General features: G+C 39.8%; 1 protein-coding gene and 1 pseudogene across 1 annotated transcript; both read right to left on the bottom strand.

Annotated features, from left to right (window-relative positions):
• Positions 1 to 3,057: 3,057 nt before the first annotated feature.
• LOC130850523 (membrane-spanning 4-domains subfamily A member 7-like) lies at positions 3,058 to 22,364 on the bottom strand. Its single transcript, XM_057730140.1, has 6 exons — positions 22,226 to 22,364; positions 16,622 to 16,778; positions 9,530 to 9,664; positions 8,023 to 8,079; positions 6,012 to 6,203; positions 3,058 to 3,323 (listed from the first exon to the last, which is right to left on the bottom strand). The coding sequence occupies exons 2-6, from the start codon at positions 16,763 to 16,765 to the stop codon at positions 3,207 to 3,209; spliced, it is 645 nt and encodes a 214-aa protein (XP_057586123.1). The 5' UTR covers positions 16,766 to 16,778; positions 22,226 to 22,364; the 3' UTR covers positions 3,058 to 3,206.
• On the bottom strand, positions 10,522 to 12,082 carry LOC130850522 (actin-related protein 3-like; annotated as a pseudogene).
• Positions 22,365 to 57,627: the final 35,263 nt, after the last annotated feature.

Raw genomic sequence — 57,627 nt, 5'->3', positions numbered from 1 at the left:
GTGGAGGAAAAACAAGCAAGTGAAGGGAAAAGAAGGTTATACTTTTCTGTAGGTTGGTGGGAGAAAATTTCGTTGAGGCTGAGAGATTTGAATAAAGACCTGAAAGAAGTCAGAAAGCAAGCAATGGAAATAATAGTAAGAAAAGCATTCCAAATAGAGGAATGCAAGTGTAAAGTTCCCAAAGAAAGAATATGCCAAGTGACAACAAAAGCCCATGTGACTGGAGTAGAGAAAGCAAGGAGAGTAGTCACAGAGATTAGAGAAGAGATGAGAATTCAGATCCTATAAGGGCATTTAAGGAAGCCGGTGTTTATTTTTAATGAAATGGAATGGGCTTGAGTGGAGAAATGACATGATTTAATTTTGTTTTCACATCTTTATTGGAGTATAATTGCTTTACAATGTTGTCTTAGTTTCTGCTGTACAACAAAGTGAATCAGCTATATTTAAACATATATCCCCATATCCCCTCCTTCTTGAGCCTCCCTCTCACCCTCCCTATCCCACCCCTCTAGGTCATCACAAAGCACCAAGCTGACCTCCCTGTGCTCTGCAGCAGCTTCCCACTAGCCATCTATTTTACATTTGGTGGTGTATATATATATATATATATATATATATATATATATATATATACACATCAGTGCTACTCTCTTACTTCGTCCCAGCTTCCCCTTCACCCCCATGTCCTCAAGTGTGTTCTCTACTTCTGCATCTTTACTCTTGCCCTGCCGCTAGGTTCATTATTCCCTTTATTTTAGATTCCACAGGTATGCGTTAGCATACGATATTTTTTTCCTCTTTCTGACTTAACTTCACTCTGTATGACAGACTCTAGGTCCATCCACCTCACTGCAAATAACTCAATTCCATTCCATTTTATGGCTGAGTAATATCCCGTTGTATATATGTGCCACATCTTCTTTATCCATTCATCTGTTGATGGGCATTTAGGTTGCTTCCATGTCCTGGCTATTGTAAATAGTGATGCAATGAACATTGTGGTACATGTATCTTTTTGGATTATGGTTTTCTCTGGGTATATGCCCAGTAGTGGGATTACTGGATCATATGGTAATTCTATTTTTCGTTTTTTAACTCAGCTCCAAACTGTTTTCCATCGTGGCTGTAACAACTTACTCATTTACCATTGCAACAAAAAGAATAAAATACCTAGGAATAAACCTGCCTAAGGAGGCAAAGACCTATATGCAGAAAGCTATAAGACACCAATGAAAGAAATCAAAGACAAAACAAACAGATGGAGAGACATACCATGTTCTTGGATTGGAAGAATCAACATTGTGAAAATGACTATACTACCCAAAGCAACTTACACTTTCAACACAATCCCTAGCAAATTACCAACAGCATTTTTCACAAAATTAGAACAAGAAATCTTATGATTTGTATGGAAATGCAAAAGACCCCAAATAGCCAAAGCAATCTTGAGAAGGAAAGATGGAGTTGGTGGAATTAGGTTTCCTGACTTCAAACTATACTACAAGGCCACAGTGATCAAGACAGTATGGTACTGGCACAAAAACAGAAAGGAAGATCAATGGAATAGAATAGAGAACCCAGAGGTAAACCCAAGCACATATGGGCACCTTATCTTTGACAAAGGAGGCAAGATTATACAATGGAAAAAAGACAACCTCTTCAATAAGAGGTGCTGGGAACATTGGACAGCTACATGTAAAAGAATGAAATTAGAACATTTCCTAACACCATACACAAAAACACACTCAAAATGGATTAAAGACCTAAATGTAAGGCTAGACACTCTAAAACTCCTAGAAGAAAACATAGGCAGAACACTCTATGACATACATCAAAGCAAGATCCTTTTGGACCCACCTCCTAGAATAATGGAAATAAAATCAAGAATAAACAAATGGGACCTCATGAAACTTAAAAGCTTTTGCACAGTGAAAGAAACCATAAACAAGACAAGAAGACAACCCTCAGAATGGGAGAAAATACTTGCCAACAAAGCAATGGACAAAGGATTAATCTTCAAAATATACAAGCAGCTCATGCAGCTTAATACCAAAAAAGCAGATAACCCAATACGCAAATGGACATAAGACCTAAATAGACATTTCTCCAAAGAAGACATACAAATGGCCAACAAACACATGAAAACATGCTCAACATCACTAATCATCAGAGAAATGCAAGTCAAAGCCACAATGAGGTATCACTTCACACCAGTCAGAATGGCCATCATCAAAAAATCTAGAAACAATAAATGTTGGAGAGGGTGTGGAGAAAAGGGAACTCTCCTGCACTATTGGAAAAGTAACTTTTTAAAAAATGTTTTTATTCAATAGTAACATAGAAATAAGAGAACACATCACATATGCAGAGCACCCGCACCCAGATCAAGAAAAAGAACATCTCCAGTATCCCATAGGCCCTCCGGGTCCCCTTCCAATTATTACCCCCAAAAGTAACAATCTTAACACAATAAATTAGTTTTGCTTATGTTTACACTTTATATACATGGAATCATACAGTACGTACTCCTTTATACATGTCCTTTTTTCTCCCCTGAACATTATGTTTGTGGGATTTATCTATATGGCTGAATGTAATTGTTCACTTGCAATGGTTTATCGTACTCCATTGTCTGCATATACCACAATTTTTATTTGTCTCTTCTACTGTTTGGCATTTGGATAGATTCCTTTGAGGGACTATTATATGTATTACATCTATGATCATTTTTGTACATATCATTTGGAAAACATATTGTGCATTTCTATTGCACATTACCCTCTAGGATAATACCCAAGGCCTAGACCAGGGGCCACTATTAGGAACCTCTTTATTGGATAGTTCATGTTATTTACTCCAGTAACAAAGTTGATTTTATTTCTATATGTCAAATTTCTTAGTTGGTCTAGAACTTCAATGAGAGAGAGCCTAGCGATTAATTATGATCTTCGAATCTAGATATTTAAAAAGTCATTAAATGAGACAGAATATTGTCATATTTAATTGACAGAAATTCAAATCAGTCAATAGACAGAAATAGAGCCACATATTTTTAAAGTATTTTTTAATTAAAATGTTCTTGAAATCTCTGATGTCTAATATTTAAGCAATATGAGTATGAAAACATTACGGAAACAGGGCCTGCAGAGCCACTGGACTTAGCCAGTTCACACTAGCTCAAGAGTGCACATTTTTCTTCTTATTTATGGATAGATGAACGCGGGGTTGTTGGAGTAGACCTGTTTCCACCAAAAGACAGAAGCATACACGGCTAGTAAGAGCTCCAGCACTGTGAAGGTAAGCATCACCACCAGGACGCCCTGTAAATCAGCACAGGAACAATAGGTGCCATGGCTCTTGTGCAGGAGAGAAGACGGGGGGGGGGGGGGGGGGGGGGGGTGGAGAGAACAATGGGCAGAGAAAATCATTTAATTCTCTTTTCTGCTTTTTCTTTTGGATCTCTTAACCAAAGAAGTGAAATAAATAGCTAGGATTTCATCTCAGGATCTTGGTATTCCACACTCTGAGATAAGAGTAATCTTTCATTTAACTCTAGTTGCTTTTCTTTTTTTTTTTTTACTTTGGTACTTTTGATTGTTGTGATGTTTCTAGGTGTGGGTTTGTGTTTATTTATCCTGCAGCAATCTCAGTGCATCCCTTCAGTCTGAGATCTCATGTGTTTTTTTTTTTAATTCTGCAAAATTTTCAGTTATTTCTCTTGCATCCTCCCTCTCTCCCATACTGTCTTGCTGGAACTCATATTAGATGTATGTTGACTTTTGTCACTTCACTGTGTCCTCCATGTCTTTTACCTTATTATTTATATTTTCTAAATTTTTATCTTAGTGTACTGTGTTCTGCATGATTTAATCAGACCTATATGTTGACCTATATGCTATTTAACTGATGGTAAGTTTTTAATTTCAAAGATTATAGTTTTCATTTCAATTCATACCATTTGGCTCTTTTTCAAATCCACTTTTTTTTCTTATTGTCATGTTCTTTCATGGTTTCAATTACTTTTTTACATTTTAAATGGTTACGGGTATTAAATATTTTTTAAATTTAAAAAATTTTTAATTATAGCATTTTTTCAAATTATTATGTAATCTCCAATTCTTGAGCAATTAACTTTCATGTTTGTTCCATTTGCTGCTATTTGATATCTTTTCCTGATGTTTTTCAAAATATTTTTATTCTTAGATAATTTCAGTGTGTGGGTGGTGGTGGTGGAGAGAGGATTCTTTGACATGTAGGAAATTCATGAGTTGGATTTATGGACATCTATGTTGATGGTAGTTTTAGGTTTGATGCTGATAGAACCATAGGAGTTTCACAGATCCATGGACGATTTTAAGTTAATCATTTTATTTGGGATTCCTCTATTTTATTTGGAATTTTAGATTTGGATACCATACCTGCACAAGGCTTGGTGAAATGATTTCATCCTATAAAGCTTTATGACAGAGTTTCTTGAGACTTCTTGAGATGCAGGGCAGAGTTTTTTCCTTGTCTTATTTTCATAAATAGGGGAAACATTTAGTCTCAACTTCTAACATCCTTGCAGGGCACTCAATGTGAGCTCCCTATGTCCTGTGGGCCTAAAGAACCTCACATCTCATCATGGGCATTAAAATTCCACAACCCCAGCCTCTAACACCTGTGTTCCTGTCCAGGCCTCCGTGGTTTTCTGGTCTCTGATTGTTTGCTTACCTGGCTGTAAGGACCTTCTTAGTTTCTGGAATCTCAGAAACCCTTCCTTCCACTCTCCCTCTTTCCCTCTTCCATCCTTGGATATACATTTAAAATTTTTAAACTTTTAAATTTGTTACTTTCCCCAGGTCATCTTTATGTTAATAAAAATAGTGGCCCTTCGCAGCCTACTCACTCTACCATGTTGTGACTTCCCTGATGTTGAAGGAAGTTCTCTTTGGCTCTACTTATCTGAGAGTGGGAGGCAGTTTGATGTATTGAAATGAGTTTTCATTAAATTAAACTCCAACTATCCCAATGGGGAGAATGCCTTTTCCACCCTCATTGCTTTGCCGCCATCTGCCCTGCACCAGGGTTATACTATCTCCTTGGCTTCCTGAAGCTGATTTCTAACCAGATGAGTCTGTGCTCTTCCACTTCCTCAAGCTCCTGGATCAAAGGGGTTGCTTTTGGCAACCTCTGGGTTCCATTGGCAAACTCGCAGAAGGCTGTGAGTTCGAAAACCTGCACACATTCTCTGAGATTCATGAGAAAGATAAATCCAAGGAAATGAGAGATGTTGCCTTCCCAGCTGTGACAAGGAGGAGTCACAAAGGAAGTAATCTTTCTCCTTAAAGGGCCAAAGTTTATGGTTTTTAAAACTATGAGCCTGTATATAGAGGTCTGACTAAGCCAGCATTGTCACCATCAGCAGGTGGTGACCATCAAGTTTGCGGGAAAGGTGGCAAGAAAACGCTACACAGGGATGTTGGCATTTCTGCTCGAAGTCAAATTCCCTGGTGCGTCATCTCCCATCCCTCTCTCATTCTCTGCAGCCCTGCTGGACCAAAATCTAGTAATTATGTGTTTGGGCTTAAGGTTCAAGTTCTGGTCTAGCATAATGTAAGATACATTAATCCCAAATCAAATCAAATTCAATTAAAAAGGAATATTTCTGCCTGTGTTGGGGGGGGGGGGGGCGGGGAACAATGCCTGTTCAACAAAGGGAGCACTTTGAGGGTTAAACCTACTGAGAATGGAGTATTTATTACTTAAGAAAGATGACCGAAGGGATAGACTCCCCACAGCCCTTCCTGATTCCCTTTTTTGACCTTGCACAATGCATCTCCTATATTATGCAGTCTGTTGCATAATATGGGAGAAAGACAGGCCTCTTTCAACCATCATTGTTTTTTTCCTGTCTGCTTCCAGGCATTCAAGCCAACTTGACTGGAAACTGCTGAAAAGTCAGAGATCATGCAAAGTAGGGACACTGAGATTTCACATGACAGGAAATTCAATCTGAAACTACCTACTGTTAGACTGACGCCAGTCAGGAGACACTCCTTGGCTTCATATATTGAATAAGTCAATGAGGCTAGGTAATCTTTTTCTGAGTCACACTGCTGAGAGGCGTTCCCCAGGGCCACCAGGCTGTCAGCGAGGAGGAGGAGGCCTACTCCAGCAGCCACAGAGCTCACTGCACTTGCGGTCAGGCTGCTCATGGCCTGGAAGAGAAAGTCTGCATTGGGATCTTATCACCGAAGCGGTACATGAGGCTATTCACCCTCCATCCACTGCACTGAAAGGGTGCGTCCCTGAGTCCATTTCCCTCAAATCCGAGCACGCCTAGGGGACACAGACTGTGTTTTATTCACCTCTATAACCCCTCCTCACTACCTAGTTTGTCACCTGATATAATTAGTAAAAGTTTGTTGAATGAGGAAAATGCATTAATAGTTCTTCCTTAGGAGTAGGGGTCCGGCTCCTTGACTGTCTGCAGTGCTGAAGACAGAGGTAGTGCTGAAGACAGAGGTAGGGCTGCTCAGGCTACTGCCAGGATCTCTCTTGACTTCCTCAACACTTCAGAATCATCCTTTTTTGTCTAAGGGTGTCTGGAATACAGCCTTTGGTCCCTCCTGGGAGGACCAATCTGTGACTCTCTTCCCATTAAGAAGCAGCTTCAGAGGAAAAGCAGAAGCTAGCTGGAGAAGTTGGAATACCAGCCTCTAGGTGGAGCAAGCCTGTGGGAACCACATTCATCACACTCCCTCCTGGGTCGTATTCTACATTTTAGGGAAAGGGCTTTCATAGGATACGATTCCTCTGCAGAGACACTGATGTACCAGGCTCTGTGCCAAGTTCGCAGAGCGTGCTCTTTTCTGTTTTAACATCACTGTGGGATACTGTGTGTTGGGGAGGATGGTTGCCTTGCCGTCTCATCTCTTGGACCTGTAGCTGTATGGCTTTAAGTGCTGGGTCCCTGAAGGAAGAGCAGCCTGAATGGGCAATGCCTTTGCCCAGAACTGCCATCTAGGCAGTGGAACCCACATACTGTCTTGGGTCCCACATGTGGAGCCCACATCATGTTAGGTCACCCCAACTGTGGTTTTCCTTTTCAGTGTATTCAGGGCACTTGGGAAACCACCTCTGAGAGCTGCGTGTTTCTCTTCCACATTTTTGTAAATGAGAAAACTGAAGCCCAGACAAGAAAGGAACTTTTTCAAGTACACTGATGTGTCTGTGACAGAGCTGGAATGGAAGTGTAGATTTCCAGATTGCAAGTCCAGAACTCTGACTCCATCCAATGCTGTGAACTCTTCAAAAGCCTGTCCACTGGGTCTGGGGTTAAGACACTAGCTTCAAGCATCAGGAGCTTATACTGGTCTCATACATCATCTTATGTACTCTCATCCATGGCTAACCAGACCATGGACCTTCTTGAGTCAGGATGTCACGTTCCACTAAGTCATCTTTGTGGGTGTTTGACAGGGGAGAGGGAAAGGTTGCTATGGAGAAGATCAAAGACTTCAGCTACTGCCTTCCCCCTCCCCCACTCCTGACCTTTGTCAGGAAAGTGGCTGCAGCCTGACAATGCTTTGTTTCTAAGGAGGTGGAGGAGATAGCCACATGATCTAAGCCTACACACCTCTGCCTCTAGAAAAGGATCTCCTTATCCTAGAAAAGGATCTCTAGGTTCTAGCTGGGTTGATCATCTATCCCATTTAGGGCCAAGATAACAAGTTGTAAAGAGTGCATGGTATATTTTAAAATTTCTACTGTTTAAGCAACTGAGGTAAACCTCCTCTAAGCTTAGACTATGATCCAGAAGAACTATTTTGTAGGGCAAAGAGCACTGGTCTAAAAGGGAAGGAATTTGGGCTTCAGTCCTGGTTCTACTAATGGGCCAGTGGGAGAACGTGGCCTCCCTCACTTGCTCTAAACCTTATTTTCCTAATCTGTCAAATGGAGATTTTGAACTAGAAGAGTTAACTCTGAAGTTCCTTTCATTCCAACCAGCTGAGACTTGATGGTTGTCATACTTACCAAGGGCTTAGTTGATTTTTTTCCAAAGATAATGAAGAGGGTTCCGGTAATAGCAAACTGCTCAGAAAAGAGAGAAACGATCAGTTCCATTGTCTTGCGGAAACGTGGCCACCGTGTTACTGTCCATCACTCAGTCAATATGTAAAGTGGTGGTGTCCATATTGATAGAGAACCCCAATTTCTGCCCTCAGGATCCTTACGTTGACTTTGAAGAATAGGCAGGTGCACAGAGGAGAATTTAAGTTAGCGAAAATCACTAAGAGCTGAGGAGGCCTGGGAAGGAGGTACACATGAAGGGAGGAAAGCATTGCTCAGTTACAAAGTAGAAAGAGGAGACTGAGAAAGGCCCATAACTTGAGGGGGTAGAAGGATGGGAGCAGCCAACTGAAGCACTTCGGAAAGGGGCTCTAATGGCACAAGGTGCAGAAAGAATGGACTTCAAGCCATTTGTGTAGAAGATCTTAGTTAGGCTGGGAGTCGGGAAAAGTGGGAAGGCTCAGATGTGAAGAGTCTTTCATCATAAAGCCCAGAAGCCAGCATTTGATCCCAGTGGCCTTAAGGATCCAGTTGGTGGAGGGATGATGTTCTGAGAAACTGAAACATTGGTTAAGCTTGTAGCTTAGGGATTGGGTAGTCACAGACAAAGAAAGTCAAGCATGAGCTAATTCCAGCTTTTGTAAGAGAATGTGGGAGACATGACTGTTGGTTAGATAGAGGAGTCAAGGACAAATTATGCTTTGGGGGCAGAAGCAGGGCCCCCTTGCCTCACTACACGGTGTGTTCACACAAGGACTGTATCCATACAGCGGTGATGCCTTGGTAAAATTTGTGCCTTTCTTTCCTTAATACGGGACGCTGCATGGAAAATAAGTTGCCTTTGGTGGGAGATGTGAGTAGGCCCTGGCTAGTCTCCAAAGAAAAGCATCTTCTGGGCCCTTTTTCATGAGCCATGAGATGGAAGGCAGCGAAAAAAGTTTGTCAGATGTTCAGGATGGCCTCTGAACGTATAGCAGGAGTGCCCCTGCTTCCTATGAATTTTACCATTGCTAGTTTAATTCTCTGTAAACCTGTGGCATCTACCAGCGGTGCTCATTTTATTTACAGAATGACCTTCTCACTTTCTACTGACAGGTGGATTACTCTTAAACTGGAGGGACTCCTACGGCCTCATCGAAGGGCCAGAAAAGGATATTAAACAGTGTCCACGTCTCCGGCAGTATGCTGTAAGGCCAGGTAAGAAAGGCTGCACTGGCATGCCCATCGTGTTACCGTATTGCCTCCTGCCCCAACCAGTCACTCCTGGGAGGCTCACACAGAGGGACGGATGAAGTCCCTCTGCTGCTTTTCCCAGACTGGGGAGACGTGATGTGGGATGGTAACAGAGGGAAAGTGGGGACACTCACCCTTCTCCTGTCTCCCTGCCCCTTGGGACGGAGTCCCTGCATGACTTAGCACCCACTTAGCATTTATAAAGCATAGCCCCTCTTGGAGACCCCACTCTACTCACACACAGAGCTCCTAAAAATGGGTACCCGGACTTCACAATGGTGGAAATTGCTGGGCTGAAGTGGGAAGATTCGGAACTGGAAACCAAAATGGCCCCCAGACTTGAAATCAACAGGCAACACAGGATCTGCAAGGCCTACAAGAAACAAGAGGGAAAATCTCAGAGAACACTTTAAACAGCGTTTGAATGCACATTGTGAATTTTAAAGAGTACAAAGTAAAAGAGTATATGTTATTATTTGTCATATTAAAAAGGGGAAAAAAAAGTGTTACAAGGAGCCAATAGGCATTCTCCAAGAGAAAATTACATATAACTAACCTCTTTTTTTTTTTTCTAATATGATTATTAACCTAGCAACTCAGGGAGTGAGCACATGCATTTTTAACTTTATTTTGAAAAAGATAGTTGACTTTTTGTTTTGTTGCTTCTGAGAGAAATAGATAGGGAAAAATTTTCTGGACAGTAGTCCAGTGAGATGGATATAGAAAGCAAATTTATCAAGGGAGTGTTAATAAAGGGTTCAATTTCAATTGAAATAACATAAAGCAGGAAGTCTTTCGTGCTGTAGTTCATCTTATCATTGGGTTTTTTGTTTGTTTGTTTTTGTTTGTTTTTTTTTAACTGGTCCAACAATCTTATCTTTACTTTTCCTTTAAAGCAAGAAACAGGATGCGAGTAATCAGAAAGCACTAGGAGGCATCTGTTAATCCAAGATACTAGCTTCTTAGTTCCAAAAGCACTTGCAAAGAAAACCACTGGGGGCACAGGAGGATGGAAGCACTTTGTAGTAACTGGAATCCCATGAGTGTGTGTGTACACCAAGTCTCATAGGCTATTTTTTGTATTTATCCTTTACTTGGTCACTTTTTTTCCCTCAAGTACTAGTTTTTCTTTGGCTTTTTTTTCCTCAAAGTATAAAAAGTATGAAATAAAAGCAAGCTCTTGCATTGCACACTTCAAAGTGTACAATTCAAGCATTATAGAGCTATCTACATACCGATAAATCCCATCAAATCTTGGATAATTCAATAATATACAAAATACCAGGGCACAGAAAGAACTAAAACCCACTTCTTTTTGTTACACGTAAGATTCAAATATTCACTCTAAAGAAAAACACAATCATTTTGGCTCTCCTCTACATTCGCATGTTGATATACTTATTAAAATATTCCCGTATAATTATGTTTGGTCTTATTATTTCAAGTCAGGTTTAAAACCTCAAAACCAGCCATCCAGACAAAACAGGTAATCAGAAAGATTATTTCTTCCCCACCTCCCTAACCCCAATAACTATGAAGCCAACTTTACAACATTACTCCAAACACCGGATTGTGACGACAAATGCTAGGTCCAATTTCTTCATAATCCTTTTTGGTGTGGCCTACTTGGTAGAACTCAGGTGTGGAAGCCAGCATGGATCCTCCAAACCAAATGGCATATCACTGCATGTGGTGTGTAATGACTTGTACATCAATAGGTTTTGGCTTCAATCTACCACCGCTCAATTCCTCACTTAATTTCAGCCTGGCATCTACAGTTCTTTTCAAATCTCTTTGCAGGCGACGTCCAAAGTCCCTGAACATGGTTGAACCTCCAGAGAGGACGATATTCTTGTAGAGCAGATGTCTGACATCAATAGGACAATTCTGAATTACTTCATCTAGAACTTCTGAGATAGGCTGAGTAAAATATGGATTAGCAAACTCTGGATGAAAAAAAATTTCAGGTCCCAAGAATCTCATATCCAACATCAATGGAAAATTCTTTCTTTGAGATAGCATTGATTCCAGTATACTGTTTAATCCACTTTGATCCATCTGTATCATACTTGTTAAATCCTTTTACTAAATCTGGGCAGACATAACTATAGCACTCCTTTACTGCCTTAGCAGTTTCCAAGGATTGCTCTGGAGGAATTCCTACTTCTCGGTCTCTCAGCAATTGCTGAATAAAATATGTTCTATCTCGTCCCGCAATTGGAATGTGCTTAATACAGCTGCCAATCACATACCCTTCAGCCACAGGGATGACATGAGTGACACCGTCTCCACTGTCTACTACTGTACCGGTCAACGTCCGTTCTCCTACTTGCCCGGAGGTCCAGGATGCAGCTAAGGCAAGAACAGCCTATACAGCAATGTACAAGCCCGGAACACTGAAGGACTCAAACATTATTTCAGCAGTATAGTCCCTGTTTTCTGGAGTATTCAGTGGAGGTTCAGTCAAAAGAAAATAATGGTCTTCAGGTTCCGCCCTTAAATATTTAAAGATCACTTGCTCCATAAACCTTTCCATCAAGTCCCAATCTTCAACTACACCATGGCGGATTGGCCACTTTGTTGCATATGTAGGTTTTTCTATTGCTTCATCACCAATGAAGAAGTCTAGGTCATCAACACCTTCCATCACCCTCCTCTGAGCTTGATCACCCACTTTTGCTGACTCCTTAATAGCAATACAGGAAGGGATGATAAACTGTGGTTCCGTATTTCCAGCATATCCTAGCTTTGTATACCCTGTGCCACAGTCCATCCCACAGGCCGGCAACCGTCCCGCCGTCTTCCTCCTCGCCTGCTGCCGCCGTCTGCTCCATGCCGGTTGGGGCCAGGGATGGGCGACGGGAGGTAGAAGCTATCTGACCATCCACGGCCGGGCCGCCATCTCCATCCGGGGTGGGGAGCCGGGAAGCCAAAGCAGTAGCGAGACAGCAGCGGGCTGGGTCAGCGGCGACCACTTCCGCAACCCAGGCAGGCAGGCAGTCCCCGCCCCACTTAGCCTGGGCCTCCTCCCGCTCTCCCTCCCCTCCTCCTCACTCCTGCCCCCACCCTACAACTTCCTCATTGGGTTTTAATAGTAATTACTTTTTTAAATGAAACCAGTGATGATAATAATAGTGTATATTTGTTGAACACTTTCTATATTTTGGCTCTTAATCTTATCTTACTTATGGATGAGAAAAATGAGGCACCGGAAGTTAAAATATGATAACGTGTACGAACCCACACTAATGGACAAGTGGAAGAACTGGGATTTATCCCTGTTTGTTTGATCTTGAGCTCACACTCTTACTCACTGTTCAATGCATATGCAATTGAAAGATGATACAAATATAGGAGAAATGAAGTCAAGAGGATTCAACCATTCACACAATTAATATTTATTGAATATCTAGTGTGTGTCAGGCATCAGGGGAATAAAGCAAGTGAAGATCACTGTCACTGGACGTGTATTATGTCCCTCACCGATGAATTCCTTGGAAGGGAAAATGAGTTAAGAGCAAAGTAGTAGGAAATGAGAAGCCTGAAAAGAACTAGGGGCACAGTGCAAACTATGTAGGGCTTTGTAGGCTATTTTACCAAGTTTGCCTGTCATTCTGAGTGAAAAGGAAAGCCCGCTGGATGACTCTGAGCAAGGAGATTACATGATCTAATTTATATTTTTAAAAGATCATTCCGTCTGCTGCGTTGAGAATAGATTGTAAGGAAACAGAGCAGGGGGATCAATAAAGAGGATAATGCAATAATTCACACGTGAGAGGATGCTGACCTGGAGGAAGATGTGGAAAGCAGAGGTAGTGAGAAGTACTGTCGTTTGATTCCAGATGTGCTAGATTAAACCTATAGGACTTGCTGACACTTTGAATGTGGATTGTGAAAGAGAGGCATGAAGCTTGCCTCCAGGGGTTTTGACTTGAGTATCTGAAATGATAGAGTCGACACTGATCTGAGATTGGGAATATTGTACGAGGAGGGGGCTTGTGGGAGGAAGATCAAGATTTCAGCCTGGGATAAGTTAAGGGAGAGACGTCTAGTAGATATCCAAGTGGAGATGTATGTAGGCTTTTGGATGTGTGAGACTTAAGTCTGGAGAGGAGATCCAAGCAATGAATATAATCTTTTTTTTCCCCAAGTCATAAGTGAAGGTAATATTTAAATCCATATTACTGGATGATGTCTGTGTTGCAGCAGATATAGAAAGAGAATGGAGTCAAGGACTGAGCTGTGGAGCACCCCAAATTTAGGATCAGAGAAATAAATAGACACATAAAAGGAGCACCCAAGAGGGAAGGAAGAAAACCACAAGAGTGCGATGTCCGAGAATAAATACAATATTTCAAGTAGAAGAGAGTGATCAGCTGCGTCAAACATTTCTATTAGTTCAAGAAAGTTAACAATGAAGACCTGGACATTGGGTGCAGCATGGAGCAAAGGGGACAAATGCCACTGGAGATGACTCAAGAGAGAATTTCATTCAAGAGCAATTACAGACATTGACTTCCAACCCTTTAGGAAGAGTTCCTGGGAAGGCAAGTAGGCAACGGAGCATTAGCTGGAGGGTGTGTGAAGTTAAAAGTATTTGGTTTTGCTTTTTTGTTTTCAAGATGGGAGGATTGCAATAAGATTCTATGCTCATGGAAGCGATTAAAAAATTTGCAGAGAGAACAAGTGACAAAGGATGAGACCTACTGCACAAAGGGAAGAATATCTTAATTAGAAGATGGGCAGGAGAGAAAGAACATATGGTCACAGATGTGGGTAATTGTAGGTGTGTAGCAGCTTGTGGACATTCTCTCCAGTTGGGCTCAATTTTCTTAGCATTAAAGGAAGCAAGGAGATCAACGGAGAAGGAAGATGTGTTAGAGGTTTTGGGGGTAGGGGGAAAGAATGTATGAAGTGGTTTTCTGGGGTGATACGAAAGTGAATGGATGAAAGAAATACCATGTGCTTTTTAGGCAACTTTGACAGTCCATTTGAGCTTATTGTCATAAATCAAAAGTGATGTGTATATACGTGTACGTGTGCGTGTGTGAACGTGTATGTTTGGTTGCATGGATTCAGGTATAGAGTAGGCAAATGGGCAAAGTTAGAGTTAAATCAACGTTATAGTTTTGTTTTTTTTGTTTTGTTTTCCTGAAGAGTGTGCTATAGAGATGAGGACAAGGCTATTGAGGGCATTCACAAGAGAGACTGAACTATGGGATCTTGGCTGGGAGAGGAAGGAAGGCCCTGTGAAAAGGAGATGTGATCCGTAAGTCCCAGCAAGGTTAAAGGAAGTTAGAGTCCATGTAGGTCAGAGGGAATGACCTTGAGAGATCAGAATTGGTGGCTGGAGTATGAGACTCTTGAAATGTAGAGAATGATGGGTTTCCTGATGTTAGTACTGATAAGGTCCAGGGTATGACTCAGGGAATGTCTGTCTAAGGAAGGATGCACAAGATACTTGGGGAGAAGAGGTCAGGGAACTAAGAGGGCATGATATTGGAACACATGCATGTTGAAGTAGCAATGGCTTATGATAGAAACTCTACTGGAGGAAGTGATAGCAATTGGACAGTCAAAATCTTGAAGGGAAAGAGGTGAATTACCTGGGAGAGTGAAAGAAGTGGGAACTCACTGAAATTTGTCTTTGTCTCTCCAATATACCACAAGTACTGGAATGGGGCTTTTCTTTTTTAAGTCTTCTTCTTTTAACTATATAGTTCACTGATTAACCCAAGTACGTAAAATAGTGGCTGGCACATTGAAGGTGCTCACTAAATGACAGATGAATATTCATGAATAACCCTATTTACAGTGTCTCTTATTGATTGCTAAAGCAAGCAATGAAGTGTGTTTGTGATTCTAGGTTATCTGTAGACAAGGTGATGGGGTGCATGGGCAAAACAAATAGGGGATTTCTTCAGGAGGAAGACAAGTCAGCATGGAACCAGTCATTTAAAAGAAATAAATTAAGGAGTATTGGTAAATGATAGTAGAATGACAAATATTAATTGGTTTTATTTTCAAACAACATATACATCAAACAGTTTTTCTAAGCATGATCACTTTTCAAATGCTTCAATATATTGTTTAATGTTATTTTCTAAAATACTGATTATTTTTAGGTTTTAAAGCTCAACTCAGTCTTCTTAAATTTTAATTCTATCAATTCTTAATTATTTCTCATATTCAAACTTACCTTTAAAAAAAACCTTTTGAAGTTTATGATTGTCTACAAACACTTGAAATCATTATTCTCTTCCAGTGTTCAAAACATAAATAACGCTTAAAAAATATCTTTCTTTTTTTTTGGTGGAAGACTGAAATTAGGATTTTTCAAATAATAAATTAAAAAAAGACAGTAGCACTGTTTTTTTTTAAAAAAAAAAAAAAAAAAGATTGGAGTGAATAACCTACTAGGGTGACATGAGATTCTAAAGTAGGAGTTTTTAGAGATGAGAGAAAAAGATTGATCTGGAAGTTTCCATGAAAAGCAAGGAAGATACTGCCTTCACTTCCATGCCTAGAAGTAAGGGTGGCAGTGAAAGCTGTGCCCTTAGGAGCTAGATTCCTGTTTGCACAAGCTCTCGAAAGAGGCCTTGAGAAAAAAATTGAGGGATACAGAGTATGACGCAGTTAACTAATCCTGAATTCCAGTGGGTACAACTGGGCAGGTTTCCAAATTTGGGAATGAGTCGGAATTGGGTCTTAAAAGACAATATTCAGAACCATGTGGGAATTAAAGTCCCGGATATAAAGGACGGTGACCTAGGACACCCGGGTGTCTCATAGTTACTCAAGTGAACAGGGAGAAAACGTATAATAAGTCCACACTGTCTCATTTCACAATGTTTAAGAAATGTGCTCAAAATAAGATCGAACTTAATCATGTTGAATAAAATCATACAGTTAAATCCAAAGTCTGCTATATTAAAAACAAATCACAAGAGGCTTTGTTGTATAGGTTTCAGATGGAAGAGATCAGTGATTTTAGTTGGTTTACAGAAGGGATGAGGAAAATATAGTCTTTCTATAAAGCCCCATTTCATGTCCCAGTAAGCCTAGAGTCAGACAGACAGAAAGAAAGAAAGAAAGAGAGAGAGAGGGAGGGAGGGAGGGAGGGAGAGAGAGAGAGAGAGAGAGGGAGAGAGAAAGAAAGAAAGAAAGAAAGAAAGAAAGAAAGAAAGAAAGAAAGAAAGAAAGAAAGAAAGAAAGAAAGAAAGAAAGAAAGAGAAAGAAAGATTCTCCCAGATCCATTGTAGATCCATAGTCTGGATATGCTCATAATAATGTTTTCCCCAGCGTTCCCCTTATAAGGAGATGGACTTACACCAAGAACTGTGGCTTCTTCTGGCAGATCATGCTGCAGGTCATCTTTTTGGTTGAAGTGTCCAGGTTTCTCTCTTTCTGGGATGATGATGCCCTTTGGAGTGAAGGCGTCAGAGGCTCCCTCGGTCTTAGGCACTGATGACATGTTGCTGGTGATGCTGGAATAGGCAGTGAACCCAATTGGGACCCAAGGTTTGACTTAAAGATATGAAACTCTTAGAGATGAGATGTTCCAGGAGCTTAAGATTTTCCCCCATTGTCCAAGCAGGGACCTGTCCTTGAGGAACAAAACTGAATATGGGAAGCAGTGGAAGTGTTGGAAAGCTAGCATGCTTGGCACAGCGCATCCATTGCGGACAGCAAGCGTGTCACTGGGAGAAAACTGGAAACATTTTGAAGAGTCCCACAGTCCCACAGTGGAGAGGCAAACCATTCACAAGGAGCTTGCACTGTATCCACTTCACTCTCCTTCTAGCCACCCCTACTTCCAGCTTCCCTTCCTCACCCCTGTACCTCTGCTTCACCTGTGGGACATTCCCAACTACGTCTCCCAGTATTGTACTATTTTTTTTTTTTTTTTGGCCGCACTGAGCGGCATGTGGGATCTTAGTTCCCCAACCAGGTATTGAACTTGTGCCCCCTGCAGCAGAAGCATGGAGTCTTAACCACTGGACAGCCAGGGAAGTGTCCCCAGTATTGTGTTTTTATGCTACACCTATACTACCCAATCTTCCATCATAATCTTATTTTTTTTCCCTTAAGATATTGATTAGGGGCTTCCTAGGTGGCGCAGTGTTTGAGAATCCGCCTGCCAATGCAGGGGACACGGGTTCGATCCCTGCTCCAGGAAGATCCCACATTCCGTGGAGCAACTAAGGATGTGCTCCACAACTATTGAGCCTGCGCTTTAGAGCCTGTGAGCCACAACTATTGAGCCCAGGTGCTGCAATTACTGAAGCCCATGCTCTGCAACAAGAGAAGCCACGGCAATGAGGAGCCCGTGCCCCACAGCAAAGAGTAGCCCCCACTCACCACAACTAAAAAGAAAGCCCACGCACAGCAAAAAAAACCCAACACAACCAATAAAATAAATAAATTTATAAAAAAAAAAAGAAAAAGAAAAACAAGGGAATGATGGCCATGTTATGGAAAAAAAAAAAAAAAAGACGTTGATTAATCCTATTCCACCTCCCTTTTCTGTATGTGGCTTGTCTCACCTAGAGCAGCCCCTTGCCTATATTAGCTTAGTAATTGTTAATACGAGCATTTATTTTTGGGACTTCCCTGGTGGCGCAGTGGTTAAGAATCCGCCTGCCAATGCAAGGGACATGGACTCGAGCCCTGGTACGGGAAGCTCCCACATGCTGCGGAGCAACTAAGCCCGCCCGCCACAACAGCTGAGCCCGAGTGCCACAACTACTGAAGCCTGGGCACCTAGAGCCCGTGCTCCACAACAAGAGAAGCCACTGCAATGAGAAGCCCTCAACGAAGAGTAGCCCCTGCTCACCACAACTAGAGAAAGCCTGCGTGAAGCAACGAAGACCCAACACAGCCAATAAATAAGTAAATAAATAAACAAACATTTACTTAACTCCTGCTGAATTCCAGGCACTAGGCCATAACTCTAATCCTTATAACAACTTAGATGTTATTAAATGCACTTTATACATTAGAAACTCAGGGCCCATAAGTTCAAGTGATTTTCATTCAGTGAAATAGTCACGCAAAGTATTTAGCATGGTATAGCAGCAAATATAATTATTATTAGCTTGTATTTGCATAACTGGAAAGTGGCTGAACCAAGGTATTTGGCTGGTGATATTTTTCTCCATACCCCATTAATTCTCCTCATCCTTCCCTTTCTTTCTTCCTAACGTTGGCGGTTTCAATGTAGACTCAGGGAGAAAGTTATCTGCTGTCCACCAGCTTAGCAGCACTGCTGGGCCTCTGTGATGCCCACAGCAGAGTTCAGCCACTGGGATGCTCCATAGATCTGCTCTCAGAACAACATTCTCTCTTTTGAAGGTCATTCTTTGGATAAAGTCTTATGATTATCTAACAGTGCCACAGTTCTGTTCGCTGATGCTTCACTTCAGTGTCCTGGTGTTTTAGGAATGGTTCCAAGTTCTCTTGGGTGGAAAGTATAACCTATGAAGATTGGAACTGACATCCACAATCTCGTTACTGTCAGGGGAGATGAAGTCCAATGCCTCGCCATCTGTTTGCACATCTCAGCATGTGCCTTGGAGTCCAGTCCTAAGACCATATTGTATACCCACCAGTTATTACCAAACTCACCACAGGCAAGTGATTTTAGCCACTTCACAGGTTCATGGTAAGGATTAGATGAGGTGATGCATGCAATGAGCTCAGCCTAGAGTGGGAATATGATAAACTCTCAATTCATGTCAGTTATGTCTAAAACTCATCAGAATCCAGCTCTGATGTCTATTCGCTGGCCATAGACAGATCATTTTCCGTCCTTCATCCTCACTGTCATTACCTATAAAATACGAATGATAATGCTATCATGAAGGACTCCTGTGGGAATTGGAATGAGGTGATGTACACGAGTGTCTCTCTGATATTTATCAGGTGCTCCCAAATGCTCAGTAAGAGGTTCATGACATCTACCCAATTTCTACTCCTAGATCTATGCCTTGGTCAAGTTTCTCATGCTCTCTGGGCATAAAACACCTTATCTGAAAAGTTCTTAAACGTGAAGATATGCGTGTCTAAGCAGCTAATTTTCATTTTTGTGGGTTTTTGCATTTTGGGCAGAAGTTTGAAGGAGGTTCCGTGAACAAGGAGGGGGATGGTGTTGACGCTGAGCCTGAGAGTAGAGCCCCAGTGTCGTTCCTCCCTTATAGCTGAAGCCCATTGGTTGCCACTCATCAGCTCCATCTTCACCCACAGGAACATATCTGGCCTTAGAGAGTGTGGGTTGATGGTCTGTCTCTCCAGAATTGTTCCCATGTTCTGGTAACTTGGCTTCTGCCTTGTTCCTTGTGGTTTAATAGCTACAATATGCCAAGTAGACCCCTTCTTCCTTCCAGTCTTAATAACCAGTCTGTCAAGTTTCATCCATATTGTCACATATTGCAGGATTTCCTTCTTTTTTAAGGCTGTCCTTAAGGACATTGTGCTAAGTGAAATAAGCCAGTCACAGAAAGACAAATACTGCATAATTCAACTTATATGCAGTATCTAAAATAGTCAGACTCATAGAAGCAAAGACTAGACTGGTGGTTGTCAGGAAATGGGGAGTTGCTGTACAGTGTGTATAAAATTTCAGTTGTGCAAGATAAGTTCTGGAGACCTGTTGTACAACATTGTGCCTGTAGATAACAATACTGTATTGTACATTTAAAAATCTGTTATAAGGAATGGATAAAGAAGATGTGGTGCAATGGAATATTACTTGGCCATTAAAAAGAGTGAAATAATGCCATTTGTGGCAACATGGATGGGCCTAGGGATTGTCATACTGAGTGAAGTAAGTCAGACAGAGAGAAATATCATATGATATCACTTATATGCAGAATCTAAAAAGAAATGATACAAATAAACTTATTTATAAGACAGAAACAGATGCGGGGGGAAGGGTGGGAGAAAGGGATAGTTAGGGAGTTTGGGATTGACATGTACACACTGCTATATTTTAAAATGGATAGCCAACAAGGAGCTACTGTATAGCACAGGTAACTCTGCTCAATAGTACGTAACAACCTAAGTGGGAAAAGAATTTGAAAAAGAATAGATACTTGTATAACTGAATCACTTTGCTGTACACCTGAAACTAACACAGCATTGTTAATCAACTATACTCCAGTATAAAATAAAAAGTTTAAAAAAATCTGTTATAAAGGTAGAGCTCATATGGCCTTACCACAATAAAAAAATTTTAAAAATAAATTGGGAAGAAAGAAAAAAAAAAGGTGATTGACTCTCAACTTAAAGATTAAAAAAAAGTCTCTGTAGATCTGGATTTCTTCCTGTAATTTTCAGTTCTCATATCCAAGGACTACAGTATATGCTTGATTCTAAGCCTCAAACTAGGACCTGGAGTCCTAGTTGGTATTCTTTACCTCACTGCATTTTTGTATGCCATAGATGTTTATTTTCTTTTATTACTTTTTAATTGTCTGTTTTGTTTAAAAGAGTGCATAGCAGCAAATACAATCAAAAAAATGAGTAAGGAGTGAAGAGGAAAGCAAAAAAAAAAAAAAAAAAACTTCTTTAAATCTCAACTACCAGCCAATAACTACTATTTCATTCATATCCTACACATTCCCTTTTTTTCTCCTCTCACGCCGTCTCTCTTCTTTCTGTATGTTTTACACACATTCTTAATAAACATAAAAAGAGTCATTCTACCCGTGCCATTCAGAAATATTCTTCTTGCACTCGACATTATTCTGTGGACATCTTTGACACTAGTGGATATAGATAATAAAAATCTTACATTTGAAAGCCAAGTGGTAAATTCTGATACCTGCTGCAACATGGGTGAACTGTGAAGACAAGATGCTAGGTGAAATAAGCCAGACACAGGACAAATGCTGTGTGACTATACTTCTGTGAGGCACCCAGAGTACTCAAATTCACAGAGACAGAAAGTTACCCAGGGGGAGGGAGGGAATGTGAGTTATTCTTTAATGGGCGTGGAGTTTCAGTTCAGGAAGATGAAAAAGTTGTGGAGTTCAATCGTGGTGATAGCTGCACAAGCATATGAATTACTAAATGCTGCCGAACTCTGCACTTCAAAATGGTTATAATGTTAAATTGTATGTTATGTATATTTTACCGTAATGGAAAAGTCAAACGTGTATTCACATGAATAGATGTTTCAAGATTCATTTAACCAGTCACATATTCATGGTGATGTAAGTTGTTTCTACTTTGTTACCATTATGAACAATGCCATAATGAACATCTTTGCCCCTCTGTGGTGCCACATCTATTCAATTATCTTCTTAGAGTAACACTTAGAAGGGTTTTTAATGAGTATAAGGCTGTGGTACTTCAATTTTGACACACGTTGCTGATTTTTAGGAATAATTCTATATCACCAAGATTCTTTATGATTTTGCATGAAGGGTCCAGACTGATGTCAACATCTCCAAACTCCACAGTCTGAGAGGGATTCTTTTTCCTTTCACATTCACCAAGGGGAGACAAACTCAAGGTGGCTCCTAACTTTGCAAAACAGTTCTAAACATCCCTGCTTTGGAAACAAATCACAGCTTGGAGGCCAACTGCTCTGTACAGAGCAATTTTCTCTCTTATAGAGTTAGGACAGAGCAATGGGGCCCCAATGCAGAATTCAATCTAATTGCACAGTGTTTGTTGAGAGCATATTCTGTATAAGACTGACATGCCAGGGAATGCAGAGAATTAAGAAAAGCATCCCCTCAAATCTTGAAGGAAACCTAAGGATTATTTCACTCAATTTTCTAATTTAGAAAGTGAGTAAACAGAGGCCCGGGGAGGCCTTGCCAGTTCAAGCAGGTGGTCAGAGACAGGATGAGAACCTGATTCCTGGCTGCCCGTTCAAATGACAGTCCTCTCCCCCCAAATTCATGATCCAAACCAAGGTGCCTACCTGTTCCTGCAGCCCAGTCCTGTGTGTTGTGGCTGGTTGGGCCAGCTTGCCTCAGGGGAGCTCTCAGCCAGAACCTCCTACTGGCTGTTCCTGCCACAACGACCTTGCCAGAACGACCTTGCTGCTCTGCTCTCCCACGTCTGAGACATCTGTCCCTTCCTCAGAGAAGTATTTCTGATGACACAAGATGTGAGTTTTTCTGTACTTCCAGACAATTGATATATGAAAAGTACCTCTGCTTCCTCTTTCTAAATTTCGCAGTCTGGAAAATAACACAAAAGAGAAGTAGCGTGAGAAAAAGAGCTTGTGCAGACTAGTGAGTTCCATGACCCCAGTTAGAATTCATTTCCCCCATTCCTGTAGCTAAGTCAGCTAGTTCCTTTAGCTTGAGTTTTCTTATCTACTAAATGGGAGTAGACAATAATAATTCCACTCTATGGCGTTGGGAGAATGAAAGGAAAAGGATGTAAAGAGTTTACAGAATGTGAACACTCCATAACTCTTGATAATAATGATATTAATTTTGAATTTAGGAGAATTTACTTATTGTCCCATTTCCCAGGCTCTTGGCAAACTGAAAGCAACCTGTGGGGGCCCACTGCCCAATTGTTACTTCCTTTGTGTGCCTCTTCATTGCCTGGCTTCATATCTCCCTAACTTCATGCTCAGGGAAGTCCAGGCACTTCTCAGGAAGGATGTCAGTAGATTGGAGTCAAAGACAAAGCCATCAGGGCTACAAGCAAGCTCATATTCTGGGAGGTACCTGTTGCCAGGGGGACATTGTTGCCACTTTCGCCTCCTTTTAAGGCTGCTTGGAGAACAGAAGAGGGATGGATGGGGAGGGGGGTTAGTATGGCTCTGGGACGTGCGGCCTGTGGCAGCAGCTGGACAGCAGGACATGCTTCACGCCTTTTCCATTTCCTGAGAGCTGGCAAGGCTGTGCCTGAGAGAGGTGCAGATCTCAGCCAGGGTGGATTAGGAAACTCGTAAAATACTTGGGGAAAGTTTTAGTCCAATCCTTTTATTCTCCAAATGAGGTGGTACTGCGGAGGGGACTTACCACAGCGCACAGGTCAAGTCAGTGAAGAAGTAGGATAAGTCTCTTGGCTGACACCATGGAAACAGTCTGTCATTTCATCATCCTCTTCATCCCCATGACCGATGTCCTCTTTGTTTAAGAAAACCCTCATGGTCCATACCTTCCTTTGGGTCTGTGATCAGCTTTGAACAATTTGCCAAAGAAGAATCTCGGTCACCTGGGATTCTCTCACAGCGCTTGAGTCTGAGTAGGAGTTTGTAGGAAAATCAGTGATATATCCAGTCAGTTGTCTCATATATGAAATGATAATAAAAAGGTCTTCAGAGCTTTTGTGAGGATTAAGTCATCCATAAAGTCATGTATACAAGTCATATATAAAGTGTCTAGCATAGAATCTGACATATATTAACACTGAGAAAAATCTATATTCCTTGCCCAACATCTCTCATCCCCTTTACAGAGAAGTGTATTTTATCTCTAGATTGATCTCTGTCCAATTTGTGGAATTTTTTTTTTTACATTTACTCTCTATCCATCCTCTTGTGCATTTATTGAAACATCTGCAGCCTTTTCAAAGTTTCCTGGTGCTCTGCACTCGTGAGCGACTTCCTGGTGTTGAGTTTGCTTTGAGCATGTAGTCTAGGGATTTGCCAATTTCCCACTCACCACCCCTCCCCCCGACTGGCAGCGAAGCTAGTAAAGATAACATGCATCTCAGATCTCTACTGACCTTGCACAGAGGTGACTGAGATTTATTTTTTTCTCTAGAAATAAGGAATGCAGGGTTTTACTGTTTGGGAGTGATTCCCCAGAGCATAGTTCACTGACTTCTTAGGTGTCTGACTTTGGTTATTGACTCTACTCATGGGTTTTTCCTCCCTGCTTCTCAGAATCTCACACCACAACAGCAGAAGGAAAGCTAAAGGATATTTTTCCCAGTGTCACGTTTTATAGATGGAGAAACTAAAACCCAGAGGATACTCAGGGAGTTAGCAGTGGCCTGATTCATGCAGTTTTTAGCTCTGTGATACTTTAGTGATTTCTTCATGCCTCTTCCATTCTTTAGTGCATGGTTAACGATTCTTATAGCGAGTGCTCTCTGTGAAAATAACTTGGGAGATTTTTGTCTCCTGACTGATAACCTAAGTTATGGAGCCTAAGTAACTTACCTCAGATCGCTACCAGATGTGTGGTAGTTTGTGGAGTCTAAATTTGAATTCTGTGGAGTCTAAATTTGAATTCAGGTAATTAGACTTCAGGAGCCAAAATTTAACTAGTCTGCTGTGCTATCACTGCTATGAACTTGGTTTCCTGATCATCATGTTATATGTATATATATATACAGCCATTGTATTTCTTTTTTAACTTTTATTTTATATTGGAGTATATTTGATTAACAATATTGTATTAGTTTCAGGTATACAGCAAAGTGATTCAGCTATACATATATACGTATCTATTCTTTTTCAAATTCTTTTCCCATTTAGATTATTACAGAATAGTGAGCAGAGTTCCCTGTGCTATACAGTATGTCCTTGTTGGTTATCTATGTTAAATATAGTAGTGTCTATATCTTCACTAGAGCTCTCTCTGTCTCTCTCTCTCTCTGCCATATGAGCACACGACAAGAAGGTGGCCACCTGCAAACCAAGAAAAGAGCTTGGTTTGCATCACCAGATACCACATCTTCTGGGACCCTGACTTTGCACCTCCCAGCATCCAGAAGTGAGAGAAATATACACCTTTTGTCAAGCCACACTGTCTGTGGCAGTGTTTTATAGCAACCCGAGCTGAGTAAGACAGGGTGCATCAATGAACAAAACACAAAATCACTGGCCTTTGAAGATTTAGTTGAAAATATTTGAAAAATTATGAAATAACATATAAAGACTTAATAAGACTTCTTCCTAAATATTTTCTTAAATGAGATAGTAATGGTGAATGGATATAAGACCATTTTATCATTACTTTGCAGATATCATTAAACTACATTTGGAAGAATTTTATATTTCATTTTTAAAAACACAACACCTGTATTATAACAAATTTTAGTGGTATTTTAAGGCCCCAAATTTGTTTATCGATTTTTTTCTATAATTTTGGCTAGCAATTAATTTTGAGCATAAAAGGTAAATATCTCTAGGAGATAAATCAAAACTGAGTATGTCTTATTACAACTGATTCAACCCCCTGAAGCCGATAAATGATTATCAAGTATGAACAATAGGACTTGTTTCAAACAACTCATTTTTCTCACCCAGGGTTTTAGTTTTAAGTCTTTAGTCTGCATAACCATTATGAAATGACCTTTGTATCAGTTGGCAAACTCCTGACTTTCCCATTAGTGAATAATGAAATTTCCTCTTTGGGATGTTTCCTCACAGGGCATATATATAAACATACAAACTCAGCATTATTTATTTCTTTATTTTGGATACAATGTAGTGATTTTTATTTGACTCTGACACAAGTCAAATTTCATGAGATAATGGGTTAAAATCTTATGATTCTTATGATTCCATATACATGTGATGTGAGCTTCTTAACATTGGCTAAATTCTATAAAAGATATTGTTATGAAATGTCATCTTAATTTTAAGCAAGTGGTATTCAGACAAATCTCTTCATCAGTAACCAATTATAATCACATTAATTCTTGTCATTTGTCAACTAGGTATATTGTTACAGATATTTATTCATTTATTTGAAATGTAATGATTTTTCATTTAAGTTATATTTATTCGTGGTAACCTTTTGTTGTAACAAATAGTACTGCATAAAAATGTCCAGTGATGGCATTTGTTTTATTTTTAAATGTATTTATTTAAATATAAAAAGTGGGTTACTTAAAATAATATTACAGCTGGTTTACAGTTATGGTTCTTTACGTATGGAATTTGGGGATAGAGCACTTTTTCTAAGAGCAGTTAGAAGAAAAATGTCAAGAATCCTAATTTTTTTTAAAGGAACATCACATAGTATTAAGGATTTTAATAGCTCTATTGCTAAATCATGAATATATGCAATATGGAGAAGAAAAATAATATGCCACTTTTTCTCCTATTTGGGTTTTCAAAATTTTTGTACCTTGTAGTGGGACTCACAGAATCCAAAGAAAAAAAACCTTATTTTTTCCCCACCACTGTCCTTCCTGAACATTGTCCGTGGAGGTAGGTCTCAGCTTCATGTTTAAAATCTAAGATAATTTACTGTCAACAAGTGGAGAATTCTCCAGTCACTTCAGCATTAAAATGTACAGTCTTGTGCAAAAATAAAAACTCCATTATTTACAGGGAACGTTTCTTGCTTGCCTCAGTTTGGGTCTGATTTAGACAGGACTCCTGTCACAGGAAGGAGGAAAGACTGCTTGTGTCTCTAACCATCCTTCCTAGATTGCTGAGAGGGCTTTTGGATCCTTGTAGAGTCCAGGGCAGGAACGAGGAGAGCTAAGGGGCAGAACATGCCTTCCTTGGTGAGTACTTGCGCAGCTTGATGTCAGGCTGGTGGAGTTGATGGTTTTGTGGCTCCACCACTGGGATGCCTTGGCCGTGGGTCCCTGCATATTCCAATGCACTTACTCAGCTGGTGCTCATGACTCCTCCCACCTCCCACCCCGAGTGTCCATCAACACTCTCCAGCCTCATTCCCTTTGAGGCCGTCTCACTTCTTCTGATGTCCTTTTGGAGCAAACTCTAAGACCACCCAGGTGTTGTCTCTTTCCCATGGCTTACGTGTAGAAGGAGGCCATCCCAGTACAACCCACTTCACCTGCTTAGCAATGGCAGACAGACTCTGGGCTGGCTCTGATGACGGCTGCTTCCTGGTGCCATGCCCTTTGGTGACTGCTTCCCCTTGACCATAGAAGACCTGTGAGCTGCTTTGAGTAAATAGAACATGGCAAAGGGGATAGGGCATGTGTATATGGGATTACATGATCACGTTGCAGAAGATTGTAGCACCTGTCTTCCCGGTGTCTCTTTCTCTCCCTGGCTGGCTTTGAGGAAGCAGGCAGCCCAGTTGGGGACCTCCATGTAGCAAGGAACTGTGGGCAGCATTTAGGAATTGAGAGAGGCATTAGACAACAGCCTACACAGACCTCCAGCCAACACCTAGAAGGAAAATGGGGCCCTTGGTCCTGCAACTGCAAAGAACTGGATTCCATCAATAGCAGTGGAAGCTTGAGACTGAATCCTTCCCCAGTCAAGCCTCAGATGAGACTGAAACCCTGCCAATACTTTGACTGCAGCCTTGTGATACCTGCAAACACAGAACCAAGTCAAGCCACACCCAGAGTTTCAGTCCATGGAAACTGTGAGACGATACATGTGTGTGGTGATTTGTCATGCAGCAATAGGTAAATACACAGGCCATCAGAGTCAGAAGCCCCAGCCATGGCCTCTTTTCGTTCCTCCAAGTGTGCTAAACTCAAGTCTACAGTGGGGAGCTACACTAAACTCCCACGTGGTCCCACTGCAGCCCTTCTCTCTGAGCTTAGCAATGAGAGGGGAGTTCCTCCTTCCTTCTCCTACACTGGGAGGAGGGGGAAAACCCCACAGAACTCCAGTAATTTTCTTCCAGTGGAATTCTGCAGTAAAGGTTTCAAGCGATAGTCTGCTTCCAATGAAATTCTCTTCGTTCCTTCTCAGTCTTCAAATTTCTTGTGTAGGGCTGGTTGAGAAGACCGTTTTGGGCTAACTCTTTTTTAGTTTCTTCTTGGGTGAATGCATTTCATACTGTAAATGGGGAGCAATTATGAACTCCATGGCAAGTCAAGAACAGGGTGGTGGAAGTGGCCCCGCCAGGTGCAGGCAAGAAGGGGAAACATGGTCTGGAGAAACTTTTAAAACAATAGCAAAACTGCCATCTGCCCTGTATCATGCGTGTGTAAGCAATTCTAAACATTATTGGTCATAAAATCTCTGGGAAAAAAAAGTCTTCTTCTAGTCTAAATGCTAATCTAAAAATGGCCTGTTCCTGGGGCAGGTCCCTCCCACTGCCCTGTCCTTGGCATGACACCATGTTATGTATTGCCACTGGGCCTCAGATGAAACTGAGCAGAGTGTCCTGCTTACGAAAGTCCTGGTACCTCCAGATGGACCACTTAGCCACCAGCCTTCACAGTACCTTCTGAGGCTGGGTTAGAGAAAGCTGCCATTCCTTTGCTGCCATCTGCTGGGCAGTTTTAAAAAGTACCCTTGTCCCTGTTGGTTGCAAAATGGAATGGGTGAAGCCTCTTAGATTTGTGCAGTTACACCTCCATCCTCATTTGCGGTGGTACTCTGTGTGTGTGTGTGTGTGTGAGAGAGAGAGAGAGAGAGTGTGTTCATGTTACATACAATTGTCAGAAAGCAGATGGAACATTTATTGTTATCTACGATATAAAGAACTAAGATGCATACTTTCTACTATATATTGCTTTTCTTTTTGCTTGGTCTAGCAGGAGGGTTACCAGAAAGTCACTTGGGTAGACCTGGTGGGTATGGGGGGCTAGGGGAGAGGGCTGGGTTCTTTGGAGAAAATAAAGGAGTCAGGCAATGGAAGAGGGGAACTAGCTTCATTGTCTAGGAAAGTGAGGCAGAAAACGATAAAGAGGAGGAAAAGGAAACCCGAGAGCACTTTAGTGAAATGCCTGTCTGACACAATTCTAAGTGTTTGATATATATTTTCTCATTCTCTTTGTATGGAGTGCTATATTTTACTCTTCCTCTTTTTCAGACAAAGAGAGGAAGATACTCTCTTTGAGGTGAAGGAATTTGCTTGCAATCAATTATTTTGTGTGTTTGAGGAAATGGAGAGGCTTCTGGAGGGAAAGTGCCCAGGGTTAGACATGCCAGGTTAGACGGGGTGCCCTCTCTGAGCCCACACCGACCCTCAGCTCCAGGGGCAGACTGCTGGGAAAGGGACTTGTGGCAAAACCCTAAGCCCTTAGGTCAGTGACGGTAAGCTCCTGGACAGGACTTGCCGGCACCATCTCTGCCGTGGCTCTTGGGAGCTGCAGCAGAACCAAAGGCAGATGGGCACTTTCTATGTCCTGTGAGGGGTGAGGGGATGTGGGAGCTTTCTTTGCTTCTTCTCTTAAAAATAAAATTAAATCTCCCAAGCCAGCTGTACTGCCACCATCAGCGCTCACCCTGGAGGTCACAGTAGGATGTCACCTCAGTAGAAAGTCACCCTGCATGGGTCTGAGACTTCAGTCTTTGCCTCCTGAGTTTGGAACACATTCATAGTGCCTAAACGTGGGGTGTGGAGGGAAAGGAAAACCTGGCTGTGTGTAATTACTGGGAAATGGAAACTTGATTTGTTTTTATGAGGTTGGTCTTTTAATTACTTTCAATTTGTTTGAGATGAAATCTACTGCTGGATTAATATAAAGCATCTCTTAGTCAGAAGGCGTTCCTTCCTATCAGTTCTGGAGGGAGCAGTACCTCTTTTATGATGCATGTCCAAGTTATCTGGTCCCGAGGTCCTGGAAAGAACATTCACTATTGTTTGAGAGGCTACACTGAAACACAGAGAGAAGAAAGAAAGAAAAAAGGTCAAACAATACGTACATATATTGTTATATTATATACATTTATATTGTTAGAAGTACATATAGTTGTATATATAAGTATATATATACTTACTGTTTGACCTTCTTTCTTCCATATCTTAAAATTTCTTAAAATATTTCTATATGCCACTCAGGGACTTTAATAAGCAGCAGAGCTGTATGAAAATGACATTGAAACAATAATGAAATAGCTCTGAAGTTTATAGGAGACATATGTGCTTTTGTATGTCTTTTATTATTTTTCTTATATTGCTTCTGAAGGGTCTCTGCTTTATACGCTAGTAGGAAGATAAATGTTTGAGAATCCTTGTTTGGATTCTGAGCAACTTTTGAAACATAGATAAAAGTCTAGAAAAGAATAAAAATTATATCTACATATTTTTCCTAGAGGGTCAAGCATTTTCATGATTTATTTTCTGTATTTATTTGGATTCACCCTTCCTCCCGGTCAGAAATAAGATGATGTAGACAGCCCTAATGCTTCTCCTATCTCATGCCCTTTCCTCCCTTTCTAGAATTAAACATAGTTAGGAGGGAACTTCCTTTGTCTCTGGCCTCATCTCTCCTGTGGCAGAACTTCCCAGAGATAAACATACCTTCTTTCCACTCTTTCGCCTGCTGCTCTTCAGGTATAAAGTCAGAGTTTAGAACCAGGGGTTGGGTTTATACAACTCAGTTCCTCTGAGTGTTGTTTTTTGTTTTGTTTTTGTTTTTGTTTTTGAGCCAATCTGCCTACTGGAAAGCCCTTCTCCTCCCCTTCTGGGGTTTGGAGGTACCTCCTCTTAGAGGAGCATCTTCAGGTGGCCCAGCTCTGCCAATGACTGGTTGGGTACAACAATTTAATTCTGTTTAGCCTTGAACTGAAGGAATGCTTTTCTTTGAGCTTATCAGGAAGATATTTTGGTTTTCACCTATTTGCTGTGTCTTATTTTTCAAGTGGTCCTGAACACGAGACATGATGCTTGTTTAGTCGTATTATTTAGTTATTTCAGTAACACAAGTAGTGTTATGTAGTACTCTCCTAATCCTTCCCCCCTCCAAGTCTATGTCCAGAAACTAGGAACTTAGGAAAATAAATAAAAATTGACATGTGGGGAGATGGAGGCTTCTTTTGTAGCCTTTATTGGGTGGCTTCAAATCAACAATTAGTTGAGTCTGGTCTTGGCAGAAGTTGATGAAATGGAATTTTATCTCTTAGGCGGGTCATGTAGCATTGGGAGGTGAGCTGGGCAAACCTCATTTGAACAATGGATACTTCTGGAACATTAAGAGAACATTAAGAACATTAAGAGTCTTGAAGACAGTGTAGGGGGCGTGTTAGGAAGACAAAAATGCCTAGTCCAGAAAACAAAGAAGAAGGAAAATAGAATATAGTCTAATCAATTACCAACATCAATCTTATATCAACAGATAAGGAAATGGACCAATTTAAGAAGGAGATGAGGGAATTCCCTGGCAGTCCAGTGGTTAGGACTCCCCACTTCCACTGCAAGTTTGACCCCTGGTCCAGGAACTGATCCCACAGCAGGGACCCCCTCCAAAAAAGAAAAACAAAAAACAAGCAGCAGATGTATTGTTAGTGGCTCAGCTGAGCCTTCCAGAAAGTAGTAAATAAAACTATAGAAGGAAATAGAAAAAATGCTGCAGAGAAACGAACATTTCTGCTCCTTTGACATAGCATAGTATTTTGGGAAGTACCACACTAAAGGCCTAGGGATTTAAAAACTAAGGAAATGCTAGGTTGCAGACCAGAGCATATGGACAGAGGGACTGGCCATCCTTAGCCTCCTGGGGTCTCTGGCTTCACAAGAACGGATAGAAGCTTTAACTCAAGATTTCTTTCAGAGGAACTTTCTGGCTGAAATTACAGTGAGGACAAGGGGAAATTTGCAGCTGGGAGGCTGGTTTTCTGGGCCTAAGTGATTCCATTGAAGAGAAAGTACCACAGCCACTGTGGCAAAGGACCGTATCACCAGAGAGATCTCATACTGGATGCAGTGTGTGGGTTCCAGGAACACAGGAACCAGGGAGGAAACCGATGTCAAGAGGTTTTGAATAAGCTGAATGGGACAGAAGTGCCTTAAGAATGACTTGGTACCTGGGGTGGCCACCAAATTCCTAAACTTCGCGAAAGTCCCTGTGATGGTTAATTTTATGTGTCAACTGTCCTGAGCTAAGGGATCCCCAGAGAGCTGGTAAAACGTTATTTCTGGGTGTGTCTGTAAAGGTGTCTCCAAAAAAGATGAACACTTGAATTTGAATCAGCAGACTGAGTAAAGAAGATGGTCCTCACTGGTGAGGCTGGGCATCATTCAGTCTATTGAGGGTCTAAATAGAACAGAAAGGCAGAGAAGGGGTGAATGTGCTCTCTCTCCTTGAGCTGGTTCTCAAGCGTTTGGACAAGAACTGAATTAGGACACCACCAGCCTTCCTGGTTCTCCAGTGTGTGGGCGGCAGACTGTGGGACTTCTTGGCATCCGTAACCATAAAAGCCAGTTGCTATAATAGATCAAGCAATCAATCAATCCTATTGGTTCTGTTTCTCTAGAGAACTCTGACTCATACAGTATTGTAATGTCCTCAAAGCTACTCTCTCAGAAAGTGGTGTGCACATGTAATTTTATCCACAACTCCCCCCATCATCCACGGCAGACAGCATTAAAAGGTACCCAAATTCAATTTTAATTAATTTTAAATTCACACATTATTGATTCTGGAAAACCGGAATTGACCGGCATCCCTGAGGATGAAAATCAAGGTTTCCTTTTCTCCATCCGCCCTCCTTCCATCAGATACCCCTGAGTTACTGAGTTTTGGTGTTTGGAAACAATGTCATAAGTCTAGGTTAATTTTGGGGTTCAGTCAACATCATTTTCCATGGGATAACTGTTCAAGAGGCTGGTTTTGGCTTGTTTTCTCTATTTTGTAAAGGTGGAGCTGAGAAAAGTTGGAATGCAGCTAAATCCTTGAACTAACTTTATACAGAAGCTGAGGGAGTCATCCCTAGGTGAGAGTTAGTGAAATGAGAAAATGTGGCAGGCTGACTTTTGGACTTTTTTTTTAACATCCAGGGTAAAGAGGTTTCATTTTGAACTTTAATTCCTCTTTGGGAATTTGATAACGAAGGAGGGTTTACATCAAATATTGCAGCCTAATTCTACTCTTGATAATGTAGAATTAAAAATGTTTATCCCATCATTTGAATTCATGATGTACCATTTTGTGAACAACATGGCTTAACATAATATGAGACTAAAGAGAAACTGAAATTTTTAAATAAATTTTATATTAAAAATGCTTTTCAATTCCTTGACAGAAGACCTGGGAATTGCCCTATGGGTTAAACAATCGCAGGCTATTGTCATCCACGCCCTCACATTTGCACCAAATAGTAAGTGTGAGCTCCTAGAAGTTGCATTTTCTTCAGTTCTTATCCTCATTGTGGTTGTGGAAGACAGTGGACAAAGGAAATCTTCCTGAAGAACAGAACTGGGAATAGCTGAATTGTCTGACCAAAGAGCACATATCACTATCTGGACCAAATTCCCTTAATATTCCTATGCAGGATGAAACTTTAGCTTGACTTCCTTTTGAGAAAAGCTGAGTGCACATCATGGAGCTGTGATCCTTGTTGGATGTGTGTATCAGAAGAAAGATGTATTTGTGCATGGGGAAGCCCAAGGGGGGAGCTGCAGCCCATACATGCTGTCTCCTTAGAATTCATTTTCCACTTTCCTCTTCCCAACAATCTGTGACTTCTGATTGGAGAACCACGTGGCTTTTGAGTAACTGACTCCACCTCTTTCTCCAGTGTGCTGTGGTTCCTGGCTAAGCCAGTAAGTGCCTTTTACTCCACAGTCCCATGCAGTGATGGGTTTAGGATGGATACAGGTCCTTACATTGTCCAATCAGAATGACTCTCAGGAATCTTGTTTTGAAACCTAAGACCAAAAAAAATGCTCTTCCAAGTTATGGAGTGATATGCAGATGCATATCTAGGTATATACTAGATATGGTCATTTTTGCTAACTGGAGGAAATTCAGACTGAGGAGGAAGCAGAAACACAGTAGACAGTAGAACCAAGAGTTGGGGCTTGAGTCTGATGACATCTTAAACTGCAGTTCTCATCTTGACTGAACTTTGGCTTGCGTCTGGCCTTTTTAGTTATAGAAGCCCATAAATGTTGCTCATTTTTAAAGCAGACTGATTAATTTTAATTACATTAACTGAAAAGTTCATGGCACAATATCATTGTACATATCATTTTTACTTATGTAGATATATCTGTAGAATGAATTCCTGGCAGTAGAATTCCCAAGTCTACATTGTTTAATTATCACACACACACATTTTTTTTTTTCTTTTTAGTAACATCAAGTCAACAATTCCAAGTTTATTTCCTTAAATTGATGTTACACAATTTAAAGCAAAGTTGGGGGGGGAGGTGTTGCACACAGAAATTTAAGGTCAGAAAATGACTTGAGATAATGTATATTAAGTAGAAATGTCTTTTATGTCAATATTTGTAAATGCTAAAAAAAAAATGGGAAAAGATTATTAGATTAAGTCACATAACAAAATTCAGTAACATTTTGTATATGACAGTTAACCCAAATGATTGTGTGACAAAAGACATGTACTCCTAGTGAACTATGTCTTAATTATGGTTGAAAGTTTAATTGGAGGTGTAACGAGTGTTGAAAGAAGCTCTTCAAATGTTACCTGATATATCTAGGCCTTCTTACTGTCCTTGGGTGACGCAAAGGAAGCAAAGAATAATCTCATCATCAGAGCATTGAAAATAATGCAAATCTTTCATCAGGTCTCTTGAAAAGTCAGCAAAATGTCAAGGGGAACAGGGGTACAGGTTTCATGATACAATACAGGGCAAAACTTCCTAAAGGCAATTTTCTCACCCAAATCCCATTTGTCTGTGGCGGCCCTTTCTCCACTGTTTCTTCCCACTTCCTCACACCATCTAGCTTTCTCTAGCAACTTTCTTATTTCCTTAGGAGAACGCTATGCATTTTTTTTACGAAAGAGAAATCAATTTTTCTATTCATAAAATTTGAAAACAAGAAAGAAAGACCCTGGGTGTAAAATCTAATCTAATGTCTAACGTGTGCTCAGTCGGTAATACATACCGTCACATTGCTTCCTTCAATTTTTAGCTTGGGCTGCAAGGAAAATGGGGCCTGGGAGGTCTTCCTGTTCCAGATGTAACAAAAACCTCACAAAAACTTCACAAGGGTAAGGGCCATAGAGCCCTCTGTATACAAGAGGGATCAGGGATACGGGAATGGGGGAATGGCGTAGAGCAGAAATTTAACTCTCTCTCAGCTTCATTTCTTCAACAAGCCTATTTCCAAGATTCTAGGCCAGTAGTTGGTCCTGCCAAAAGGATTAACCCATGGTAGAAATGTGTATGCATGAGGAGGGAGGGACTGCAGTAGGGAACATGTTTATGAATGCATGTACTTTAATATCATTTGTCTGACACAGAGCCGTAAATTTCCTCCCACAGTTGTTAACCAAACTGTAAATACAACTTTGTATGCTAGCTTTTCCCTTAACATAATGGCATAAGGATTTTACCAGGGCTGTATCAACTCTTCGTTAATATTGTCTTAACAACCAATATTCTTAACTTTTATAACAGTGTAATATTCCTTTAGGTCTAGAATACCTTAATCAAATTAGTCTTTATGTTTTGTTCATTTCAAACTTTCTTTATATGATATAACATGCTGCCTCATTGCATTTAGAGACAAAATGATTTGTTTTCTGTAACAAAGACCACTGCTTCTCCAATTCAGATTGCAATTCAGATAATAAATTGTTGAAATCGGTTCTCTGGACCCTACAATGAAGGATTAAAAATGAGAAGAAAAGGAAGAAACCAAGCTATTCTTGAGGAAAGAAATGGGAAAAGGAGTGGGAGAGAGACAGTACAATTTTTTCTTCTTCAGCAAAACTGAGTAAAAAAATTGGGCTCCCCTCCCATCAGGAGTTTTGGCTCCCCCATAAGGGTACTTAGGCTAACAGGTTTTCCAGGCTGTGGAAAATTTAGGAAGCAGAGGAATCACATCGTAGGCTGTGATATTTTTGTTGTAGAATTGATTTCCAGGGCTGTAACACTTAATGCTGTTATTTTGAGCTTGATGTGCAAAAGAAATATGTCAATATGATGCCTGGTACCGATACCAAGTAGGTACACTGCCTACAATTGCTACCTTGTCTTATTTTGCTCTCATTCCAAATTCAAATTATTTCCCATCACTTCATTACTCTCTTAAAATGATGACATTTTGTTCTATGAGTGAACAACGCCTGAAAACAGATTTACTGCAGCTCCTCGTCTTTGCTCCACACGAGTTGGATAGTTGGCCTTTGGCAGATGGTCATACCATTGCCCATCCATTCAACATTCATCCAACAAATATAACTGATGGAGTCCTAAGTGCCAGTTGCAGTATACAGGAACAGAACCAGACGTTTTTGTCTTATGATGCTGGAGCTGTCCTTGGTTACTGTTCCATGTGAGCTGCTATTTACAATTAATTCTCTTACTCAGCCAGTATTTATGAGGTGCCTGCCATGTCCCAGCTCTATGGAGACCCCTGATGAATAAGATGCTGTCCTTGCCCTTGAACAGTGTGTAGGAGGCATCGTGGGAGCACAAAGGTGGGAGAAATCTGTTAAACAAGAGGGAGAGCAGGCTTTTCAAGGTGAATTTAGATGATGCTTTCAAAGAAGAGCAGATACATTCTAGGTAGGAGGATTGGTGTGAGCAAAGACCAGGACCCTGAAACCAGTTGGCCTGTTGGGGGACCTGGAAGCAGTTTTGTTATGATTCTATCACAGAGTGAGAAGGGAGAGCTCTAGCAGGGAGAGAGGCAAGATCCTGGATGCTCAGGGCTTGAATGCTTCCTGGAGGCATAAGTCTTTGCCAGGGAGGCAATAAGCAGCCGTGGGAGAATTTAAGCAATGTGGTGACAAAATCTCACTTGTATTTGCAAAGTTCTCTAATATGGGTGTGCAAGGGTAAGGAGACACAAAACAGGTGAGAAAATGGAAAAATAAAAGGGCAAAGGATATAATATTAATATCAGAAAACAAAAAGTCTAAGGAAAATTCTTAAATATGACAAAAGAGCTCATTTCTAATGACAATATGTTGTCAAGAATATGACATATTAAGAATATGAGAAACTAACAAACACAATAGTCGAGAGTTTTTAACAGACTTCTTGCAAGTTTTAAGACATGTAAGCAGAAAACAGATGATTTGAATAGTAAAATGCCTGAAAGAACCAACATAAAGGAAACATGCTTTTTAAATTCACTTGTTATATTGTTGCAGAAAAAAAACTGATCCCACGAGAAACCAAGCACAACACTCGGAGAGTTGGAGAACTCAGGTTTATTGAGCCGGCGGACCCAGATGAGCTAACGCTCCAAAATTCTGGGGCCCCGTTTCAGGGGAGTCTTCTCCTTATATAGGTTAAAACATACAGCTATAATTGGTGCAAACTGATTGGCTACAAATTACTATAGGTCACGGGCAGTTACAGAGTGCGGGAGTTGCCAGGGGTTACACACAGAGTAGGGGGTCCTAACAGGAACTTGTAGGAGCCAGACATGCCATTCCTATCAGGACTAAGGTCACAATTTGCATTCTCACATTGGTTGCCGGTTGAAGTTAATGGTCACTTAACAAGTCTATGTGCAAAGGGTCTTAAAGGCTTGGGGTGGGTGCCTGAGAGCAAGACAGTCTTCCCTTATCTGATCACTCTTAGTAATTCATTTTACTGTTTAACTGAGAGTGGCGAGCAGGCCTTTGCAAGATAGAGGAGAGGAAGTTTCAATTTCCTCATCAATATTGAGCCTCATTAAACTGAAAAAAAAAATCAAGGTCACATTCATTAATCACATTGCTATAAAAGTGGAAATAGATAACACAAATATGTGTTACCACAATAAAAAATATTTAAGTGTAAAGAAAATTTATAGATTTTTAAACTGTCGATAAGCAGATTTAAAATCTGAAGTGAATATATTTTGGGTATACTGCAACAAAAATGTGAAATGATCAGTAATTCCTCTTAATCTGAAGTGTGAAGGACTTACATCACAAAAGATACACATTTTTAATTATAGGATATAAAAAGGCTTGACACCACTGACCTATCGCTGGATGTCAATTATTCCAAGATTTATTTCAAATGTAATATACTTCCCAAAAAAGTTCCCTGTAGAACTTGATAATAATTTTAAGTTCATATGATATGAATATGTCTAGTGAGAAACTTTCTGAAAAAGAAATACTGAAATAAGAATTGTTCTACAAGATACTAAAATAGAATATACATTAAATAATACAAATTATGTGTTACTGGTGCTAAAATAGACTGAATGATAAAGCAGTGACAATAGACACCCAAGACAGCAAACATGTTTGTATATGAATATAGTCTATGAAAACTGTCTACTGGATATGTTGTAAATAATTTCAAACCATGGAAGAAAAATACACAGCTAACTCAATAAATGATAATGGACGAGGGCCTGCCTCATACTACTTATACAATACCCCCCCCCCAAAAAAAAGCACGTAACAGTTGGAATGAATAATCAAATGTTAAAAAAAACATTAAAGAGGAGACATCTGTTTTCTTGGAAGCAATTTCTCAACATATGAAAATGTGATTAGTTGCCCACAAATTTAACAACTCAAAAGGCAAAACAACTCAAAAAAGGCAAACCCAAATTATAAGAAGGGATAAATATTTGTAACATCTATAACAAGCAACAAGAGAAAGAAAAACAGGGGAGAAGAAATGGATGAAGGATATGATTGCAACTCAAAGAGCTAGAAATGGCCATGTGCTTGTACATGAAAAACAACTGGATTTGAAAGCAAATGATTTGTGTGTTCAAGTAAATGAAAAGTGATGTGTCCTAAAGTGCAGATAAGGAAGTGTGGGGGAGAAAGTTTCTAAGAGTCCCCCAAGGGGGAACATTCAAGATGTGGAAGCCCCAGGGGTAGGGGAAGCTGGGACAGGTTATGCTCCATTAGGCCTTTTGCAAAATGAGTGTGAGGAGGGTTGGAATCCCAAGTTTCCAGAGGGATCCTTTTGGTGAGACTGTGTGATGGCTGTCATACCATCAGTTAGGGGCTGGGAGTGAAACCCAGGCCCCACGGTCTTCTGTTTTTGTCCACTTAGCATGTAGAATAATTATGTCCATGGTGTGGTTTCACAGATGACACTGGTATATTTTTCTTGGGGCTGGAGAAATGGTCAAACGAGGAAGGCTGAATGAAAGCCTTGACCATCAGAGTTATACATCCCAATATTTTTTGTCCTTACTCCTTCTTGAAAGACCAGGCTTAGAAAACTCCAGCTCCAGGGTTCACCTGTACCTGGCAACCAGAACCTTGTTTAACTGATTCAGAGGAAATTCTGGAGAGGCCTCAGTGCTCAGGCCTGGAACAGACCCTGTGAGAAAGGTCATCAATGGGCACCCAGGCCAGGCTGGTCTCGGTCAGTGTCTAAGACTGAACCTAAACATGAAGAATAACTCCCTACCATGCCCTGATTATTTTCCTTTGCTTCATTCAACATCTTTCAGCTTATTACCCATTAGAAGATAATGTGTGCAGGAACTTCCCACTAGCTATCTATTTTATATTTGGTAGTGTATATATGTGAATTCTACTCTCTCACTTGGTCCCAGCTTCCCCTTTGCACCCCCTCCCCACCCGGTGTCCTCAGGATAGCTAGTGGGAAGTTCCTGCATAACATAAGGAGATAAACGCAATGATGGGTGATGCCTTAGAGGGACAACTTCCTTTATAAATCAGCCTTTATAAAAAAATAAAAAATAAAAAAACCACATTTTTTCCTCTCATCAAATAATCACGAATTATGAGACAGATCACACACAAAATCACTTAAAATTCTATGCACACAAAAAAACATAACATGTGTAGACCCTCTCAGCTTGTTTATATTCTATAGTAGCTCATTATTTTCTAGCCCATCCAATAACACACCATATACGCAAATGTCCCTTATTGACCAGCTGATATTCTTCATACCAAAACCATAAAGGAAGGCCCATAAGCCCTATTATCTCCCCTTATTTTTATTGTTCAAGAATTCTTTTAATGATATGCTTAAAACACTAGTATGCCAGTTAGCCTAATACTCACTTGGCTAAATATCTGGAAAAACATGAATCATTGGTTAGTTTTAGTCATAATTGAAATTGACCTCAACGTCTAACTTGTTTGGAGAGTACCCATTAGGCTCCTCTGGGCCCAAAGTCTACACAGCTTATCTTTTGAGTAAGAGAGCATATATTTGGGAACAAATCACCAAGGACTTAAGTTACATGATTCCTAATGGCATTTTGGCTTATTTACAGATTTCTGTATTGCTTTGCTGGAAATCAGCTTCTGAAGATCCTTAGCAAGATTTGTTGCCTCCAACTTCAATCTACCGAGAACTTGAACCTAAGGAAGAAACACCATCATGTTAGCTCACAGAACACAGTAAACGAATATGAGCCCACATCTGTATTTTGGATCCACAGTGATAGGAAGAAGATCATACTGTGACCACTGAGACATAAATACACACATGTGAGACTACAACTGTGTAGTTCAAAGTCATAGAGACAGCAACTACCATCTACAGCATCAAGAGTTTGGTTGTCCCTCTTCTGTTTTGCAATGGTTGCATGTCATCAATGCCTAGGTTATGATCTAATAAAAAAAAAATAACCTTGAAATATTAGTGGCTTAAAATATTAGTGGCTCAGAAATTTATTTACTGCATACTTTACATGTTCAGTGCTGGTTAGTAGGTCTCTTCAGGCCCATGCTAATGTGAGTTCTATCAAATAGAATGATATAATCTCAAAAATCTTTTTTCATTTTGCCAGGTTAGAGGAAGGAAAATTTATTTATTTATTTATTTATTTATTATTTTATTATTTTTAGCTCTTTATTGGAATATAATTGCTTTACACTCTTGTACCAGCTTTCAAGGTACACCAAAGTGAATCAGCTGTATTTATACATATATCCTCATATCTCCTCCCTCCTGAGACTCACTTCCACCTCCCTGTCCTGGCCCTCTGAGGCATCACCTATCATCTAGCTGATCTCCCTTTGTTACACAGCAACTTCCCACTAGCTATCTATTTTACAGTTGGTAGTGTATATATGTCTATGCTATTCTCTCACTTTGTCCCAGCTTCCCCTTCACCCTCCACCCCCCCAACCTCGTGTCCTCCAGTCCATTCTCTGCATCTGCATTCTTATTTTTGCCCTGTCACTGGGTTCATCAGGACCATTTTTTTTTTTAGATTCTGTATATATGTTAGCATACGGTATTTGTTTCTCTCTTTCTGGCTTACTTCACTCTGTATGACAGTCTCTAGGTCTATCCACCTCATTACATATAGTGCAATTTCATTCTTTTTCACAGCTGAGTAATATTCCATTGTATATATGTGCCACATCTTCTTTATCCACTCCTCTGTTGCTGGGCATTTAGGTTGCTTCCATGTCCTGGCTATTGTAAATAGTGCTGCAATGAACATTATGGTACATGTTTCTTTTGGGATTATGGTTTTCTCTGGGTATATGCCCAGGAGTGGGATTACTGGACCATATAGTAGTTCTATTTTCAGTTTTTTAAGGAACCTCCAAACTTTTCCATAGTGGCTGTACTAACTTACATTCCCACCAACAGTGCAGGAGGGTTCCCTTTTCTCCACACCCTCTCCAACATTTGTTGTTTCTAGATTTTTTGATGATGGCCATTCTGACTGGTATAAGGTGATACCTCATTGTGGCTTTGACTTGCATTTCTCTAATGATGAGTGAGGTTGAGCATCTTTCCATGTGTTTGTTGGCCATCTATATGTCTTTTTTGGAGAAATGTCTATTTAGGTCTTCCGCCCATTTGTGGATTGGGTTATTTGCTTTTTTGGTATTAAGCTGCATGAGCTGCTTGTATATTTTGGAGATTAATCCTTTGTCTGTTGCTTCGTTGGCAAGTATTTTCTCCCATTCTGAGGGTTGTCTTCTTGTCTTGTGTATGGTTTCTTTCACTGTGCAAAAGCTTTTAAGTTTCATGAGGTCCCATTTGTTTATTCTTGATTTTATTTCCATTATTCTAGGAGGTGAGTCAAAAAGGATCTTGCTTTGATGGATGTCTTAGAGTGTTCTGCCTATGTTTTCCTCGAGGAGTTTTATAGTGTCTGGCCTTACATGTAGGTCTTTAATCCATTTGGAGCTTATTTTTGTGTATAGTGTTAGGAAATGTTCTAATTTCATTCTTTTACCTGTTGCTGTCCAATTTTCCCAGCACCACTTATTGAAGAGGCTGTCTTTTTTCCACTTTGTATTCTTGCCTCCTTTGTCGAAGATAAGGTGCCCATATGTGTTTGGGTTTACCTCTGAGTTCTCTATTCTGTTCCTTTGATCCTCCTTTCTATTTTTATACCAGTACCATACTGTCCTGATCATTGTGGCCTTGTAGCATAGTCTGAAGTCAGGAAGCCTAATTCCACCAACTCCATCTTTCCTTTTCAAGATTGCTTTGGCTATTTGGGGTCTTTTGCATTTCCATACAATTGTAAGATTTCTTGTTCTAGTTCTGTGAAAAATGCCATTGGTAATTTGATAGGGATTGTGTTGAATCTGTAAATTGCTTTGGGTAGTATAGTTATTTTCACAACGTTGATTCTTCCAATCCAAGAACATGGTATGTGTCTCCATCTGTTTGTATCGTCTTTGATTTCTTTCATCAGTGTCTTATAGTTTTCTGTATACAGGTCTTTTGCCTCCTCAGGCAGGTTTATTCCTAGGTATTTTATTCTTTTTGTTGCAATGGTAAACAGGGGAGTGAGGAAGGAAAATTTAGAAGTCAGATCTTGGCAATGAAATACTTTCGCCTGGAAGAAGCATGTGTCACTTTTTGTACAAATCATTAAATGGTCACATTCTCAGCACAAACTTTGTGGGAGATGGAAAATATAAGAGAAACAAGTGAATCATATTGTCTCTACCAGTGTTCTTTACCAGCCAGGATCTCTTATCTGAGATCACGAACTCATGGAAATAATTTTCCCTCATTCACTCTTGACTGAATATAAGAAAATTTGCAGTTCTTACAACTCTCAAATGTATGGACCTAAGGTTCCATTCCTTCCTTAAAGCTCCAAAGTTAATCTTTGATAAACAGTGAACTAAAGGAGAATTTCTTAGATTAATTGTGAAAATAGTTTGCATAAAATCTTCATGCTATCACTTTTACACACTGTGATTTTGGATGTGTTTTTTTTCCCTCACTAACATGACTTTCCTTATTTCTTTTCTTTTTTAAGACCTTTTGAGATACAGTTAACATACAATAAACTACATATATTTAGAGCATACAATTTGGTATCCCAATCTCCCAATTCATTCCCCCCCAATCCTCCCCGCTTTCCCCACTTGGTGTCCATATGTTTGTTCTCTGCATCTGTGTCTCTATTTCCCCCTTGCAAACCGGTTGATTTGTACCATTTTTCTATAGTCCGCGTATATGTGTTAATATACAATATTTGTTTTTATCTTTGTGGCTCACTTCACTCTGTATGACAATCTCCAGGTCCATCCATGTCACCACAAATGTCCCAGTTTCATTGCTTTTTACAGCTGAGTAATATTCCATTGTATATATGTACCACATCTTCTTTATCCATTCATCTGTTGATGAACATTTAGGTTGCTTCCATGTCCTGGCTATTGTAAATAGTGCTGCAATGGCCATTGGAGTGCATGTGTCTTTTTGAATTATGGTGTTCTCTGGGTATATGCCAAGCAGTGGGATTGCTGCATCATATGGTAACTCTATTTTCAGTTTTGCAAGGAACCTCCATACTGTTCTCCATAGTGGCTGTATCAATTTACATTCCCACCCACAGTGCAAGAGTATTCCCTTTTCTCCACATCCTCCCCAGCATTTATTGTTTGTAGATTTTCTGATGATGCCCACTCTAAGCAGTGTGAGGTGATACCTCATTGTAGTTTTGATTTGCATTTCTCTAATAATTAGACATGTTGAGCAGCTTTTCATGTGCCTCTTGGCCATCCGTATGTCATCTTTGGAGAAATGCCTATTTAGGTCTTCTGCCCATTTTTTGATTGGGTTGTTTGTTTTTTTGATATTGAGCTGGATGAACTGTTTGTATATTTTGGAGATTAATCCTTTGTCTGTCGATTCGTTTGCAAATATTTTCTCCCATTCTGAGGGTTGTCTTTTCACCTTGCTTATAGCTTCCTTTGCTGTGCAGAAGCTTTGAAGTTTCATTAGGTCCCACTTATTTATTTTTGTTTTTATTTCCATTACTCTAGGGGGTGGATCAAAAAAGATCTTGCTGTTACTTACGTCAAAGAGTTTTCTTCCTATGTTTTCCTCTAGGAGTTTTATAGTGACTGGCCTTACATTTAGGTCTTTAATCCATTTGGAGTTTATTTTTGTGTATGGTGTTAGGGAGTGTTCTAATCTCATTCTTTTCCATGTAGCTTTCCAGTTTTCCCAGCACCACTTATTGAAGAGGCAGCCTTTTCTCCATTGTTTATCCTTGCCTCCTTTGTCATAGATTAGTTGATCATAGTTTATGTATATGGCCTTTATTATGTTGAGGTAGGTTCTCTCTCTGCCCACCTTCTGAAGGGTTTTTATCATAAATGGGTATTGAATTTTTTCAAAAGCTTTTCTGCATCTATTGAGATGCAGAAATTTTTTTAATTAATTAGTTTATTTTTATTGGCTGCATTGGGTCTTCATTGTTGCACATGGTCTTTAGTTGCAGCAAGTGGGGGCTACTCTTTGGTGCAGTGCATGGGCTTCTCATTGCGGTGGCTTCTCTTGTTGTGGAACACAGGCTCTAGGCACACAAACTTCAGTAGTTGTGGCACTCGGGCTCCAGAGAGCAGGCTTAGTAGTTATGGTGCATGGGCTTTGTTGCTCCGCGGCATGTGGGATCTTCCTGAACCAGGGATCAAACTCACGTCCCCTGCATTGTCAGGTGGATTCTTAACCACTGGGCCACTAGGAAAGTCCCCATTTTCCTTATTTCTGAAATGGCCTAGTTTGTGTTAATTCAGTTCAGATGGTTATATCTGATTATATCATATGATTACTTGGTTACATGGCTTCCTTGATGGTTCTATCAAGATAGTAAATACATGAAAAATATTTTTAATTATCTGAAATAATGTCTATTATAATATTTAGCACTATGGGTTACTTCATGTTACATAAAACAAAACTCAACAAATTTAAAAGAACCAAAATCATGCAAAGTGTGTTCTCAGGTAATGACAGAGTATGGTAGGTAGAAAATTCAAAATATTTGCAAATTACACAACATACTTCCAAATATCTCATGGGTTGCAGAAAAATTAAAGATATTTTTAATTTTTGCCTTTTTTAGCACTTCTTATTTTTTTTTTGTTCAAAGCCAGATATACTATATCATATAGAAGGATTTATAGATGTGTATATACTCATGGTACTATGGACTGAGTGTCTGTGTCCTTCCAAAATTTGTGTGTTGAGATCCTAATCCCTGATATGATGGTATTTGGAGACAGGCCTTTTGGGAGGGTAGATCTGTCATAATGGGATTAGTACCCTTATAGGAAAAGCCATGAGAGAGTTTGCTTCCTCTCTGTTCTCTACTATGTGAGGATACAACGACAAAACATCTTTCTTGAGCCAGGAAGATGGGCTTCATCAAGACCTGGTCATGCTGGTGCCCTGATCTCAGAAGCCCAGCCTCCAGAACCGTGAGAAATAAATGTTTGGTGTTGAAGCCACCCAGTCTGTAATATCTTGTTATAGCAGCCCAAACTGATGAAAACACATGAAATAGTAGATATGTGTATATTTATTTGCTCTGTTAGCTGATAGTCTAAAAGAAATAACATCCTAACAGAAATAAGCTCATCTAGACCCAAGATCCTGATTTCTAATACCGTTCTCCAATAAGAGGAAAGAGGGCTGCCTGGTAAAGTGGCTAATTCTAAGACTTGGGCAGGAAATATGTAAAATTAGCCTGGAGAATATTGTCGTGTCATAAAGCAAGGAAGTGCTCAAAATGAAACACAGGAATTCCCTGGCAGTCCAGTGGTTGGTGTCAGTGCTCTCACTGCTTTGGGCCTGCGTTCAGCTCCTGGTCAGAGAACTAAAATCCCACAAGTCTCGTGGTGTGGCTGAAAAATAAATAAATAAATAAATAAAAATAAAATAAAATAAAATAATAAAAAATCAAGAAAGAATTAATTAAAAAGAAACACAAGTATGGGGGTTCACCAAAGGGATACAGGAATGGACTGAAAGATCTCCCAGTGGTCTAAACAGAAACAATTTGAGCAATAATATGAAATAATATTAGATTATATATAAGTATTCATAAGTTCATACAAATTAATAAGGGATTAAATAATTAAGCAGGAGCAATGATAAATTGCCTGTGCATAATTTTAAATAATTTATGTAGTTACTTCACCTGGATGTGGTAGATCATAGCTCCTTACTCCTTGAGTCTAGAGTAAGTCTGGAGTCTTGAGTTACATAGTGACTGTAATGTGACATCTTTCCAAAGAGTGTAGAATAAAAATTAAGGGAAAAGTAACTTTAGAGAGGAAAAACCTGAAAAAAATAGTGAAGTTCTTGAAGTCAACATCAACAGTCTAAGTCAGGTTGATAGCATGTTCGGTTGATTTGATGTGTTGAGAATGACACTTTACCTCTGTCGTCTCCCTCCCCCAAACCCAAAACACTAGTATACTCATGAGAAAAATCTTAGACAAATTCTAGTTGAAGGATATTCTGCAAAATACTTAACCAGTATTCTGCAAAACTATCAAGGTCATCAATAGCAGGAAACTCTCAGAAACAGTCACAGCCAAGGGGAGGCCCAGGCAACTAAATGCAATGTGGTGCCCTGGGTCCTGGGGTAGAAAAAGGACAGTAGGTAAAAAATAAAGAATCTGTAATGTATAGGCTGTTGTTAATGGTAATGTACTAATGTGGGTTTCAATTTGATGGAAGATGTTAACTGGATTTGAGACATATTGGAACTCTCTTTACGATCTTTTTTTATAAATCTAAATCTGTTACAAAAATAAATACTGTTAAAAATATTACAACATTCTACAAGCTCAATGACTACAATGAGAAATCACACAATATCAAGTCTCTTATGCACTGCTGGAAGGCATGTGTATGTTATAAACACTTTGGAAATGACTTAGCAATTCCACTGCTATTATATACACCCAGTGAAATTTTACACGTTTGTACCAAAGTATTGGGTTGGCCAAAAAGTTCATTCAGGTTTTTCTGTAAAATGTTACCGAAAATACTGAATGAACATTTTGGCCAACCCAAGATATGTATACAATTTCCATGGTAGCATTATTCATCCCAAATAGAAGCCCGAGATTCTTCATTTCTACCAGGCTCTCAGGTGATGCCAACCCTGACAGTCCATGGGTCACTATTAAATGTTGTAAGATCCAGCAGTCCTGGTACATAACTATGTTTTAACACTAGTCTTATTTTATTGTAATCGTTTGCTTGTACAAGCAACTTGTGTGTTATAGTGTCAACTCCTTTGGGCAAGAAATATGTGTCTATCTCCGGAGTCTGCCAGGTATCCTACAGACATATAGTAATTATGAAAATGCACATGGGGAAAGATTTAGTGAAAATATTAAGCAGTAACACAAATTAAAACAAAATTTCAAATATGTTCACTTTCTAAACATTTTAAAATGTGTCAGCTGTTACACCCACAATATGTTCATTTTTCTGTATGTGTCATAGTTCCTTTAAAAGTTAAAATAACAAATAACACTTGGCATCCTGGTCATAGGATCAGTTGAGGGATGTAGGAAGATGAAATTCAAAATCACAATCAGTACCAATAGAGGGAGAAAGTATTTTATTTGAATCTGTAATAACTATGTTCTCATGCACAGATCTGGACACTTTCAGGTAGGTAAATTATTAATGACACAGTGATACACGCTGAATAATTTTTTAACTTTAAATTTTTTAAATTTTATTTATTTATTTATTTAATTTTGGCTGCATTGGGTCTTCATTGCTGGGCACCAGCTTTTCTCTAACAGTAGCGAGCAGGGACTGCTCTTCATTGCGGTGCACGGGCTTCTCATTGCAGTGGCTTTTCTTGTTGTGCAGCATGGGCTCTAGGCACACAGGTTTCAATAGTTGCAGTTTGTGGGCTCAGCAGTTGTGGCTCCCGGACTTAGTTGCTCCATGACATGTGGGATCTTCCTGGACTAGGGATCGAACCCATGTCCCCTGCATTGGGGGGGAAGTTCCATAATGAATAATTTTTTTAAAAAAAATCAAGAACTATTCTATTGAAACTCCAGTGTCTTATAGACATGTTCATAAGGGGCTGTTACTGGTGGTACATTGTCATTTGTTGACCGGATAACCACCACCTGGGGAATTAAGAGTAATATATAACGAGTCACATATTTCATCAGCCTAAGGGATTCCCATTTATCTTGAGAACCCCTACTTCTCTTCTGTATCCTGGGAACTAAGAGATAAATATCCCTTCCTTCAGGAACATATGCCCCTTGCTAGACAAAAACCAATACACAACAGGAACTAAGAGGCTCATGGCAACATCCGATATAGTTCTATTTCTGTGTCCTGCTGTCTCCTCCAATTTCAGGAAGGATTCATCTACCGAACAATCTTTCCCTCACTTTGCTTCCTTGTCCTGCTCATTAGTCTGGAGGGGAGGACAGCGACATTGAGAGAAACAAAAACATAGATTCAACATCAGTATGAAACCAACATTACCATCAACAAAAGCCCATATATTACAGATTTCTTTGTTTTTTCCTTAGTGTCCTTTTTCTGCCCTAGGATCACAGGACAGTACATTACATTTAGATAGAGATAGCAAGAGAAACAAAAACATAGACTCAACTCATTTGAACCCCAATCAGGTCCTAAAAACTTCCCTGGGTGACATAATGGGTTACCTTGCACCCAAACACAGAGAAAGAGGTGGCAATGCTGGCTTCCAGAAGGGAGAGGATTAATGTCACCATCTCAAATGTCCTCTAACAAGGAGCAGATTCCATGAAGAAATAACAGAGGAAGAGGAAAGAGAAATATTACTAATAGGTGGATACCTCCATTGGCCTGAGATACTGATTCCTACCTGACCCCTTCTCTGGTATAGAAATAGACAAGTTCTTTCTCAGGACAGATGAAAAAAGAAACATTGAAAAGAAAATCCTAAAATGGTTCAGAGGAGCTCTACTCTGGAACTTAATATCCTTAGGGGAATTGAGATTAAATCAAATACATTCCCATAGTTTTCTTGGCTTATAAATTCTCTCTGTTGCCTACTTCAAGTTATTTTCCTTATAATAACCTCTCTGTATGAATTTATACTTTGCCATCATCTAAAGAGCAAAGAACCAGATCTATGAAAGCTATATCATTGTTCTTTTCTTTTCTTTTTTTTAAATAAATTTATTTATTTATCTTTTGGCTGTGTTGGATCTTTGTTGTTGCGTGCAGGCTTTCCCTAGTTGTGGCTAGCAGGGGCTACTCTTTGTTGCAGTGAATGGACTCCTCATTGCAGTGAATTCCCTTGTTGTGGAGCATCAGTGCTAGGCAAGTGGGCTTCACTAGTTGTGGCACGTAGGCTCAGTAGTTACGGCTGGCAGATTCTAGAGCACAGGCTCAGTAGTGGTGGCACCCAGGTTAGTTGCTCTGTGGCATGTGGGATCTTCCCAGACCAGGGCTCAAACCCGTGTCTCCTGCATTGGCAGGCGGATTCTTAACCACTGTGCCACCAGGAAAGTCAATCCCTCATTGTCCATTTCTTATATGCATATGTACAAGAGGCTCCCACCGTATTGGCGTGGTGCTCCACTCCCCTCTCCTCAACCTGCCCACAAAGTACATGGAACTAACTGAACCACCACAGTAGTCCCTTTCCATCATAACTTGAAACTGTAGTCTTTGAAGAAATATCCTAATTACTCATTTTCTAACATCATCACGTTCAGAGAAGACTATTAGAACAAAAGGTAACCATTCCCGTAGGTCCTGTCAGAAATGGAATGGAAATTCTCCCTATGAGATCAAAGTCCCAGATCTTTTTGTGATCATAGGACAGGATCAATTGAGGCACAATCATCTCAGGCTAATGTATGTATATAATATAAATATAAATTTAGGGAAAAAAAGTAAATCAGAAAATAAAAGCTGTTCAGAAACACAAGAATAAGACACTCTGCTTCAGGTGTAATTATAGTAATCAGTTCTGTGGTTAGTATAAGTGTCCCTATTCCTGCAACAACAGCACTGACCATGTTCGTTCCCAGGCTGCTTTTGATCTGTAAGAGAATGATAAGTGTTCATTACATTCCTCTGTCTCATGTGCTTCCTCCTTTTTTGAGAATAAAAATTGTTTACTTAATTTGAAGGCATTAAAGACTCATTCTCAAAAACTTTCCAAAGTCTAAGAAAGAAAGAGGAGTATTGCTGAAGCATTGGATTCTGTATTCCCAAATGAATACCAGGGATGGAGTTTTAGACCATACGAATAGGAAAAGGAGGTCTAGCCTCAGTTTTCTGATGGAAGAGTTCTCAATGACCCCCTAGAGCCCAGATGATTCAGAGAATCAAAAATGACTCATACTAAGTGAAGTAAGTCAGACAAAGGAAGACAGATAACATATGATATCATTCATATATGGAATCTAAATTTTAAAAATGATATAAATGAATTTATTTACAAAACAGAAACAGACTCACAGATTTTGAAAACAAACTTATGGTTACCACAGGGGAAACGTGGAGGGGGAGGGATAAATTAGGAGCTTGGGATTAACATATACACACTACTATATATAAAATAGATAACCAACAAGGACATACAGGAAACTCTACTCAGTATGCTGAAATAACCTCTATGGGAAAAGAATATGAAAAAGAATACACATATAAGTATAACTGAATCACTTTGCTGTACACCTGAAACTAACACACAAAATTGTAAATCAACTATACTCCAATAAAAATTAAAAAAAAAAATAACTTCTTGGGACTTCCTAGGTGGCACAGTGGGTAAGAATCCATCTGCCAATGTAGGGAACACAGGTTCGACCCCTGCCCCAGGAAGATACCACATGCCACGGAGCCACTAGGCCTGGGTGCCACAACTATTGAGCTTGCGTGCAACTACTGAAGCCCACGCACCTAGAGCCTGTGCTCTGCAACAAGAGAGGCCACCGCAATGAGAAGCCCACACACCACAATGAAGAGTAGCCCCCATTCGCCGCAACTAGAGAAAGCCCATGTGCAGCAATGAAGACCCAACACAGCCAATAAGTAAATTAATTAATTAATTAATTAATTTTAAAAAGTAATAATAACAACTTCTTTTTTCTTCAGATAGGGCACTTCTGATTTTGCTTGTTGCTTCTGGGCCCAGGGAAATGCTTACCAGGTTCAATATCATTTTTCTTCCAGCAGCAATAGACAGAGCTCCAGATAGAAAGAACTGAAAATGGAAGAATTCACTCAGCCTGATGAGCCGGCCCCTGTACTTCCACCGGTACCAGATATCATTAGAACCCCAAAGTATTTGGGCCAAATATTTTGCTCTAAGAAGTAAATTGCTGGACTTCCCTGGCAGTCCAGTGGATAAGACTCTACACTTCCACAGCAGGGGACACAGGTTTGATCCCTGGTCTGGGAACTGAGATCCCACATGCCACACACACCGTGCAGCCAAAAAAAGAAAAAAAAAAAAAAAAACCACAAATTGCTATCATGGCACTGACCATGTTGTAATAATTGGTTTTCAAAAAAGAAGCCTGGCGGGAAGATTTGCAAAATTCTACCATTGAGAAAGTGGAGATATTCCAACATACTTATAAGTCAGGATCCCCATAGAGGATATCCTGAGAGCATCGTTAAGGGAAAACACCCATAGAAAGAGTCAGAAGAATGAAAAAAATACAGACCTATAACCACTAGGCACATTTTCCCATCAGACCAATCAGGATCTGAACCACCTGGGGAGTGGAAAAAAGGATGCTCAGAGCATGAAGCATGATGGTTTCTAGGAAGATGAATTTGTGATTTTTATACACAGCTGTGTCCCATCTCCTGGTTTTGAAAGGGCTCCCAGGATAACACCCCTGGGAAGCCACCTCCTTTTCTCTAGTTCAAGGCTATTCAGAAAGGTTTCATGACAATTTTCTTCTTCCCCTCTTTCTAGAGAAATTCATTTTCCTTTCAGATTTTTAAAAAATTTATTTCTAGGTACTGTGAGGTTTATGGAGGTCAGGTTATGATACAGTTAATCACACGTCAGGAGCCACAAGGGATATCTCTTGTTCTCTCTGGAAACGGCTCTCTCTCTAAATATTATGCTTGTAGGTCAAGTTCACTCACCCCCACTACTGGGGGCTCCCCCTTCAGGAAGATCTTCACCTTGCCCATTTGGTCTACTTGGATGATGTCTTTCTGGAGAAGATCCAGGCAAAATCAACCAGTTGCTCCTTCTGGTGTCTTGACATGACATTTAGTGCTGTAAAATGTAAATATTTTACAGAGAACAGATCCACTGTCCAACTCCTGTATTTTAGACATGAAAGATTACCTCTGAAAGAATGGGTATCAGGAAGCAGTTTGGTGTGATGGTAAGTTAGATTGCCTGAGTTATAATTTCAGTCACACTCTGTATAAACTTGAGCAGGTCTCTTTTAACATCTCTTTGTTCTAGTTTTTATTTTTATTTATTTTTATTTTTTATTTATTTTTTGTGTGTGATTTACTACTTTCATTCTTTGCTGGTTTTATTAACATTTTGCAAAAAAAAATTTTTTAAGCTCTTTATTGGAATATAATTGTTTTACACTCTTGCACCAGTTTTTTTTTTTTTTTTAAGTCCCACCGAATCATGTTTTATTTTTTTTATTTTTTATTTTTTTTATTTTTTGGGGGGTACACCAGGTTCAATCATCTGTTTTTATACACATATCCCTGTATTCCCTCCCTTCCTTGACTCCACCCCCCTCGACTCCCCCCCACCCTCCCCACCCCAGTCCTCTAAGGCATCTTCCATCCTCGAGTTGGGCTCCCTTTGTTATACAACAACTTCCCACTGACTATTTTACAGTTGGTAGTATATATATGTCTGTGCTACTCTCTCGCTTCATCTCAGTTTCCCCTTCACCCCCTGCCCCCTCCCATACCTCGAGTTCTCCAGTCCATTTTCTGTATCTGCATCCTTGTTCTTGTCACTGAGTTCATCAGTACCATTTTTAGATTCCGTATATGTGAGTTAGCATACAATATTTGTCTTTCTCTTTCTTGCACCAGTTTTTAAGGTACACCAAAGTGAATCATCTGTATTTAGATATATATCCCCATATCCCCTCCCTCCCTCAACTTCCTCCCACCCTCCCTGTCCTGGCCCTCTAAGGCATCACCCATCATTGAGTTGATCTCTCTTTGTTATACAGCAGCTTCCCACTGGCTATTTTACAGTTGGTAGTATATATATGTCTATGCTACTCTCTCACTTCGTCCCAGCTTCCCCCTCGCCCTGCCCCCCAACCCCATGTCCTCAAGTCCATTCTCTGCATCTGCATCTTTGGTTTTTAAAAGTTGTACAAAAAGAGATGTTCATGGCACCCATTTCATATTGCTTGTCCTATGTCTATATGATTTAAATGAATTTGTACGTGTAAAACTTAGGGTGCCTGAAACAGTCTAAATAATGAGATATTTATTATTACTATTATTTTTAATGTAAGTATAGATATTAAAAATTTAATATGCTGAATATGCATGCAGAATGTTTACATTTATATCTCCCAGAAAAAAAAAGTGACTGATAGAAAATGAACAAATCATTATAGAGAGTCCTATAAGTGCCACACATGGTGGCACTTATAGGACTCTTGTTCATAAGAGTATTATCCATTGTCAGCCAACAAATATTAATTAAATGCCTACTACGTGCCAGACACTGTTACAGGTTTGGGTTCTAGGAATACAGCAGTGAACAAAACATGCCCAATTCCTGTCAATTGGGAGCTTATTATCTAGGAAGAGAAAATAAATATTTAATTTATGTCATGAATTTATAAGTGCATGTGAATAGAAATTACACGAAATGCAAAAACATTCATTTTCCATGTAAGAAAATTTAGTTTCAGGGGGGTTATGTCACTTCTTTAATGTCAGTCATCTCTTCTGTGTTGGAACCAAGGTGAGAATTCAGTTTTTCTAGCAAATTGGGCATTTTATCTATCTCATGTTCCTCTTAACTACAGCATAGTGCTGTTTTGCTAAAAGCTCTGATGCTTCAGGACAACTCAAAATGGCCTTCTGAGGCCTCTTTAATTGTGTTACACTACCCTTGAAAATAGATTTATTGAATTAATAGCCCTTAGTTTTTACCCTTCCCTGTATTCTTACCAGTGCCACCTGACTTTGTTATTCCATGTATTCTGGAAGTTAGTGTGTGTTTTCCTTTTGAGATAGATGTTGAGAAGGGCACCATTCTACAGCCTGAAACTTCACCTTTCACAAAGACAAAAATCTGTCCTTTGAAAGCCCAATCACAAGCACCCTTACTCATCCCAAAGTTTATCTCACCTCAGTCTATACTAGATACTCTTCCTACATATCACCCACTGAGAGCCCAACGTAGAACTCTTTCTAGAAGCTGGAAATAGAAATTGAGCTCTTCCTACCTTTGCATCATTTCTAGAACTGCACCAAATAGGTCCTCTTGGCCACCATTCTCTAAACTACTTCCACCGAAGAGTCTGGGCTGATCTGAAGAGTGATGTGACAATTATCTTCAGGTCCATGTCCTCATTATTTCCTATGAGTCATCCTAACCAGCCTACCAGAGGGCAACAGCAACAAAACTGTCATGAACATACTAGTACTTTCATGAGACAGTCATTAATCTCCACTCAGAATCTAACAACAAACTAACAGCAGGAACTTGCTTTTAGACCTTGATTGGGCTCCCATGATGTTTTCTTAAGTGCTGTATTTAAGGCTGTTCCTATCAAAACCTCGGTCACATGGAGACGAGAGATTCTGACTTTTACTAACGTATTAACTTAATATAAAAATTTAAAAAGAAAATAACACTAATCTTCCACAAAATGTTCATATTGGAGAATAATAGGGGAAAAATTCCAAGTCATTGGTGTAGCATGATTCTAGCCCTGAAATTTACATGTTTATGAATCTAATTTTATCACCTTCTTCCCTTTCTCTCCTCAATTCCCAGTGTTGCTTACCAAGTTCAGGCACTTGTTCTAAGAGGCAGTTATCTGTCTGGGGGGTGGTAGGAGTGGGGCTAGAAAAGGCAGACAGTAAGCAGTAAGATTAAGATGATTTGAGCTCATGGAAGGAAAATGGTCTCATATCCTAGGAAACTAGAGAAGAATTCAGTTTATCTATCAAGCCCCAAATTTAAAATTTTAAGATAATACAAGTATAAAGGATAGCAGATACATGTTTCTAATAAGTCTCTTACTTTGCTGTCAGGGACCTTAATAAAAAACCAAAGGAATGCTGAGACTTGGAATGGGGATATTTTCATGAATATGTTTGAGAAATTTGAAATCCCAGGTTTCCCTGTAGTCTGTAAACTGGCAGAGCTTTTCTTAGTTGCTAAAGAAGAACCTCTTTCTTTCTTTTCCTGATGAATTTGGAGATGTTCAAGTACGAACCACTTTAAAAAATGCAATTGGACTTCAAATTTAAAATGTCTGTTCTTTGAAAGATATTTCTATAGATGCAAAAAGATGCAAAACGCTGGGAGTAAAGAATTGCAAATCATATTTAAGATAAAGGACTTGTATGCACAGTATATAAAAACCTCTCAAAACTCCATAATCAGAAAACAATTCAATTTAAAAGAAGCCAAAAGATGGGATTTCCTAGGTGGCGCAGTGGTTAAGAATCTGCCTGCCAATGCAGGGGACACGGGTTTGTGTCCTGCTCCAGGAAGACCCCACATGCCGTGGAGCAACTAAGCCCGTGCACCACAACTATTAAACCTGAGTTTTAGAACCCATGAGCCACAACTACTGAGCCTGTGTGCTGCAACTACTGAAGCCGATGTCCCTAGAGCCCGTGCTCCACAACAAGAGAAGCCATGGCAATGATGAGCCTGCACACCACAATGAAGAGTAGTCCCCACTCACCTCAACTAGACAAAGCCCGTGTGCAGCAACAAAGACCCCCCAACACTGCCAATAAATAAATAAATAAATTTATTTAAAAAAATTTTTAAAAATAAAGGAAGTCAAAAGATTTGAACAGACGCATCACCAAATGATAACATGAAAAGAAGCTCAAAATCATTAGTCATTGGGTAAATACAAATTAAAATCACAATGTGGTAATACTTCACCTCTATTAGCATGGTAAAATTTAAAAGACTGGCAATACCAAGTGCTGGCATTGATGTTGGGAAATGGGTTCTTTCATATACTGCCGGTGGAAATGTAAAATGGTACGATCATTTTGGAAACCATTTGGCGGTTTCTTAAATGTCAAACATCTTCCACATGACTCAGCCTTTTCAGTTTAAGTGGAAAGGAATTTACCTAAGAGAAACTAAAGCTCGTGTCCAATAAAAATTTGAACATGAATGTTCATAATGGTTTCATTTCTCATAGCCCAAACTTGGAGACAGTCCAAATGCCCATCAATAGCCAAACTGATAAACAAATTGTGGTACCCCCATACAATGGAATACTACTCTGTATACACAAAAACATGGATGACCACCAAAGTAAGTTTGCTGGGTGAGAAAAGGCAAACAAAAAAAGAGTACACGCTTATTACAAGAGATTGCATATCTTACTACATATGACTAGAAAAGGAAGAAAGGCAAGAAAGATAATGTTTTGCAGAGAGGTTCTGCTTTCTGCAACAATCTATGAAGTCACCTTCTCCTACCCAGGAAGTGGAATCATCTTCAACACCATCATTAGGAACATATAGAACCAATATTTAACAATAACCAAGAATAAAACTTTTATACAGAGTGACTGACTCTACTCTCGAAGATGCAAAAGTTGGGCCAGACATTAGATATAGCACCATAGATCCACAGATATAGTTGAACACTTTCACAAAGACATGGAAGAAAGACAATATTGAACCTATAGCTTGTAGTTTTATTTCAACACATACTGAACCCCTCAATGTTAGCTTTAGAGAGTCATCTCTGGTGACAGACATCTGCTTCCATCCTAGCACCCTGTTCCATTCTAAATTTCCTTCTTCCTGATAAAAGGGAACATAAGTTAATCAGTAGAAGGCAGAGATGAAGGTAGTCAAAAGGTACAAACTTCCAGTTGTAAGATAAATAAATACCACGGATGTAATACACAAACAAGATAAATGGAATTAACACTGCTGAATGTCACATGTGAAAGTTTTTAGGAGAGCAAATCCTCAGAGTTATCATCACAAGGAAAAATGTTTTTCTATTTCTTAATTGTGAATCTATATGAGATGATCGCTATTCACTAAATTTATTATGGTAATCATTTCATGATGTATGTAAATCGAACCATTACTGTGTGTTGTACACTTTAAACTTATACAGTCCTGTATGTCAATTATATCTCAATAAAACTGGAAGAAAAAGAAATCTTCAACTCCAGAGTTTCTG

This window comes from Hippopotamus amphibius, chromosome 3 (assembly GCF_030028045.1).
Source record: "Hippopotamus amphibius kiboko isolate mHipAmp2 chromosome 3, mHipAmp2.hap2, whole genome shotgun sequence".
Classification (NCBI taxonomy): domain Eukaryota; kingdom Metazoa; phylum Chordata; class Mammalia; order Artiodactyla; family Hippopotamidae; genus Hippopotamus; species Hippopotamus amphibius.
This window is presented reverse-complemented; position numbering and strand designations above follow the sequence as displayed.

What these genes read in the sequence shown, in the direction of transcription:
- LOC130850523 (XM_057730140.1), bottom strand. Translation starts at nt 16,765, where the DNA reads ATGTCATCAGTGCCTAAGACCGAGGGAGCCTCTGACGCCTTCACTCCA. An exon ending in CATTTTTAGGAGCTCTGTGT is followed by an intron (nt 8,080 to 9,529) that starts GTGAGTAGAGTG and finishes TTTTCTGAGCAG; the next exon opens with TTTGCTATTACCGGAACCCT. An exon ending in AAAAATCAACTAAGCCCTTG is followed by an intron (nt 6,204 to 8,022) that starts GTAAGTATGACA and finishes TTTCTCTTCCAG; the next exon opens with GCCATGAGCAGCCTGACCGC.